The sequence below is a fragment of the Capra hircus genome, chromosome 21 (genome assembly GCF_001704415.2).
Source record: "Capra hircus breed San Clemente chromosome 21, ASM170441v1, whole genome shotgun sequence".
NCBI classification, from domain to species: Eukaryota; Metazoa; Chordata; class Mammalia; order Artiodactyla; family Bovidae; genus Capra; species Capra hircus.
Window position 1 is genome coordinate 26,755,623 of NC_030828.1, and position 72,089 is coordinate 26,827,711.

At 43.9% G+C, this 72,089-nt stretch overlaps 1 protein-coding gene across 1 annotated transcript; it reads right to left on the reverse strand.

Annotated features, from left to right (window-relative positions):
• On the reverse strand, positions 1,490-56,518 carry TMC3 (transmembrane channel like 3). The gene is made up of 22 exons (XM_005695077.2): positions 56,430-56,518; positions 54,395-54,541; positions 48,162-48,237; positions 44,448-44,529; positions 36,927-37,033; positions 35,718-35,816; positions 35,473-35,615; positions 30,966-31,113; positions 30,230-30,273; positions 28,670-28,817; positions 26,643-26,752; positions 24,951-25,029; positions 22,605-22,850; positions 20,811-20,939; positions 20,483-20,550; positions 17,487-17,615; positions 15,855-15,965; positions 14,401-14,526; positions 13,681-13,759; positions 11,876-11,918; positions 8,840-9,089; positions 1,490-2,324 (listed from the first exon to the last, which is right to left on the reverse strand). The coding sequence occupies exons 1-22, from the start codon at positions 56,516-56,518 to the stop codon at positions 1,490-1,492; spliced, it is 3,288 nt and encodes a 1,095-aa protein (XP_005695134.2).

The following is a 72,089-nucleotide window of genomic DNA, read 5'->3' on the forward strand; positions in this document are numbered from 1 at the left end:
CCATGGAAACTGGGATGATAAATGAGTGTTGTTTTAAGTTACTAAGTTTGTTATGTAGTGAGAAGGAGAAAACAAGTACAAAATCTGTTATCAGTTACCAGGGCTGCAGAAATGACTAAACACCATTCCTCTCCCAGAGGAACTCAACAGTCCGATGGAGGAGACAGAAAACTTAAGAGATAAATTTAAAGTGAAAGAGTTATCATGGAAATAGGGCAGGAGTGCAAGTGAGTATAGCTCTGCTCTTTCCTTGGGGCTAATTGGCTGGGTGCCATCAACCTGGAATTTTCTGTGTGGGTGCATTCCTCCTCCACCTACTACATGGAGAAAGCCTGTTGGCAGTAAGAGAAAACAAGGTCAACAAACAGTAGAGTCGAGAAGTGAAAAGACAAAATCCAGAAGATGTTTGATAGCCAGGTCCACCTGAGCCTGAAGCTAGCTTGATCCTCATCCCTCCCAGTTAAAGGAACCAATAAACCTTGGGGATTTTGTTACCTCCAACCCAAGTGTCCTGGCTAATTAATACAGATATATGTGTGTGCTTAGTCGTTCAGTTATGTCTGACTTTTTGCAATACCATGGACTGTAGCCCACCAGGCTCCTCTGTCCATGGGACTTTTCAGGCAAGAATACTAGAGGGTTGCCATTTCCTCCTCCAGGGGATCTTGCCGGACCCAGGGATCCAACCTGTGTCTCCTGTCTCCAGCATTGCAGGCCAATTCTTTACCCGCTGAGCCATGGGGGAAGCCCTAATACAGATACATAGCTGGGTAAACAGTTTGGTACATTCTTCAGTTCAGTTCAGTTCAGTTCAGTCGCTCAGTCGTGTCCGACTCTTTGCGACCGCATGGACTGTAGCACGCCAGGCTTCCCTGTTCATCACCAACTCCTGGAGTTGACTCAAACTCATGTCCATTGAGTCGGTGATGCCATCCAACCATCTCATCCTCTGCGTCCCCTTCTCCTCCCGCCTTCAATCTTTCCCAGCATCGGGGTCTTTTCAAATGAGTCAGCTCTTCACATCAGGTGGCCAAAGTATTGGAGTTTCAGCTTCAACATCTTACATTCTTAATAAATTTTACTCTGGTCACTATCAAACTGATTATTAATATGAAGTAATTAAGCACTGTGAAATCTTTAAGGGCAGCCAACTCATTTTGGGGTGCTTATCAGGAAGGACTGAGTTATGTGCACTGCAAGAGAACATTATAACACAAACAGGTCCCTCCTAAGATTCAGGACAAGAGTAGACATGTCAGGTGAGGGTTTTGCAATTAGACGAGCTGTCTGGCTTGCTTATGATTTGGAGTCACACTGAATGGGTCTCTGGGCCACAACCAGCAGATGACGTGCCTGGATATGCCCCACTGATCACATCTGCTGGGTGTGTTTTTCTGTCTTCCCAGAAGGGGAGGGACCATGCATTGTCAACCACACCACATTCCACCAGTAGGAGTGATTTCTAGGAACAGGATGCCAGAAGAAAGCCCTAGACGTTTGAACAAATCAGGTCATTCAGACCTGCAGTCAACTCCTGCCTCGATATGGCCTTCCTCCGGCCAAACTGGCCCGCAGACCTCGGGAACTTGGGCTGGCTGTGGGTGACCTGGAAGTACTGGTTGGTACTGGAAGTACTGGAAGTACTGTTCTGCTGGTCCCTGCTGGATGCTGCTGACATGAAGTCAGATTCTGTGACAGATGGCTCAAACTTGGCCTTAACCCTGGGCTTCAGAGGGTGCTGGGGGTATTGCAAATTCTGGGAGCGTGCTTTTTTGTGCATGTACATAGGCCTGTCAAGTTGACCCCCAAAGCCATCATTCCAAGATGTGTAATGTGTTGGTCTCTGGAGCTCAGGAGTCAGGGCCTGACTTTCTGAACTTTCGCCAACATAAAAATGATGCACCCGGTGGAGGTCAGTCAAGGAGCGCGGGTGGAAGGCCCGTCTGCTCACCTGTCTCCTTGGAACCTCCTCCTCTTCTTCACTGAGCTGTGGAGAGGCCAGGGGTGCACACCGTCTCATGTTCCTGGGGTACATATCCGCAGTGTCACCGGAGGTGTCTATCTTGAAATGTCTTTCTGGCCAGAAAGTTGAATGTTTCTTTTGCTGAGAGTCACGTTCATTAATGAGATAGTATCTGGGGGTGTGGGACCGAGGACTATGTGGCACCAAAGCTGAGACCCCTGACCCATGGTTGATTGGCTGAAGATCTTTTCGGAAAAGAGGTTCTGAGTGAACGTCTTCAATGTGCTTTGTAAACATCCCAGGTGTGCAGGATCTGCTCCTATGGAGGTCACTTGTGCTCATACATGGGCCACGTGGATACCTGAAAGACAAAGGCAGTTAGACACCTGTGGCTTTGGTGTTCTCAGAGCCCCAAGCCATCCAAGCGTTGCAGGACAGGTGGCTGCTGCCTCTACATTTTCACCAAAACCTGCTCTGAAGTATCAGTGAGTGTCCAGTGGGGACCTCCCTGGTGGTCCAGTGGTTAAGACTCTATGTTTCCACTGCAGGGGGTGCGGGTTCCATCACTGGTTGACGAGCGAAGATCCCACATGCCATGAGGCCGAAACACCAAAAGGTAAAACAGAAGCAATATTGTAACAAATCAAACCCGACATATCTGGGCCCCTCCCCACAGGGGAGAGGAGAGCGCCCAACTTCCTGCAAGACATTCAGGAAACTCATCTGCCCAGGGAGCTGACCACACCGCACACCGGCTGGTTCAGGGGACTTACTATCCTATCCTAAACTTCCCAGTCGTAACCTCAGGATAGCATTTGGAAATCGTAGTGTCTTTGTCCTCCAATATGAAGGTAAACCAGGGTCAGTTCCCTTTGAATGCAGCAGCTCAGTAACAGAAGCTACAAGATAGACTGATGTGAGGCAATAGCAATAAGAGCAGGCTAGGATCACTATTAATAGTTGCGCAAAAGTCTCAGAACCCCTATTCCAAATGCCACCTTGAATAACATTATAATAAAAAAAATCTAAGAAAAATTTTTAAGAAATGTGTAGGACCCTGTATTAGTAATAGCCTGTGTAATGTTAGTCACTCAGCAGTGTCTGACTCTTGCGATCCCATGGACTGTAGCCTGCCAAGCTCCTCTGTCCACAGAATTTTCCAGGCAAGAATACTGGAGCAGGTTGCCATGCCCTCTGCCAAGGGATCTTCCCAACCCAGGGATCGAACCTGTGTCTCTTGCGTCTCTTATGTCTCCTGCATCGGCAGGCAGGTTTTTATCAATTTTGCCACCTGGGGAGCCCCAATAGTCTGCAGGGCACCATAAAAGAAAAGCACACACTGGATGCCTTAAATGGCAGAAATTTATTTTTTCACAGCTCTAGCAGCTAGAAGTCCAAAATCAAGGTGTTCTTAGGGTTGGTTTTGGTCAGACTTCTTTTACTGGCTTGCTGACAGTCCTTTTCTAACATTGTAGTTCTTGTTTAGTTGCTAAGTCGTATCCTACTCTTTTGGAACCCCATGGACAAGACTGAGCCTGCCAGGCTCCTCTGTCTCCATCCTCACAGAAGGAGAGAGAGTTCTGGGTGTCTCTTCCACTTCTTATAAGGATGCTTCCTATTGGATTAAGCCACCTCTCTTAATCCATTTGGCCCCATTTAACCTCTAAGCTCCTTAAAGACCCTGTCTCCAAATACAGGTGGTTAGGACTTCAGTATATAAATTTTGAGGGGATACAGTTTGGTCCATAACATTCTGGCTTTTGGCCCCCCAAATTCATGTCCTTCTCATGTGAAGAATGCACTCACCCCATTCAACATCTCCAGAATTCTTTAGGCCTAGGGGCTTCCCCAGTGACTCAGAGGTAAAGAATCAACCTGCAATGCAGGAGGCACAGGAGGTGCAGGTTGGATCCTTGGGTTGGGAAGCTTCCCTGGAGGAGGAAATGGAAACCCACTAGAGTTTTCTTGCCTGGGAAATCCCAGGGACAGAGGAGCCTGGTACACTACAGTCCATGGGATCACAGAGTCAGACATGACTGAGTGACTAAACCACAAGGACCACATAGTGTGTCTAGGAATTGTGGGGTGCATTCTGTGAACGTTGCCCCTGATCATCTCTGCCATGTAGCTGTCCAGATTCTTGGACAGTTCCTCCCCGTGATGTATGGACAAAGATTGTCACCTTCAGTTATGCTACCACAAGTCAAGAAACTACCAGAAGCCAGGACAGGCTTGGAACAGATCCTTCTCTAGAGCCTTCAGTGGCAACAGGGCCCTGCAAACAACTTAGGCTCAGACTTCCAGTCTATATAACCAAGAGACAATACATTTCTGTTGTTGCACTAAAAAAAAAAAAAGAATGTCACCTGCCATTTCTTTAAACAAAGAATGTAAAGCCATCAGGCACAGCAGCTACCCAAAACAGTGCAGCCTGAGGGGATTTCAGAATGGAGAAAAACAAGATACTGGCCCTAGGTAGCTGAGATTCAAATCAAATGAATGATTTCAATGAGCCTAGACTCTTGCATCTTTCCATAGAAGAATAGGGAGCTCAGCTTGGTGCTCTGTGAGGACCTAGAAAAGTGGGATGAGGGTATGGAGGGAGGCTCAAGAGGGAGGGGATATATGAATACATATGGCTGACTCATGTTGTTGTGCAGCAGTAATAAACACAATATTGAAAAGCAATTATACTCCAATAAAATTTTTTAAAGCACCAAAATCATTAAGTTGAGGTGTCTGTATTTTGCACCTGGCAGTTATCCTCTGATGTTCCACTGCATGGTTTTTATCCAACAAAACTTCCTATGTATTCTGACTTCTCCCTTACCTCTTTGTAACAGTCCCTCAGAACTATCTGAGATGCCATGTCCTAGGCCATAGGCCTCACTCTGTGTGTGTGTGTGTGTGTGTGTGTGTGTGTGTGTTAGTCACTCAGTCATGTCTGACTCTGTGACCCCATGGACTGTAGCCCGCCAAGCTCCTCTACACATGGGATTCTCCAGGCAAGAATACTGGAGTGAGTTCCCATTCCCTTCTCCAGGGGATCTTCTTGACTCAGGGATTGAGCCTGGGTCTCCTGCATTGCAAGTGGATTCTTTACCATCTGAGCTACTAGGGAAGCCCAGTCCTCAGTAAGTCTGCTGAATAAAACATAATTCTCAAACTTTAGGTTGTGAGTTTTTTGGTTTTTTTCAACCGACACCTCTCGAGGACTACTGGAATCCCTCCTCCTTGCGAGAACCCAATATATACACAAAGACAATTCCTGTTAACTTACTGTCTTTAAAACAAGACAATCCCCCCTGCCAAATAACCCTCCTATATGTTATCTATATTGTTTTCACTGTATTACATTCTGATCAAATATAATTCTCCATATAAGTTAGGGCCAGTGCGTCCTTTTTGATATCCAGTCTCCATAAAAAGACTGCAGGGTTCTGCTTTCTTATGTGTAGGCACAATTGAAATAATTGACCCATATAATGCAGAAATGGTCTTGCCAATAACTTAGCCAGCCTAGAACTAAAATATAAAAGATCTTGCCAATATATGGTCAGTCTGGAGTGAAAACAAACAAACAAAAAAAGATTAAAAATTTAAACAACAAGGACCTACTGTATAGTAGAGGGAACAATAGTCAGTATCTTGTAATAACCTATCATGAAAAAGAATCTGCAAAAGCATGAGGTAAAAAGAAAGGGAAAATCACTTGTCTGACTCTTTGTGACCCCACGGACTGTAGCTCACCAGACTCCTCTGTCCATGGGATTTTCTAGGCAAGAATACTGGACTGGTTAACCATTCTCTTCTCCAGGGGATCTTCCTGACCCAAGTATTGAATCCGAGTCTCCCGAATTGCAGGCAGATTCTCTACCCTGAGTCACCAGGGAAGTTATATGTATATATCTATGTTTATATAACTGGATCACTTACTAATGTGACTTTGTAAATCAACTATATTTATTATAATAATAATAAAGAGACAATGTTCTAATTCCAAAGAGACTCAAAGGCCTTAGTAGTTCAGCATCGCACTTCTTTCCAGCCTCATCTCCTGCCTCCCTCCCAGGCGCTGTGTGTGTGTGTGTGTGTTCAGTTGCTTGGTCGTGTCTGACTCTTTGTGACCCCACAGACCCTTCTCTCAGGTGCATTCTGTCCACGGGATTCTCCAGGCAAGAATATGGAGTGGGCTGCCATTTCCGTCTCCAGGGGATCTTCCCTACCCAGGGATCAAACCCACTTCTCCTGCATTGCTGGTGGGTTCTTTACTCCTGAGCCATCAGGGAAGCCCTTCCAGGCTCCCTTTCCTATGGTCATTTTCCAAAGATGCTTCACTTCCTTATAATATCATACCTTTGTTCATGCTTATTCTCTGCTATGGTACATTCTTCAAATTTTTTTTGTTTTTTATTTTTAATTTTTTAAATAACATTCTCCCTATATCCCCAAACCAAAAATATAATAAATGGAGATTGGTTAAATAAATCATAGTGGGTCTGCCTAGTGGAATAGTAATGGGCCTTTTCAATTACTAGTATAGTAATATATACCTCATCTTTATCGAGGTATAATTGACATATAAAAGTTATATATGTTTCAAGTACACAACTTGATTTAATATATGTATATATTGTGAAATAATTACCACACTCAAGCTAATGAACACATTCATCACCTCACACAGTAACCACTTTTTTTACACAAATACCATTGTCTTCTTTTTTTTTAATCTACTGCAGTGTCTCCTCTTTTTTTTTAACTTTAGCTTTTACATATACATGTGTCCATTCTCCCCGAAACTCCTGTCTCATCCAGGTTGCCATATGACATTGAGCAGATTTCCCTGTGCTATACAGTAGTAGGTCCCTGTTGGTTATCCACTTTAAACATAGCGGTGTGTACATGTCCATCCCAGAGTTCCTAACCCTCCCTTCCCTCACTCTTTCCCCTCAACCCCCTGGCGACCATCAGCTTGTTCTCTAAGTCTGCGAGTCTCTTTCTGGTTTGGAAGTCCATCTGTGTCACTTCTTTTTAGATTCCACATGCAGAGTGTGTCATGCGGTATCTCTCCCTCTTTGTCTAACTTACTTTGCTCGGTATGTCAGTCTCTTGGTCCATCCACATTGCTGCAAATAGCAGTGTTTCGTTCTTTTCAATGCCATTGTCTCCTTTTAATGGAGGGGTTTAACTGACTAAGAACTGCAAACTTTTTTTTTTAAACTGGTGTAGGTCTTAGGCAATACTATAACCAAGAATGCTCAGGAACATAGTTTGTTTCTTAATAAATAAAAAGAATTATACATTGTCACCAGGTGTGGTTTATCCCAGAAATACAAAAATTGTTCTTTTTAAGTCAATTTAAAAAGTGGCTTTTCATCAATACTAGTTTATGGGATTTTCCTTGTGGTCCAGTGGTTAAGACTCTATGTTTCCCATGCAGGGGGCATGGGTTTGATCCCTGTTCAGGGAAATAGATCCCACATGCTGCAACTAAGACCTGGTGCAGCCAAATAAACGGAGAAGGCAATGGCACCCCACTCCAGTACTCTTGCCTGGAAAATCCCATGGACGGAAGAGCCTGGAAGGCTGCAGTCCATGGGGTCGCTGAGGGGTCAGACATGACTGAGCGACTTCACTTTCACTTTTCACTTTCATGAATTGGAGAAGGAAATGGCAACCCACTCCAGTGTTCTTGCCTGGAGAATCCCAGGGACTGGGGAGCCTGTTGGGCTGCCGTCTATGGGGTCGCACAGAGTCAGACACAACTTAAGCGACTTAGCAGCAGCAGCAGCAGCAGCAGCAGCAGCAGCAGCCAAATAAATAAATAAAAGTAAAAAAAAAAAAAACAGTTTATTACTCAATAATAGGGTACATTCTTGGCTTTTCTCCATTACTGAGCTCTTACTTAGTCTTTAAGGCCGAAGTCCAATATTATTTCTCCCATTAAATATTTATGCATTCTCCATGTAGACTTACCTAGTCCTCTGAAAGTATATGTTTATCACAGAAGTATAGCATTTATCACATTATATAAAAATTACCTACATCCCTCTCTCACTATACTGTCAACTCCTTGAGGCAGAGACTGTGTCTGATCATCTCTGCAGCTACAGTAACCACAGAGACTAGGATAGAATTGATTCTCAATAAAAGCTTGTTGAATTAGACACTAGAGAATTCTTTACAATAAATTTGTTTTGGGAATTCATGAGTAAGAGTGTTGCAGCCATTGATAAGCAAACAACTGACACACTAATTAAAATTAATCCCTCTGGGATTTCCCTGGTGGTCCAGTGGTTAAGATTTCACCTCCCAATACAGGGGGTGCAGGTTTGACCTCTGGTTGGGGAACTAAGATCCCACATGCCTCCTGGCCAAAGAACCAAAACATGAATCAGAAGCAATATTGTAACAAATTCAATAAGAGACTTTAAATATGGTCCATATTTTTAAAAATCTTAGAAAAATATTGATTTAAAGGATAAAATAAAATTAATCCCGCTCTTCATTAAAGTAAGTCCCCAATGGAAAAAAAAATTTTTTTAAGGCATTTTCTTCTCATAGGCTATAGAAATAAATACTCTAGGCTGGCAGGAAGGTTTGCTTATAGGTTACATGGCAGAAAGCTGAGAAGGAAGAATTCATCCTGCTTGATAAACTTTGTCCTTTGATTTCTTCTCAATAGCAGCTGTCACAGGAAGAAGTGGCCTGTGACATTCAGCAGAAATGTAATGTAATGGCTCTCACTTCCTTGGAAACTGTTAGGGCCTTTGAAGCCGTAATGGCTTTTTATGCTGCTCTTTATGGCCCCGGGCTATCACTGGAGGGTATCACCAAGGAGGCAGATTTTCTGCCGAGTTGCAGATGACTCACCTGGTAGAATAGTGCCTAGACTTGGAGAAGCCAGGAAGAGGGGAGCTGGGGCTGCTGGGCCCTGGCTGGGGGCTCGGGGTCGTGGGCTGAGCAACGGTCTCCACCCTACTACTCCTGCTGCTCGATGAGTCAAAATTGACCACGGTGCCGTTGTTCTGGGGTGTCACCGAGTAAGCCGAGGACAACTGGCTGCCGAGATCACTGTCCTTGGGAAACCTCTTGGTGGTTTCGTCCTGGGTTTGGATGCGGGCTGCAGGAAGAGGAAGGGCAAGGGAAAGACACACTCAGGTTGGTGTCACTGCCAGTATTCTGACTTCCCCGCAGGTGGATCTAGAGTTGTGTGCACTTGCAGATACTCCTAGCCAGATGGGTGACACTTTATCATTCAAATCATTTCTTCACTGAGAGTTGGAGTTGGAAGGAAGTGTTGTTGTTTAGTCGCTCAGTCATGTCTGACTCTTTGCGACCCCCATGGACTCTAGCCTGCCAGGCTCCTCTGTTCATAGGATTTCCCAGGCAAGAATACAGGAGTGTGTTGCCATTTCCTCCTCCAGGGGATCTTCCCGACCCAAGGACTGAACCATGTCACCTGCATTGGCAGGTGGATTCTTTACTACTGAGCCACCTAGGAAGCCAGAAAGGAGTGTAGGAGGAATCAAATGAACTCCAAGCCTTTTTAGCTGCACCATCTAATGGCCCCATTAGCTCTGGGGCTCTGGTTGTTTATCTATATAATGGATACAGTGGAGCTTGGATGATAATTAAAGCTGTTTTAGAAACAATTCAGACAACATTGTGAAAAACAAATGTGGCCTTGGGCTGGAAAATGAACGTTAGAGGACGATACTGCTATCCTGAGAAAATTTATAGAAATCTCAATTTTTGAAGGCAACTGGAACTGTTAGGTAGGTAGAACAGGGAAAAGGAGTCCAAAATGGCGGTGGCTACAAGACAAGGAAGGGAAAGGCCCGCGAAAATGAAACAAAAGAAGGTCCGAGGACCGGAGTGAGGACCTCAGGTAAAACAAACAACACTCCTGGCTGGCCCAATTTACATAGGACAGGCCCAGGGAGAGAGAAACATATAAATAGAGGAGCCGAAGCTAGCTCTCTCTCTCTCTCTCCCGCGCGCTGGGGCGCTCTTCTCCTCGCGTCTTTAGATCGATGTGCCCTCAAGCCTCAAAGATGGATTTTCGTGCTATCTTTTAAATAAAATAGAGCTGTAACACTGAGCTGTAACACTGATTTGTCTAAGAGCTATGACATGGTCCATTCGAGACCTGAGAGCTGTGACACGCCGAGGGGGCTTTAATGTCCGTCACTCCAAATCTTTGTTGTGACGAGACAAAGAATCGAGGAACATACAGTCGCGTGACAGGACTAAGCTGAATTATGCTCCATTGGCAAGTAATATTTGACAACGACGGTGGAATTTGGCCACTTGATGCGAAGAGCCAACTCGTTAGAAAAGACCCCGATGTTGGGAAAGATTAGGGCAACAGGAGAAGGAGGTGGCAGAGGATTAGATGGTTACATAGCATCACCAACTCAATGGATATGAATCTAAGCAAGCTCCGGACAATAGTCAAGGACAGGGGAGCCTAGTGGGCTGCAGTCCAGGGGGTTGCAGAGGGGGACACGGCTTAGTGACTGAACAACAATGAAAGAGTGGAATTTTGTAACATAAGCTACAGCCTCTTCCCACGGCAGTTTTTATGTGTAGGCATGCTCTCTGAGAAAGTGGTCGGAGCGAACACAACCCTGAGGCCTCAAGACTCTTACTCAGGCATTTTCCTGGAAGGAAACACATCCTTCCCAATTAGTTCTGGATTAAAGCAGACTAAACGGGACTTCCCTGGTGGTCCAGTGGCTAAGACTCTGAGTTCTCAGTGCAGGGGGCCCAGGTTCCATCCCTGGTCAGGGAACTAAGAGCTTGCATGCCACAACTAAAAATCTCATGTGCCGAAACTAAGACCTGGGGCAGCCCAATAAAGAAACAAATAACTATCAAAGAACTGTAGAGTTTAAAAAAAAAAAAAAAAGGAAAAGCAGACAAAAGAACCAGCAAACAGAGACTTTTGGGTCATTTTCTCGTTCATTTTCTGCAGGAGAACATGAGCCACGCAATTTTGCCATTGTCTGGTAATCCTTCTGGCTCATACCATGACTTGTCAGTGGCTCCAAGTGGCAGATGTGTTTCCTTTGAGCTGTACCTATCCACTTTCCCCTCCCTTCAGCCCACGATCCTCCTTATATTTTCATTCTTTCTACAGGGATGTTCTTTCCTTCTCCCTGGATAAGCCTAGATGGGAACAAGTGTGTCCAGGAACCGCTGGGCAAGACAGGAAGAGGTGAGCCCACTGGGCTTGGATTCCTTATTGGGAAATCTATTTTCATGGGTGGACCTGCCCACCTGACATTGTTCTGCAGGTGGGGGACACAGAGGCCCCCACAGGGTCATAGGGGAAATGACCCAAGGGGCAGAGGCAGGGGAGGAGGGCATCTTGCAAGGAAGAAATGAGCCACTGAGAGGAAGTACACAGATGTGAACAAGGCCAAGACATTCTTATGGGCGTCCTCCAGAATTTTGTACTGCTTTTTTCTTGCCTATTTCAATATTTCCTTCTGATTTCAGATATGTTTTGGGATTATTCACAGGCCTAGGCCTGTGATGTAAAAATTATAGATACAGACCAACGTTTATATCCTAAGATTATTTTTTAAAGAAGGCTTTAGGTTATAGTTTTTGTTTCATTTTTATTTTATTTATTTTTGACCACTCCTTGAGGTATGTGGGATTAGTTCCCCAACCAGGGATCGAACCTACACCGCCTGCATTGGGAGCACAGAATCTTAACCACCGGACCACCAGGTATTTGCTTATCCCTAGATTTTTATTGGGTCTAATTAATTGTGAAAACTGAACTAGAGTAGGAAGTTTTGTTGTTGTTGTTTTTGTTAGTGTTGAACCTTAAACTGCTGTTTTTTAAAAAAATGCCCACCAACTGAGACATCAGGAACTCTTGTTTGTGCTTACCTTCTACCATTTGGGCAACCTTTCTCCTATCTTCAGATCTTGCCTAAAACATAAATGATAATCATACATTTGTTCTGGAGTTAGCAGGAAGGAGTAACAAATACTATTCTTATGGGGACTGGGGAAGGTGCTCGTAGTATCATTGCTCGTAGCTGGGCCATGGCCAAGCTGCTACCATCACCTGAGGACAGCATCTGCTGACCCTAAGCCTGTGACTTGAATGAATACATGCTGACAACTGAAAGCTGAACTTTAATCCCGGGCAAGTGTCACTTTTAGGGACAGCTCTTTGATAGATTTTGTTGAGATTCTGCTAAGAATGGTTTGCCTGAGACACAAAAGAGAAATATGGATCCACCACATGGGAGATGTGTTTTCATAAAAATGCACTTTGCAACTCTGGCTGCATCTCTCTCTCTCTCTTTCCTTTCTTTCTCTCTCTCTCTCTCTTTTTTTTTAGTGGCCAAGCCATGCCTCCTTTAGGGTCTTAGTTCCTGCATCAGGGATTGAACCCGTGCCCCCTGCAGTGGAAACCCAGTCTTAACCACGTGACTGCCAGGGAAGTCCCCAGACACATTTTTTTATTTGACTTGTTATGAAATAAGTTAGTGTTTCTTCACATTAATTGATATTTATGAGAGTTTTTTTAAAAAGAAAGGTGGGGGTTTTTCACATGGGGTTCTGGGGCTGGGGTGAAGCAAGTGAGATCTCCAGGGGCCAAATTTAAGGAGGAGCTCACTCTTGGGGCTGTGAGAGCACAGGGTCGATGTGACTTTCAGAGTCTGTGCCTCTAAATTGGGCACCCTGGTGCCTTGCTTGCCTCCTCCTAGTCCCAGGCCTAGGGGAACACCTGGGATGCGTGCAGAGGAGGAGAAATTGTGAAAAGATTGGTGAGTATTGGTCATTCTCTGACTGTTCTGAGATCTGTGGTTTGAGCCCCAGACAGGAGAGAAGGTACCGTAAGTCCCCTACACACAAAACTTCAAGTTACATACTTTCAAAGATGTGAACACGCATCCCATCAACGTTTGGCCTGAGTAACACCTCAGCTTACCCTCCGTCTCCTATTGTTGACAACCCTTCAGTCCACCATCTCCCACCTCCACTCCCTCCTCCAGTCAATGATTCTTCTTGCCTGTTCACTGATGAGAGCCCCTGTGTGCCAGCTATTGTACTGTGCTACTGTACTTTTCAGGGTACTCTAGGACTAAAAATGTTTTCTTTATTTTGTATGTCTGTTTTTTATGTACTTTTTATGTGGAAAGCATGATAAACCTATGACAGAACAGTGATATATAGCCAATTATGCCAGCTGGGTACCTATGCTAACTTTTTTGGACTTACAAACAAATTGGACTTACAAATACACTCTGAACAGAACTTTTTCATTAGTTAGGGGACTTACTGCAATGACCACCAGAAATTAAAAGATAGGGAAAAGGTAGGTCTTTGAGTCTAACCAGTGTCTTTGGACTCAGATTCCAACTTGACATGGAACTGGGGAGGAATCCTTTCTCCCCTCCAAGTCAGCAGAGCCAGGAGTAGAGCCTAGTCCATTGTAAGCTCCGTGTGGCCGCAGGAGAGGATGCTGAAACGCTGAGGGCATCAGCAAAGCCTCTGGGATAGGAGGCTCATTCTGACAACAGAGGGCCTGGGTATTCTTGTAACAATATAGCCCTGGGAGGTCCTGACTGGGGGAGGGAGGGCCAAGAGTCCAAGCATGACCTCACTTGTATTTCCTGGCCAGGGACACCAGTCAGGTGGCTGACACACATTCACAACAGCAAAGGTTACACAATACTTGCATTTTGGATCTGCATTCTGAGCTGGTGGTTGCTGAGTTTTAAGGATCTTGCAATGCTCTGCAGGTAATAGATGAGCATGCTAGGGTGGAAGAGCACAGGGTGGTGAGTGTCCTTCATCTCCTTTCTCAGCTTTTCTGGCCATGTTCCCCACCAGATGTGGGCGACCAGCCAACCCCCACTCCCACCCCAGCCCGCCCTCTGAGGACAAAAGGTATCAGCGAGTTCTCAGGCTGGTGAGCACCAGAAAGGGGCGGCATTCCTTTTCTCTCTCCTGATTTTCAAAACCACCTCCATGGACCTGAAATTCTTCACAGGTGACAACAGTAAGGAAGGAGTGAAGATGGGTGAGGAATTTACAGTGCAGCATGCCAGGAATCTTGGATCACTATTTGATGTTCTTTTCCCTTTAAGTCAAAACAGACACTACCAAGCTGCACTACAAAATTCCATGTTGAGATTAAACCTCTGGAAAGTAACATAAGGATAATGACACTAAACCCCATGATAATGGCCACAGTGATGGCCCAAATCCTGGTGATGAATCCATCATGCTCTGCCTCCCTGGTCCCCATGGGATTCAGTGTTCCTGCTCAGATCATCACGCTCCATAAGTGACTTTTGAATGAACTCACTGAACTTGTGCTCTTACTGGGAAGCAGTGATTTTCTTGTTGGCCAAACACATAGAAGTCCCCCCCAAAACTGGCAGGTAAGTACTCACAAAAGTAGCAGTACGGCTGGCAGGATGACCACAGGGCTACTGATGTACCCAATCACAGAGCCAAACCACTTGGGAAAGTCCTTCTCAATGGTTTCTGACACGATGTCATAAATTTTCTCTTGTCCACTGTGAGAAAGAAAACCATAATTCCAGATTATATTGCTTTTGGCAGAAGGATCATGTGAGCCATTAAAAAAAAAAGGAGAGGGGAGCTATTTGGCTAGAGTCCAATCCTCAAGTCAGTTTCAAAGCTTAAGTAAGTATCTGATGAATGTGGATGATATGTAAGTTTCCTAAGATGATGCCATCTGAAGTATTCATTTGATTAACATGTAGGCTTGAAGATGAGGTCAATAATTACATGGGGGTATGTGTGTGTGTGTATAAGGTATACAAAGACAGACTCTAAATGTTTCATAAATGTATCAAAACTGGCTTAAATGGGATTTCCCCAGTGGTCCAGTGGTTGACTCCATGCTTCCAATGCAGGGGGGGTGAGTTCAATCTCTGGTGGGGGAGCTAAGATCCCATATGCTGCACAGCCAAAAAATAAAATTAAAAGAAAAAAAAAACCCTAATTGAAAGCAAATCCTAGGTGGAGATAACTCTAGGGACTTCTGTCTTGATGCAGCTAGGTAAGTGTAGAACCAAAAGTAACACTGGAGACTTCCCTGGCCGCCCAGTGGTTAAGACTCCATGCTTCCAGTGCAGACAGTGTGGGTTCAATCCCTGGTCAGGGAGTTAGGATCCCACATGCCTCATGGCCAAAAAACCAAAGTATAAAAAACAGAAGCAGTATTGTAACAAATTCAATAAAGACTTTAAAAATGGTCCACATCAAAAATGTCTCTTTTTTTTTAAGTGACATGGACAATCTTTTAGTAAAAGTTTTCTGAGTTCTGGAAGAGTAAGACTGACCAGGTAGAATTTCTTTCCCAGCACTGGAGCAATGCCTTTCCCCGTTTTTATTTATTTATTTATTTCGTTTTTATTTTAAGTGGGCTGTATCTTTTAAAGATGAGCACAAAGATGATCATATTTGAGGGCAGCTGGCTTAGCAAGTGAAGAACACTGGTCATGGATTTAAAAGACATGAATTTGCAGTTTTTCTCTGCTGTTGACCTGCTTTGTGAGCCAGGAGAATTCAGTTCAATACAGGAGTCCTTTCCCTTCTGCTGTCAGTAGCTCCAGGCAGAGCCGAATAAACTAAAATAAACTGGCCCGTGCGTGCATGCTCAGTCATGTCCAACTCTTCTGAGACCCCAGGGACTCTAGGCCTCCAGGCTCCTCTGTCCATGGGATGTTCCTCTATTAATGCAAGTATACACTAGTAGGGTGCCATGTCCTATGCCAGAGAATCTTCCCTACCCAGGGATCTAACCCGAGTCTCTTACTATCCTGCACTGGCAGGCAGGTTCTTTACCACTAGCGCCGTCTGGGAAGCCCTGACTTACCTGAATGGTCCACAATTTAAAGATGGTTTGTACCGGACTATAGCAAAAATGGTTGGCAGCATGCATAAGAAGAGCATAAACAGGAGCATTGCCAAGTAGAAATTGTTGGATCTGCAAAGAAAACAAGTGCCAGGTGTTGAGTTCATTCCCTGGCCAGCTGCCACTGACGCAAAGTATCACCCCACCTCTCCTGCACCCCAAAACAACAACACAGAAACTGTAGCCCTAACTCTCTGCAAACAGAAAAATATCCTCCTCCCATTACTGCTAAGGAAAGGGTCTGTCACAGGGTCACAGGCAACTTAGCAAACTAGAAATGGATACTCCAAGGAAACTAGTGATCACCCAGCCCAACCTGCTCATCTACTAATCACTTGCTGAGCACCTGTCCACCTCAAAACAAGAGAGGGGTGACCCCATGGCCATCACACAGTAAACTTAATTCATGGGAAAAAATCTTAGAAGTTTTGTCCCACCCACCTAAGTCCTTAAGTAGTGATTTCCTCTCCAGTCCCCAGCCTTGAGCTTGTCCCCTGTGTCTAAGGATGGTGTGACTCCTTCACTGTGGTTCTTAACTCTCTCACTTGCATGTGTCTCTCAGCCTTTCATCTGCTCTGCTCCTAGCTGCTCAGGGTGAAAAATAGCTCCTGCCTGATTAAGCCCTGGGCCCCGGGTCCTGGGTTAGTATCTGGAAGCTCGGCCACTCAGGCTTCCCCTGAGGACAGTGCAGGTCTGTTTGGTGTTTTTAGGACTGTAAACAGTCCTGAAAAGAGAATGAATGATCTGTCCACCCACAGATTCTCAGACAGCATGCTCTCTCTAATGAAATAGACTGATTAGAAGAGGAAAGGAAATATCAGGCCACTTAGAATGTAGTAAGTAGGTAAGTGTTAATATGTGAAGCCTTTCTCTATTTATGTATACACATTCTTTATGCATGCATACTAAGTCGCTTCAACTGTGTCAGACTCTGTGAAACCCTATGGACCATAGCCCACCAGGCTCCTCTGTCTATGGGATTTCCCAGGCAAGAATACTGGAGTGGGTTACAGTGCCCTGCTCCAGAGGATCTTCCCAACCCAGGGATCGAACCTGTGTCTCTTATGTCTTCTGCATTGGCTGGCAGGTTCTTTACCACTAGCGCCATGCAGGAAGCCCACACATTTTATATAAAATGTATATACACATATAAATATGTATATGCATATATAGGAGCTGAGAAAGTTCAGACAGTAAAGAATCTGTCTTCAGTGCAGAAGACCTGGGTTCAATCTGAGTTGGGAAGATGCCCTGGAGAAGGGAATGGCAACCCACTCCAGTATTCTTGCCTGGAGAACTCCATGGACAGAGGAGCCTGGCAGGCTACAGTCCATGGGGAGTCGGCCATGACTGAGTGACTGACACTAGATGATGGTTAAACCTCAGAAAAAAGTTATAAAGGAAGTGTCATGAGCTTAAAGAAGAGTCGTGATTCCTTCCAAGGGCGGGGAGGAGGGGAGCAGTGGGCACTGGCAATGGCTTCAGGGAGGAAATGAACATGGAGGGTGAACAAGTTTTTGACAGGCAGGGAGCTGGGGAGATCCCCCTGGATAAGCCAAGTGTGGTTGATGTGAGTTCTCACCACTCACTGACCTGGAGGCCCGGAAGACTTGCTGGTGTGGCGCATTGCAGGTCAGCACGGCCCAGCTGCGCAGGTACATGAGCCCAATGAGCTTGAGGACGTTGAAGGCAGGCAGACATGGGGAGAAGAAGGCTCCCATCCTGAAACCACAAGGGGAGGCCAGTGAGCTTCTGTTCTCCTCGGGTCTGCCTTGGCTCTGAGAATTCGAGATGTGTACTCTGTGCTTAAATGACTGAGGAAGCCCCTGGAGATCTGAGATCCAAAACCGCCACCTTCTGGAAGTAAGACTGGTCACTTCTGCGGATGAGCTGAGAGCCTATTTTAAAATAGCCTCTTAAGAAAAAACCAGAAAGGACTTCGCTGGTGGTCCAGTGGTTAAGACTGCAAGCTCCCAATGTAGAGGGCACAGGGTTCCATCCCTGGTTGGGGAACTAAGATCCCACATGCTGCACAGCATGGCCTAAAAGAAATTCTCTTGACACAGGAATGCTAAGTGTCTTTTCACAGTTAACAAAGGAAAGACCCTCTTCTGGTCAAGATACAAACAGTGGATGACTACGATTCTGAGTAGGCTCTAGATTTTGCCTATCTTTGGTGAGGGCTAGGGCTTCCCTGGTGTCTCCTGCCTGCAATGCAGGAGATGCAGGATATGTGGGTTCAATCCCTGGGTCAGAAAGATCCCTTGGAGGAGGGCATGGCAACCCACTCCAGTATTCTTGCCTGGAGAATCCCATGGACAGAGGAGCCTGGTTGGGCTACATGGAGTCTCAAAGAGTTGGACACAACTGAAGCAACTAAGCATCTAAGCATGCATGGGGAGGGCTACATTAATCAGTTATTGACTTTCAGTTTCCATCAACATATGTGCAGCACAGCTACTTTTGTTGCACCTTGGGCTGAGCATCTTCACACATTTTGGCCCATTTAACCTTCTGCAATCATAGAGGAGGAGTAGGGACCTCTCTGGCACTGTAGGGGACACAAGTTCAATCCCTGGTTGGGAAACTAAGATTCCACATGCTAAGTGACAACTAAGCCCTCAGGCTGCAATTAGAGAGAAGACCACACATAGCAATGAAGACCCAATACAGTCAAAAATAAAAGTTAATAAACATATTAATATGAAAATAAAATAAAAGGAGGGGTTAGTATCCAAAGTTGGGGCTGGGAAAATTAGGTACTTTTTTCAAAGACTAATAATAAAAGGGTGACCTATATCAACCAAATTGAGTGCTTTGGGGAATGACAGGCCTAGGATAAAATACCAGGGAAACAGAGATAAAATTACCCTGCAAATAAGGGCCAAATAGGGAATGAAACCCAGATCTTCTGATTTAAGGCTAATCTGCTTATACTAGATGCTCATTCAATACAACACTTGTCAAATTTGGATTTAGCAGCAAAAAGATAAATATAGATGCAAGGATAGGTTTGATAAGTAAAACTCTAAGAAAAAACTTTTGGTTTCTCACATCAGGCAAAAAGATCACTGTCTATGTGATGTGAGGCAAAACACTTAGCTTCTCTTTTCTTTAGTTTCTTCGTATTAAAATGGAGAAGAAAATACTAATTACCTCGTAGGGCCTCTATAAGGATTTAACCAATTATTATAGGTAAAAAAAAAAAAGCACCTGATATCTAGCAAATGTTAAATAAATGTGATGTATCATTTTAATACTATATTTATGAAAATATTTTTCAAAATAAGTGGACTATAAGAACACAGAATTAATCTTTTTTCTTGCAATGATATCTTTTTAAAAAAATATTTATTTGGCTGCACCGGGTCTTAGTTGTGACACTCAGGATCTAGTTCTCTGACCAGAGATTGAGTCCGGGCACCCTGCACTGGGAGCTTGGAGTCACAGCTGCCAGACAATCAGGGAAGTCCCAAGAACACAGAATTTGAATAAAGGAGTATTACTTGATTCTCCATTTCCCCTGCATTTTACTGTATGATGATGAAGAGATTGTGTCTTGTGAATGTATGGAACATTCAGGCACTTATTCCTTTTCTTTGTTTGCTTGTATTTTACCAGAGAGCACTTTAGGGGGTCCAGGAGGGAAAGCCAGAGGTGGAGGAATGATTAGGGAGCCCTCCGCCATGCCCCCAGGGACACACCCGTCCAAGCGGATCAGATGGTCCCTTCCAGCCTTTAGCACCTTTATGAACATGATTGCCATGGCTGGGAGTTGCCCTGGGTGAGCAGCCTTCCCCTAGGATGGGTCTGTCTATCCAGCGGATGGATGGTCGTGCACCTGGGCTTAGTGAAAAGATGAAACAAGAGGATTTCCCTGGTGGCACAGTGGGTAAAAATCCACCTGTCAATGCAGGGGACACAGGTTCAGTCCGGGAAGGTCCTGTGTCCCTGTTCGGTCCAGGAGGATCCCACATGCTTTGGAGCAACTAAGCCCATGCAGTGCAACTACTGGATCTGTGCTCTGCTCCACAGCAAGAGAAGCCACAACGAAAAGCCCAGGTGCCTCAATAAAGGGTAGCCCCACTCGCTGCAACTAGAGAAAGGCTGCACAAAGCAACCAAGACCCAGTAGAGCCAATAAATAAATAAATATTCTCAAAAAAATATGAAAGGAGAGTGGGGAGCTGAGGGCAGGCTCCCCACTGTGACACAGCTACTGAAGGAAGTCCTCCTGAGGGGTCAGCAGCCACTCCTCCTAGCCTGCCCCCGCCACCAGCCCTGCCTTCCCCAACAGTTTATTCTCCTGGGTCTTGGTTCTTGTGCAGTTTTGTTTGCTTATTTGTTTTGCAGGGGCTGATAGTGGTCTAAAAATGGACTATTTCCTTCATCATTCCTTTCCACAAAATGCTTCAAAAACCATGACTGAAACGACTATTCATATGAAATCCTTCAGTCATAAACTGTTTATGTCCTTTCCTAATTCTTATGACTGTGTTTACTATGGTCACGCCCCATTCAGTTGAAGTAAATTAAAATCTCAGCCCAGATTAGATGTGAGCACAGGCAAGAAGAAGCTTTGGTACATACCAAATCATTCCTTGGTTGTAGACTAAATGTAACACGTTCTCTGCGATTTTGAATTCCCCGTATTCAGGCTACAAGGGAAAAAGAACTTCTGCATTAAAAAACATTCCAAAGTTCTTTGCGTAAACCAGTTCATTATAATGACACGCATAGAATTCTTTGCTCCCATCGTCTGTGTGGCCATCCCAGAAAATAGTGAATGGGGAAAAAACAGAAATGGAAACTTAGCTTTGTACATCCTTTCTCTCGTCCCTCACGTGTTTTCTCTCAGCCATGTCAGTTTCCCAGCCTGGCCATCAGGAAAGGGTGGATTCAGCGGCATCTTACTTACAAACTTGCTCTCCAGGTCCCAGCACCAGTAGTCACTTAAGTACCGAACGAAAAGTCCTCGGAAGAAGTCTATGAGCAGAATGCTGGCCACGGTGAAGAGCATGTCGATGATGGACAGCTTCAGCATCTCCTGAAACACAAGGCATCCTTGCACGCCACCATGCCCAGCCCTCCCCATAGCCACTTTTTCATCAGGATCCTCCCACCTCTGTTCATTTCTGTGACTTGAGCTACTGGGTCCCCTCCAATGGTGACTTCATTTTTGGCACACAATGGGCACTCAATAAATATTTGTTCATCTGGGGACTTCCCTGGTGGTCCAGTGGTATAGACTTCACCTTCCAATGCAGGGAGGCCAGGTTTGATCCTTGGTTGGGGAGCTAAGATCCCACATGCCTCGGGGCCAGAAAACAAAAACATAGATCAGAACCAATATTGTAAAACATAAAACAAATTCAATAAAGACTAAAAAATTGTGCATGTGCATGTTCAGTCATGTCTGACTCTTTACAACCCCATGAACTGTAACCTGCCAGGTTCCTCTGTCCATGGAATTTTCCAGGCAGGAATACTGGAGTGGGTTGCCATCTCCTCCAGGAGATTTTCTCAACCCAGGGATGGAACCTGTGTTTCCCACCTTGACAAGCTGATTCTTTACCACTGGGCCACCTGGGAAGCCCAAAAGTGAGAAGACTAAAAAATGGTCCACATCAAAAAAATCTTTTAAAAAAATTTGTTCATTTGAATTTTTATATTTGAGGCCAGCATTACACCAAACCAGGAAAAAAAAAAATCTCTGATTCGGAGCCATTTAGTAGGAGACCACTTGAGGCATGATTATGGGATAGTATCTAGGGAGTGAGATTCTCTGTATAAGACAATAGAGAAAATATGAAAGGCAGATGGGTTCAGAGCACAGAGTTTGGAGCAGATGCCTGCATTTGGGGCATCACTCTGCTTTTATGTGTGTGCATGCTCAGTCATGTTCGACTCTTTGTGACCCCATGGACTGTAGCCCACCAGGTTCCTCTGTCCATGGGATTTTCCAGGCAAGAATACTGGAGTGAGTCGCCATTTCCTCCTATAGGGGAGCTTCCTGATCCAGGGATCAAACCCACATCTCCTGTGTCTCCTGCATTGCAGGAAGATTCTTTACCGCTAACCAGTCCATTCTGAAGGAGATCAACCCTGGGATTTCTTTGGAAGGAATGATGCTAAAGCTGAAACTCCTGTACTTTGGCCACCTCATGCAAAGAGTTGACTCATTGGGAAAGACTCTGATGCTGGGAGGGATTGGGGGCAGGAGGAGAAAGGGACGACGGAGGATGAGATAGCTGGATGGCATCACGGACTCGATGGACGTGAGTCTGAGTGAACTCCGGGAGATGGTGATGAACAGGGAGGCCTGGCATGCTGCAATTCATGGGGTCGCAAAGAGTCGGACACGACTGAGCGACTGAACTGAACTGAACTGAAGCCATCAAGGAAGCCCCTTAACTATCTGTCATGTGGATAAGTTACTCAACCTCTTGTGCTTCAGTTTCCTCACCTCTGGTTCTAAGGCTGATAACAATAAAATTCTAGACTAAGCACTTACAACAGGGCCAAGCACATGGTTAATACTGCAGGAGTCTTTACACTGATTATTATTATTTGTTTTGAGACCCGGGCAATCTTAAACCTCCAATAAACTTATTTTCCTTTTCTATAAAAGAGGCATAATGGCAGTCAGAGGGTTGCTAGAGTCAACTGATGAAGTCGACTCAGAAGGGTTTTATAAAGGACAGCAACCGACCTGTCCAACGTAGGTCTCCCAGCATTGGTCTTGTGGACTCCGGGTGGAGACCGTGGTCTTGTTGGCCCCTGAGAGAGGTGAGATGTAAGTTGGAATGCTGGCCTCTTCCGAGGCCCACGTGCTGTTTCTCCTGAGCCCTATTCCAGGCCCAAATGTGGACCATCTGTCTTCTCCGGGGGCTGCCCTGGTGGCAAAGAGGGTGGTAGAATCTATCCAGTGACTTGTGCTATTTTGGGGAGTGGCTTCCTGCAGACAGAGGGAAGGAAGAAAAGAGGTTGCTCAATTACAGTTAGTTCCCAACATGTGAACGAGTTCAGTTCTGAGATTGTGTTCATAAGTCCAACAAAGTCAGCCTAGGTACCCAACAAACACAATCTGCTCTACAGTACTGTACGGTCATAGGTTTATAATACTTTTCACACAAATAATACATAAAAAGCAGACCCCCCCAAAATAAAGAAAACATTTTTATTCTTACAGTACAGGACCTTGAAAAGTACAGTAGTACAGTTACAATTTAGATAGCACACAGTAGCATGTTCACAACTTTGAAAGTATGCAACTTGAAGGTTCATATGTAGGAGATTTACTGTATTTATAAGTAACAATCTATCATGAACACCAAGGGTATCATTGCAATGCTTGGGAATAATCTCTTTCTGTATCTCTGTTTCTGTCTCCATCTCTCTGTCTCTCTCACTCTCCCACTCTCTCTAGCTTGGTTGATAATCACTTGACTAGAAAGGGTCCAGGAATGAACACTGTAATGAATAGTGTTTATTGGTGACTAGTAAGTGTCAGAAGTGGAGAAGGAAATGGCAACCCACTCCAGTACTCTTGCCTAGAAAATTCCATGGATGGAGGAGCCTGGTGGCCTACAGTCCATGGGGTCATAAAGAGTCGGACATGACTGAAGGACTTCACGAGTGTCAGAGGCTGTCCTAGGTGATAGCCTGTTCTGTTTCTCATTTTCACGAGAGTGTCAGGTAAGAATGATTATTCCACGTGATAGATAAGATAGATGCGATAGATGAGGTGAGTGCTCCTTACTAGGAGTGGATGTGATGAGAGGCAGCTCAGCTGGATGAAGTAAGATGCTAGTAGGTGGCAAGTGGGGACCCAGTCCTTGCAAGCCCTGATGCAGAACCATTACTCCCCATGGCCTCTGCTGTCTTACAAGCCGCCGGATTTGATGTTAGTCAGGTATGGCTTGTATAAACAACCCCGAGAAACCTCTTCTTCCCTGTCTCACTTCTCCCTGCCCTTTGGGATATTCTCACAGGTGGATCAGGTTTAACATGAACTCCAAACCTACCCTAGGCTAAGAGTGTAGCCCCTGGTGTATCCCCTGGTTGGTATTGGGAGGGGGGCTGCTCTGAACTGTTCTCCATAAGATGTTTATATTCTCCTGATTTTCTGAGTGGGTCACATGGCCTGCAGTTCTCCCAGGATCATTTACCAGAGCTGTTGATGGCCTTCCCTGGTGGAATTTCTGGAAAGAGAGTCAGGAAACCCAGATTCTCATTCTAGCACTTATCAGTGACTAGCCATCAATTCTGGCCTCAGTTTCTCTATCTTGGAAGTGGGACTACTTTTCCCATCCTTATGTTGAGAAGACCACAACTGAATTGAATTTCCAGCACGAAGAATGGAGTGCAAGTATAAGCAGTAATGCTGACAATACTGATGATGGCCCTGTACGTGTGTGTATGTGTGTATATGTGTGATTGTGTGCATGTGTGTGTATATATATATACATATGTTTATTTGTATATGTGTGCCTGTGTATATGTATGTCTCTCTGTGTACTTGTGTATATATGTGTACATGTGTTTGTGTGTATGTATGCATATGTATGTATATTTGTATACATGCTGCATGCTAAGTCACTTCAGTAATGTACAACTTTTTGCAACCCTATGGACTGTAGCCCACCAGGATCCTCTGTCCATGGAATTCTCCAGGCAAGAATACTGGAGTGGGTTGCCATTTCCTCCTCCAGGGTATCTTCACAACTCAGGGATTCACCTGCACCTCTTCCGTCTCTTGCATTGGCAGGCAGCTTCTTTACCACTAGCGCCACCTAGGAAGCCCAACGTGTGTGTGTATGCGTATATATGCATGTGTGCACGTGCGTGCATATGTGTGCACACATGTGTGTATATATATGTGCACATGTGTATGTGTGTGCACACACATGTGTGTATATGTATGCATGTGTGTGTCCATGTGCATATGTGTGTGTAAATGTTTTTGTGTGTGTATGTGTATACGTGGGCATGTACCTGTGTGTGGTATGGAGGAGGCAGTGGGCAGCTGGGCAAGTTCCCAGGGCATAGCACTCACCTCAATGCTCATGCTGTTAACTTTGTCCAGGAGGGCAATGATCAGACTGTAGAGGTTTCCCAGATAGAGTACAAGGACCCTGAAAGCCACAAACCCACCTTGAATGAGCAGACCACCACACACAATCCATGCTTCTGTCTGATCCATGCTTCTGCCATGATTCTGGAGTGACTACCATGCTTAGGCTAAGACAGTGGTTGGTTTTCACCCTTGGTTTCCTTCAGAATCAGATTGTGTAAAAAAAAAAAAAAAATAGCCTGAACTCATGAGGGGCAAGTCTATTGATGCCTCTGTTTCTCTAGTTTTGAACAAGAACAAGGCCAATCTGCGTACTAGGAATGCAATTATAGTATTGCTTCTCCCTGGTGTGTACCTGTGAGGGAGCTGCTGCAGATTGCTCTCCTCTCTCTCGGGTTCACAGAGGAGGTGCTGAGCACAGCACAGAGGCAAGGGCTCGAGCCTGGGGGCTGGGACCACCCCTCCCCACAGAGCCACCCTGGATGAGGGGTTTCCACATGCCATCCCCTGATCTTTCAAGTGTTGTTTTTCTATCTTTGAAATGACAATTGGACTTCCGTTGGACTTCAAGGCTGGCAAACCACAGCCTTTTAGCCAAATCCTACCCTCTTCTATTTCTAGAAATAAAGCCGCAAGAAACACGGCCACACCCCACAGATGCTGTACGGTCCATGGTCACTTCCCTACTATGACCTCAGAATGGAGCCTTTGTAGCCCTTTGTAGTCTCTCTTCAGAGACTTCGTAGACCAGCACGATCAAAAAGACGGACTTGGTCCTTTACAGAAAATATTTGCCGACTCCTGAAAGAGAGTCATTCTTCCCAAAGTGATCTGGGGGAAATTTGTTCTGTAGAACATGATCCAGTGTTACAAGAGGAAATATAGTCAAAGCACCGGAGGGCCCAGAGGGATGGGAGACAAGTAAGCCAGGTTCTAACATCCCTGCCCTCTGCGACCATCACCCTAACAGAACCTCCCCTAAAGCTGCACGTCTACTGACAGAGAGGCTGCTCCAGGGAGAAGATGGACATTTTTCAGTAAGACAGTGATGAAGCCAGTGCTAGCAATGAAATAGGTTTCATGAGGCTGTCCCCTCTGATCTCCCCTGTCCCCAGTCTGCTGCGGCTCACAGCTATCACCTGCTGAACACCCACTGACCATCCTGACACAGTCTCTATGGGTCTGTGCTTTGGGGAATTATGAGTAAAGCATCATGTTCTTCTCACATCTGGAAAAACAGCAAGAGTCTCTCACCTCTTGTGGTCAATCCACCAAGGGACTCAAAATGTGGGCAAAACAGGGCAGCCTTTCTTTCATCTTCTGGTCCTCTTTCTCTCGCATCTGCTTTTTCTGCCTGTTTTCCCCTCTTCCCATCCTCTCCACCCCTCCCTCCCTCCTCCTCTTTTCATCTTGTTCTCATCACCACCCTTTCATCCATCTCTTCCATCCAGTCCTCCTGGTCCTTCCTCTCCAGCCCCTTCCTCTCTCCCTACCTCCTCTTCCCCCTCCTTCCCATCATTCAACCCCTGTGCCTAAGATGCTCCATAGGGCTAGTCTTGTGCTAAGGTTGGCGGGGTGGGGCAAAGGAAGCCCTGGCTCCTGAGAGACTGAGTTCCCATGGTGGGTGGCCAGACAGTGGACCCATAAGGAAACCTCCCAGCACGGTGGCCTTACCTTGCCAGCTGGAAGCGCAGTGTGGTTCGTGGGTGGTACATCTCCAAGGCGGCAATAAGGTCGAAGGCCGATGGTGCCAGCATGGTGACGAGGGAGACCACCACACTCACCTACCAAGAGAAAGCATGCCCCACCGAGCTCCTCCGAGGGCCCCCCACCCCCGAATCTCAGCCTTCATCACCTGACAGTTGATCTCATAGCCTAATGTTTGGTAGGGGAGAGGGGTATTCAGAGGATCGTGCAGTTCTTACATGGAAAACCTTCCCCAAATCTTAGTTAATTAGCTGTTTGACAAGGCCACTTTGCCATGGGTTTATTCTTTCCAGTGGTGGTGGTGGTAGTTTAGTCGCTAAGTCCTGTTCGACTCTTTGCAACCCCAGGGACTCTAGCCCACCAGGCTCCTCTGTCCATGGGATTCTTCAGGCAAGAATACTGGAGTGGGTTGTCATTTCCTTCTCCAGGGGATCTTCCCAAGCCAGGGATCCAATCCACGTCTCCTGCATTGCAGGCAGATTCTTTATCCACTGAGCCTCCAGGGAAGCCCTATTCTTTCTAGGAACTTTCCTTAAACTGAAGACACTCACACATGCCGTTTGGGATTCACTGGTGTTTTGGTCACCTTCTTCAATTACCATCTTATTCTATTTATACTTTCCTTATCTTGGATGGAAGAACAAAATAAGTGTAGCTGTTAAGAACAGACAAGGAAAGTCTGAGAGATAATAAATATTCTTTCTGCAAAGGCAAGATTTAGAGCATTACTTTTGAATGACTCTTGTTTCTCTGTATTTATGGCAAGTGAAAGCAGAGGCTTAGCTGATGTGAACTAAAGAAGAAATAATTTCTGAATTTATCTTTCAAAAATTTATCTACCTATCCACACACAAGCACATACTTTTATAACCCACTTAATTGACATAAAATACAGAGGTATGAGAACAGACTCTGTAATGCAGTCTCAGATTCTGAAAAATCATTGTCCATTGAGGATGAATGTATTGCCTGCACACTTTGTTTTCAATCATTTTCATAGAAGTGGCCTGAGAGGTGGCATTTGTGCTACTTCTGCCATTCAAATATTTACAGGTAAATCAAACTTTCAGGACCAGAGTCTTACAATAATTAGTAAGAATTATAAAACTGTTTATAACTTTCCTCTTGGTAATCTTCTATTTGTGGGAATAGTCACATAGATGGAGGGGAAAGGACTTTTACTAAAATGAGCCATTGGCATGAGGCTATTTTGGGAAGCATTACTGTGACTTAGAAATACAGAGGGACTTCCCTGGTGGTCCAATAGTTAAGAATACACCTTCCAATGCAGGGGATGCAGGTTCGATCCCTGGTCGGGGAACTAAGATCCCACATGCCTCAGGGCAATTAAACCCACATGCTGCAACAAAAGAAGCCTGCACACTGCAGCGAAGACCCAACACAGGCACAATATAGAAATATGGAAACCACCTAAATGTTCAACAATCCGCACGTGGTCAACTTTGACACAGGCAATGGAAGACAATGCAATTGCTGATGCAAATCCTGGTGAAGTCAGTTTCTGGAAGCATGCATATGAAGAAACACAAAGCCAAGAAAGCAAAGCACAGTCAGCAGTGCAACTCCAAGGGGAAGAATGTACAGATCTTGAGAGTCGTTTTGAATCAAAACCTTCCTCATTAAGACCAGGGATATCATTCAGCCAAGCCTGAGTGTTGTCACTCTGGTTCCCAGCCCTTGTGATCCATGCTCTAGAATACGAGGACTACAGTTTTTCCATGGAGATACTTCCAGTGAATCCCCTTAAGAAAGACCACAGAAGGGACTTCCTGGTGGTCCCGTGGCTAAGACTCTGCACTCCCAGTACAGAGGGCATGGGCTTCATCCCTGATTGGGGAACTAGATCCCACATGCTGCAACTAAACATCCTGCATACTGCAACTAAGACCTGGTGCAAATTAATTAATTCATTAAAAATAAAAAATAAGAAACACCCAGGAAACAGAGGAGGGTCTGCCACTGTGTGTGGGTACCTCGTTCTTCTCCCAGAGTGTCAGCTCCTTCTTGGACTGCGCCAGCTTCTGGGACCGGTCCACCACGAAGTAGATGAGATAGATGCTCCCAGCAAGTGAGACAAGCACCAGGATATTGGCAACGACCCGCAGACAGATGGTCACTGCCCTGCAGGGAGAGGCAGGTATGGGGACAGTACTCTGGGCTCTGCACAGTGCGCCCAAATGCATGTCTTCCTCACATTTTGACAGAATCAGGAGGATTCAGGATTTGTGTGTGGGAGAGAAATGAGAACTGGGCTTTCTGCTGATTTGTTTGCTTGTAATAATGAATCACCGAATGAGACATTTTTGAATGAGAATGTGTACAGGATGGCTACAGCTTTCACATTTGAGGGAACATCAAAATCACATGTGAGGTCTGCTCTGTGAGACATGCTAAGAATGTGGAGTCTTGGGTCTCACTCTCAGAGATGGTTAATTCTGTCAATCAAGGTGGGCATTGGAGGGATCTGCATTTGCAACACCTTGCAAGTAATCCTCATGTGGATGGTGCTGTCTGCCCCCTGAGAACACAGATGGAGTCCCATCCTTTCATTTCATAGCTGAAGAAGCAGTGGCCCCAAAGAGTCAAGGGCATTTTGGGGTCATAGAAATGAATGACAAAGAGAGGGCCATTTTCTGACACCCTATGGAGAGTCCATCCCCCCATAACAACTGCTTCCTCTCAGGGGCTGGTGTTTCCTCAACTCCCCAGGTCTCCAGCATCCCCTGGACAGGCTTTCTGCATTGCAGGAACTAACCATGAGCTTAAACCACCAGTGAGGATGGACCTAGAGACTGCCATTCAAAGTGAGGTAAGTCAGACAGAGAAAAACAAACAGCACAATTATCACTCATATGAGGAATTTAGGAAAATGGTAGAGATGACTTATTTGCAAAGCAGAAAGAGAGACTGATGTAGAGAACAAATGCATAGACCCCAAGGCGGTGGGATGAATTGGGAGGTTGGGATCAACATATAAATACTGCTCTGTATACCAGTCAATCCTAAAGGAAATCAACCCTGAATATTCATTGGAAGGACTGCTGCTGAAGCTAAAGCTCCAATGCTTTCAACACCTGATTCAAAGAGCCAAATCACTGCAGAGACCCTGATGCTGGGAAAGATAGAGGGCAGAAGGAGAAGGGGATGACAGAGGATAAGATGGTTAGATAGGATCACCAACTCAATGGACACGAATCTGAGCCAACTCCAGAAGATAGTAAAGGACCGGGGAGCCTGACGTGCTACAGACCATTGGTCACAAAGAGTCAGACATGACTGAGCAACTAAACACTCAACAGGGAACTACATCCCGCATGCCGAGACTAAGACCTGTCACAGCCAAATAAATAAATAGTAAATATTCTTAGAGAGAAAAATTATAAGGTTCCCACATACCACACTACGAGATGGATAGATTTTAAGAAAAAAGAACTGCCTGACATTGTATGAAAATGAGATAGACTCTGGTGATTTTGGCACTAAATTAAAACAGCTTATCAATGACTCTAGTATGGGGAGTTTATCATACATACAGGTTTTTGCTTTTCTTCTTTTCCTGTTCTTCCAGTATAGCCTCCTTTAAAGAAAGACACATACAGTATTGAAAGCTTAGTATTATCATTAATCATAAATTTTTACAAATAGTTTATGAGAGAAATGACTTATCCAGTATTTTGAATCATAAATTCAATGCCTAGACTTCATTCTATAAGTCTCTGTTGATATCAGCACTTTGTATAATAATAGATTTAAAAAGGCAACTGGAGAGTGGAAAAAAGAAATGGAGAAGTAAATTATTGAGATCTTCAAAATGATCTAAATCATTTTTTCTCAGAAGCAGGCACCATTTAGCTGTAATGTTGTTGTTCAGGAGCTCTGTCTCTGAATGCTTTTTACTGTGTTATCTTCTAAGTCAACACTAAGAGCTTGTATCTCCCACATAGATGTATTTATTCATTTACAAGTTATATGCATGCAACATGATAGTAATCCATTATGCAAATTAACACAGATACACACATGGAAATTTTAGAAGGATGAAATTTTTTAAAAAGTTCCAGTGTTTTCCTCCTGTACACCATCAGATTGTTTGGGGCATGTGAGGGACACATCATGTCTCATGATGTTGGAGACTAAGGCTGCCTTGGTCTGAGCACCGTGGGAACGGGACCATGCTGACCCCCAGCAGAGGACCAGCGGCTCTTGCTATAAAGGCTGTGGTCTGCAGAGCCCTGACTCCTGGCAGCCTGGACAGGCTCCCTAACTCACCCTGATGCTGTTCACGATGGCTGCAGTTTTGCTCTCGGCCGCCTCTGGGTTTCCAATGAGGTAATCCCAAGCACAGAACACCCGCCAGCAGAATGTGTAGTTTTCATTGGAAGCACTGGCGAGGCTCGTGCGAGAGTTCTTAGCCATCCTGCACAAGAGGACCAGAGAAAACCATAATTCATAAAAGACACATGCACCCAAATGTTCATTGCAGCACCATTGACAATAGCCAGCACCTGGAAGCAACCTAAACATCCACCAACAGAGGAATAGATGAATATGTGGTGTGTATTAACAATGGAGTACTACTCAACCATAAAAAGAATAATAATGCCATTTGCAGTAACATGGATGCAACTGGAGATCCTCATACTAAGTGAAGTAGGTCAGATAAAGACAAACATCATATGATATCACTTATAATTCTCCAAGCCAGGCTTCAGCAATACGTGAACCGTGAAATTCCAGATGTTCAAGCTGGTTTTAGAAAAGGCAGAGGAACCAGAGATCAAATTGGCAACATCTGCTGGATCATTGAAAAAGCAAGACAGTTCCAGAAAAACATCTATTTCTGCTTTATTGACTATGCCAAAGCCTTTGACTGTGTGGATCACAATCAACTGTGGAAAATTCTGAAAGAGATGGGAATACCAGACCACCTGACCTGCCTCTTGAGAAACCTATATGCAGGTCAGAAAGCAGCAGTTAGAAATGGACATGGAACAACAGACTGGTTCCAAATAGGAATAGGAGTACGTCAAGGCTGTATACTGTCACCCTGCTTATTTAACTTATATGCAGAGTACATCATGAGAAACCCTGGGCTGGAAGAAGCACAAGCTGGAATCAAGATTGCTGGGAGAAATATCAATAACCTCAGATATGCAAATGGCACCACCCTTATGGCAGAAAGTGAAGAGGAACTAAAAAGCCTCTTGATGAAAGTGAAAGAGGAGAGTGAAAAAGTTGGCTTAAAGCTCAACATTCAGAAAACGAAGATCATGGCATCTGGTCCCATCACTTCATGGGAAATAGATGGGGAAACAGTGGAAACGGTGTCAGACTTTATTTTAGGGGGCTCCAAAATGACTGCAGATGGTGACTGCAGCGATGAAATTAAAAGACGCTTACTCCTTGGAAGGAAAGTTATGACCAACCTAGAGAGCGTATTCATAAGAAGAGACATTACTTTGTCAACAAAGGTCCATCTAGCCAAGGCTACGGTTATTCCAGTGGTCATGTATGGATGTAAGAGTTAGACTGTGGAGAAAGCTGAGTGCCAAAGAATTGATGCTTTTGAACTGTGGTGTTGGAGAAGACTCTTGAGAGTCCCTTGGACTGCAAGGAGATCTAACCAGTCCATTCTAAAGGAGATCAGTCCTGTGTGTTCTTTGGAAGGAATGATGCTAAAGCTGAAACTCCAGTATTTTGGCCACCTCATGTGAAGAACTGACTCATTAGAAAAGACCCTGATGCTGGGAGGGATTGGAGGCAGGAGGAGAAGGGGACGACAGAGGATAAGATGGCTGGATGGCATCACCGACTCAATGGATGTGAGTTTGAACCCCGGGAGTTGGTGATGGACAGGGAGGCCTGGCGTGCTGCGATTCATGGGGTCACAAAGAGTCAGACACGACTGAGCGACTGAACTGAACTGAACTGAACTGAATTGAATACGTGGAATCTTAAAAAACAAAAAGTCTACAAATGAACTTAACTACAAAACCAAAGCAGAGTTAAGATGTATAACATAAACTAATGGTTACTGGGGGTGGGATAAGGGTGGGGGAGGGATAAACTGGAACATTGGGATTGACACATACATATTGCTATATATAAAACAGATAATTAACAAGGATCTGCTGTATACCACAGGGAATGCTACTCAATTCTCTCTAATGGCCTATGTTCTAAGAGTGAACATATGTATATGTAAGCTTCCCCCAGGTGGCGCTAGTGGTAAAGAATCCACTTGCCAACGCAGGAGATGCAAGAGATGTGGGTTCAATCTCTGGGTAAGAAAGATCCCCTGGAGTAGGAAGTGGCAACCCACTCCAGTATTCTCTCTGGAGAATTCCATGGACAGAGGAGCCTGGTGGGTCAGAGAGTCGAACAGGACTGAGCGACTGAGCACATGAGCACACATACATAGATATAACTGATTCACTTTGCCGTACACCTTAAACTTACACAATATTGAAAAGTCAACTAAATACTAATTAAAATTTTAATTAATTAAAAAGTTAACAAAAAGACCAGAGAGGGTCATGCAAGAACAGTGTCGGGAGCAGGCTCAGCCACTGGGGGCTGCTGCGAGTCTATGCGGAGCAAGGAGCCCCATCTATGTCTGGACAGGCAGAGCCCTGGCTGGGTTCAGCCCCGCTTGCGGCTTGTGTCCTCAACCACCTGCTTTGAACAGTGTGAAAATAGCACATTCTTGGGTGAGTCCATTGCATAAGCTTTCCCATCACTGGTGATCAGGAGGTCCCTGCAGGTGTGCGCACTCACTGCACGTGTGCAGCTGTGATTGTGAAACAAAATTCTTTACTTTGAACTAAATCAGTTCTCCTTGGAGCCCCTGCCCAATGAAGCAACTACCCCACCAAGTGGAAGCCTGTCAGATACCTCTTATACAGGACTTTGCATTAGATGTAAGGCAGGAGTCACAATCCTGTCCTCAGGAAAAAGTCCTCCTGTTCTTCAGGCTAGCAGTCCCCAACTCCTGGGCCACGCGCCAGTACTGATCCGTGGCCTGTTAGGAACCGGGCGGCGCAGGGCAGCAAACGAAGCTTCATCTGTACTTCAGCCGCTCCCCATCCTGCTCTCATTACCCCTAGACGGGACCATCTAGTTTCAGGAAAACAAGCTCAGGGCTCCCACAGTGTGCATTATGGCGAGGTATACAATTATTTCATATCACAATGTAATAATAATAGAAATAAAATGCACAATAAATGTAATGTGCTTGAATTATCCCCAAACCATCCCCTACCCTGTCCGTGGAAAAATGGTTTTCCGTGAAACTGGTCCCCAGTGCCAGAAAAGCCCGCTGCTCTAGAGCTTCTCTCCTCTTAGAAGCTTTTCCCTTTCTGTCAGATACCTGCTCCAGAGTTGACAGCAATTTGTCTCTTAAACTCTAACATCCAGCAAAGGGTTCGTGTTGTAGGTGGGGTCTTGAGGCCCCCCAGAGGCTAAGCTGGAAAGCTTCCTGTGAACTTTCGGTCCTCAAGTCACTCGGCATCTCCCTGTATGTGAGTATGTATGCCCAGTCACCCAGTTGTGTCTGACTCTCTGCAGCCCCATGGACTATAGCCCACTAGGTTCCTCTGTCCATGGAATTTATCCAAGCAAGAATACTGGAGTGGGCTTCCATTTCCTTCTCCAGTGGATCTTCCCAACCCAGAGAGGGAACACACATCTCTTGCTTCTTTTGCTGGCAGGCAGATTCTTTACCACTAGCACCACCTGCTGTTTTTTCTGTTTTATAATAATTTAATTATAACCATAATTATAAACATAACCTTACATATCAATAAACATATTTCAACAATACTCTTATTGGCTGATTTTTATCATGTTCCTGTTTTTCTTTAACTTTTTATTTCTTATTGGGGTTTTGGACTGCAAGGAGATCAAATCAGTCAATCCTAAAGGAAATCAGTCCTGAATATTCACTGGAAGGACTGATGCTAAAGCTGAAACTCCAATACTTTGGCCACCTGATGCAAAGAACTGACTCATTGGAAAAGACCCTGATGCTTGGAAAGATTGAGGGCAGGAGGAGAAGGGGATGACAGAGGATGAGATGGTTGGATGGTATCACTGACTTGATGGATATGAGTTTGAGCAAGCTCCGGGAGTTGGTGATGGACGGGGAAGCCTGGTGTGGTGCAGTCCATGGGGCTGAAAAGAGTTGGACATTAACTGAACTGATAGCAGATTAACAATGTTGTGATAGTTTCAGGTGCAGAGTGAAGGGACTCAATCATACATACACATGTACCCATTTTTGTGTGGACTCTTAAGGTCCTCAAGTCACTGTGCATCTCCCTAGGTTTTGTCTGCTTGATGACAATGCTGATGATGACTGTTTCATCTTTTTTTATCCTAATCCTCTCTACCTGAACTTTGCTATGATGACGCAATGGGCAGAGTGATGAAGACAAGCTGGTGTGTACACAGGATCAGAGCTTCCCTGGTAGCACTAGTGATAAAGAATCCGCATGCCAATGCAGGAGGCACAGGTTTAATCCTTGGATTGAAAGATGCCCTGGAGGAGGGAATGGCAACCCCCTCCATTCATGCCTGGAAAATTACATGGGCAGAGTAACCTGGTGGGCTACAGGTCATACAGTTGTTGCAGAGTCAGATAGAACTGAGCAAGGACGCCACGCCTAATCTGTAACATGGGCAGATGTATGCCCTGACTTTGCAGGGTTAGTGACAAGATGAAATGAGATCATCCACAGCATTTTGGCATGGATTTTGAGGAACTGAACAGACATACTTTTTTAAGAGGATGATGAAGCTGTAAGCAAACACCGCCATTCCCACCAGGAAATAGGCCAAGGGCAGCCGGTAGCCAGCTCTCCCAATCTGTCTCTCCCTGCCGTAGTAGCCATAGAAAAGGACTGAGTACTGGAGGTAACCCTGCAGAAAGAGCACTCGGTGTCATTTCTGACTCCCAGGTTCTAGAGCATTCACAACCCCCTCCCACCTCGAGACAAGAGCGTGGCTGGGCCTGAAACTCACCCCCAGGGACCAAACGGTGTCCAGATCTTGGGCAGATGCAATATGCTCCTTGGGGATGGTCTTGCTGGCTGTGCTTCCAAACGGTTGGCCTGCAATGAGCTGGTAACAGAGGAAAGGCGATCACACAGTCCTCTGGGTGGGAAGGGACTGGAAGAAAAGGGACCACTGATCTCCATGCACCTGTGAAAATGCTGCACCTACAAGACTCTTAGGAAGTGGATTCTGCTTGATACTTGTCTATGAGGAATTCATCATGAGTGGCCAAACTTTCATTTGCCTGACTGGGGCCAGTCTGAGTGTACTCTCTAGGCTGGACATGGCTTCTAAGGGAGGATGTTTGAACACTGGGTTTCTATAATGGCATAGGAAATGGTCCCATTTGCTTTGCAAAGATAAAGTTTAGTTGAGAAATGGATTTTACTTTAACACAATGTCTGCACACTGGCCATAAGCCAAATTCAGCCTAACACTTCCTTTTGTGTGGCCCAAGAGCTAAGGAAGGTTTGAGTGGTGGTGGTTTAGTGGCTAAGTCATATCCAATTCTTTGTGACCCCATGGACTATAGACCCCCAGGCTCCTCTGCCTGTGGGATTTCCCAGGCAAGAATGCTGGAGTAGGTTGCCATTTTCTTCTCTGGAGGATCCTCCCAACCCAGGGATCAACCCCATATCTACTGCTTGACAGTTGGATTCTTTACCACTGAACTACTTGGGGAACTACTTTAAATGGTTGGAAAAAAATCCAAAATTGCTTCCCAGGTGGCTCGGATGGTAAAGAATCTGTCTGCTATACAGGAGACCTGGGTTCAATCCCTGGGTCGGGAAGATCCCCTGGAGAAGGGAATGGCTACCCACTCCAGTATTCTTGCCTGGAGAATCCCATGGACAGAGGAGTCTGGGGGCTACAGTCCATGGGGTTACAAAGAGTCAGACACGACTGAGTGACTCAGCACTCATAAATAAAATTTTATCAGAATGCAGCCACACTTACTAGTGATCTAGGGCTTATGATGTAGCAGATTTAAGAAACCCACAAAGACTGAAATATTTACTATCTGGCCCTTTACTGAAAAAAGTTCGCTAAGCCCTGTTTGTACACAGAGATTATCCTTCCCATGAGGATAATGAGGGTGCCTGTCTTATGGTACAGCTCTAAACATCTCTTCTTTATAACAAACGGCACTTTAAATTCTCCTGATATAGTTCTTACCTCTGGAAGAACAATAAAAGCACCTGTCATAATCGTGAGCACAATATTGATCCCAAATAACCATCTCAAGAATATGAAATAAGAGGCAACACCAGATCCAAAATGACCTAAAGAAAGACAAGGTAAGGAGCACAGTTTAAAGAAAATCCTCCCAGTGCAAGAAGGTCTCTGTAAATCAACACTGATTTTTTTTTTTTTCTTATATCAGCAGGACATAGACTAAGAATTCCATAATGTCCCTGTCAGGGTGTTGACCCATGATGATCATTCAGAAGGATTAACACAGTCCTTAATATCTACCGATTACACACATACATCCTTAATCCCTAATGTCATACTTTCCCTCATGTCATATGGATCTAAAATGCTTTTTATCAGATTTACATTTCACCTACGTTCAAAAATATCAGCCTCTTTTGAGGATTTAAAAGATTTCTTTTTCATTTTGCATAGTTTGGAAAATTCCAAGGATATTGTAAGGATTCTTTTGTCTTAATTTCAAAAGAAATAACAGTGTGTTAGATGTTAACATTAAGGGAAAGTGGTCAAAGGGGTTATAAGAATTCTCCTTGCCACTTTTCCATACATCTAAACTTATTCTGAAATAAAAGGGTGTTTAAAAACAAATTTCTGGGACTTCACTGATGGTCTAGTGGTTAAGACTCCCTGCTTCCACTGCAGGTGGCCCAGTGGAAGGTGGGAGGTGGCAGGTGGACCACCCCCTGGTCCTGGAACTGAGGTTCCCACATGCCCCACAGCGTGGCCAAAAAATGACTAAAAGTAAATTTCTATTGAGAAAACAAGGGGGCTTAGAGGAAGTTGGATGGGGATGTAGGTGACACTTCTGATGACTTTCTGGAGCAGGTGTACTGGTATCATACTTTGGAAAAGTAGTATCTTGAAATTTTATTTCAAATCTAGCTTATGTTTCAAAATAAGTAGTAAAATACGAAACATCACAAAGAAAGCCAAAAAAAGTCACCTACTCCAAGGCTACAAAATTAAAATCACTACTAGAATTACTCTCTAGTAAATTTTTAGTGGAACCATCCATTGTCATCCTATATGTGTATTTTTTCATATAAAACTGTCATGTCTCTACACATCTAGGGTTAACAATCTATGATGAGCATTTTCTCATACGAAACATTTCCCTATAAAATGAATTTTATTGTTCCATCCAATGAATGTTACATAATTTATTTACCTTAAACCCCACTCCCTGACTCTTTGGAAGTGTCTAACTTTTCACTAGGCAGAGTATTTGCTATCATAAATGATTCTGCAGAAATCAGTTTCTAAGGTCAGATTTCCTAGAAGCAAAGCCTGAGAAAAGGGTTGAGCTAACATGATATATATCCCAAAGAAAGGCAATGCCAAAGAATGTTCAAACTACCACACAATTTCACTCATCTCACATGCTAGCAAAGTAATGCTCAAAATTCTCCAAGCCAGGCTTCAAAAGTACATGAACCACGAACTTCCAGATGTTCAAACTGGATTTAGAAAAGGCGGAGGAACCAGAGATCAAATTGCCAACATCTGTTGGATAATTGAAAAAGCAAGAGAGTTCCAGAAAAACATCTACTTCTGCTTTATTGATTATGCCAAAGCCTTTGACTGTGTGGATCACAACAAACTGTGGAAAATTCTTAAAGAGACGGAAATACCAGACCACCTGACCTGACTCCTGAGAAACCGTATGCAGGTCAGGAAGCAACAGTTAGAACTGGACATGAAACAACAGATTGGCTCCAAATCAGGAAAGGAGTATGTCAAGGCTGTATATTTTCACCCTGCTTATTTAACTTATATGCAGAGTTTAATATGTGAAGTGCTGGGCTGAATGAAGCACAAACTGGAGTCAAGATAACCGGGAAAAATATCAATAACCTCAGATATGCAGATGACACCACCTTTAGGGCAGAAAGAGAAGAAATAAGAGCCTCTTGACAAAAGCGAAAGAAAGGGTGAAAAGTTGCCTTAAAACTCAACATTCACAAAACTAAGATAATGGCATCTGGTTCCATCATTTCATGGCAAACAGATGGCGAAACAGTAAGAGATTTTTTTTTACTCCAAAATCACTGCAGATGGTGACTGCTGCCATGAAATTAAAAGACCCTTGCTCCTTGGAAGAAAAGCTATGACCAACCTAGACAGCTTATTAAAAAGCAGAGATATTACTTTACCAACAAAGGTCCATCTAGTCAAGGCTATGGTTTTTCCAGTGGTCATGTAGGGATGTGAGAGTTGAACTATAAAGAAAGCTCAGTGCTGAAGAGTTGATGTTTTGAACTGTAGTGTTGGAGAATACTCTTGAGAGTCCCGGACTGCAAAGAGATCCAACAGTCTATCCTAAAGGATATCAGTCCTGAATGTTCATTGGAAAGACTGATGCTAAAGCTGAAACTCCAATACTTTGGCCACCTGACGGGAAGACTGGCTCAATGGAAAAGACCCTGATGCTGGGAAAGATTGAAGGCAGAAGAAAGGGATGACAGAAGATGAGATGGTGGGATGGCATCACCAACTTGATGGACATGAGTTTGAGCAAGCTGTAGGAGTTGGTGATGGATAGGGAAGCCTGGCATGCTGCAGTCCATGGGGTGGCAAAGAGCTGGACATGACTAATCGACTGAACTGAACTGAACATGATATATTGAGGAAGCAATCTCAGGAGAAAGTGGGTCAGAGGGTCAGGGGAGGTCAGGGGATAGAGCTGAGCAAAGATGTGGTCTCACCTTGAGCCTGGCTTAGCCTAATCCCATGGGGAGCTCTGGAGGGCAAGTTGCATCATAGAGTTGGTTCCACTTTGAACAAGAAACTAGACTTGAATACCCCTTAGTCATCGCCTGTAGGCTCTCCAGTGGGGCTGGGGGAGCAGGTGATATCTGCCCAACATCTGGAACAATGTGGGCCAAGACTAATCCTCGAGGGAAGGGAGTGGCCAGAAGACATAGCAGCCAGCACTAAGAACAGCTGAAAAAGGGTGGACCAGACAAGTAAAGGGATCTGGGCAGGGAATCAAGTGTGTCTGATTTTGTTGTGGCTGCTGTTTTCTCTGGTTGTTAGGGAATGGAAGGGTTCTATCAAACAGTATTAACATTCTGAAGATGTTTGGTTCAAATTACCACTTTCCCCTAGAAATAGCATCCCAATTGACATTTCTACCACTGGTATGAAAGGGATTCAGTTCAGTTCAGTTCAGTTCAGTCACTCAGTCATGACTGACTCTTTGCGACCCCATGAATCATAGCACGCCAGGCCTCCTTGTCCACCACCATCTCCCGGAGTTCACCCAAACTCACGTCTATTGAGTCGGTGATGCCATCCAGCCATCTCATCCTCTGTCATCCCCTTTTCCTCATGCCCCTAATCCCTCCCAGCATCAGTCTTTTCCAATGAGTCAACTTTTCGCATGAAGTGGCCAAAGTACTGGAGTTTCAGCTTTAGCATCATTCCTTCCAAAGAACACCCAGGCCTGATCTCCCTTAGAATGGACTTGTTGGATCTCCTTGCAGTCCAAGGGACTCTCAAGAGTCTTCTCCAACACCACAGTTCAAAAGCATCAATTCTTCGGCGCTCAGCTTTCTTCACAGTCCAACTCTTGCATCCATGCATGACCACTGGAAAAACCATCAGTTCAGTTCAGTCACTCAGTCATGTCCGACTCTTTGCGACCCCATGAATCACAGCACGCCAGGCCTCCCTGTCCATCACCAACTCCTGGAGTTCACTCAGACTCACGTCCATCAAGTCAGTGATGCCATCCAGCCATCTCATCCTCGGTCATCCCCTTCTCCTGCTGCCCCCAATCCGTCCCAGCATCAGAGTCTTTTCCAATGAGTCAACTCTTCGCATAAGGTGGCCAAAGTACTGGAGTTTCAGCTTCAACATCATTCCTTCCAAAGAAACCCCAGGGCTGATCTCCTTCAGAATGGACTGGTTGGATCTCCTTGTAGTCCAACGGACTCTCAAGAGTCTTCTCCAACACCACAGTTCAAAAGCATCAATTATTTGGCACTCAGCCTTCTTCACAGTCCAACTCTCACATCCATACATGACCACAGGAAAAACCATAGCCTTGACTAGACAGACCTTTGTTGGCAAAGTAATGTCTCTGCTTTTGAATATGCTATCTAGGTTGGTCATAACTTTTCTTCCAAGGAGTAAGCATCTTTTAATTTCATGGCTGCAGTCACCATCTGCAGTGATTTCCATAGCCTTGACTAAATGGACCTTTGTTGGCAAAATAATGTCTCTGAAAGGGATTAATTTCACTTAAATGTTAAAAATGCTTTTCCCCTCCTCAATTTGTCATCTAACTTTTACCTCTATTTTTTATGTACATAAAATTTCTTTTATGTGTAGTTAAATATAACCGTACTTTCCTGGGTGATTCCTTCTTTGCTTTCAGAATTTGACAGGCTCACATCACATTACTTGTATTTCTTTTTATCCCTTCATGGTTTCCTATTCAAATAAAATCCCTTACGTTATACAGTGGAAGTGACAAATAGATCCAAGGGATTAGATCTGATAGACAGAGTGCCTGAAGAACTATAAATGGAGGTTTGTGGCATTGTGCAGGAGACAGTGATCAAGACCATACCCAAGAAAAATAAACACAAAAAGGCAAAATGGTTGTCTGAAGAGGCCTTACAAATAGCTGTAAAAAGAAGAGAAGTGAAAGGCAAAGGTGAAAAGGAAAAATATACCCATTTGAATGCAGAGTTCCAAAGAACAGCAAGGAGAGATAAGAAAGTCTTCCTCAGTGATCAATGCAAAGGAATAGAGGAAAACAATAGAATGGGAAAAACTGGAGATCTCTTCAAGAAAATTAGAGATACCAAGGGAACATTTCATACAAAGACGGGTACAATAAAGGACAGAAATGGTATGGACCTAACAGAAGCAGAAGATATTAAGAAGAGGTGGCAAGAATACACAGAACAACTGTATTAAAAAATATCTTCATGACCCAGATAAGCATGATGGTGTGATCACTCACCTAGAGCCAGACATCCTGGAATGCAAAGTCAAGTGGGCCTTAGGAAACATTACTACAAACAAAGCTAGTGGATGTGATGGAATGCCAGTTGAGCTATTTCAAATCCTAAAAGATGATGCTGTGAAAGTGCTGCACGCAATATGCCAGCAAATTTGGAAAACTCAGCAGTGGCCACAGGACTGGAAAAGGTCAGTTTTCATTCCAATCCCAAGGAAAGGTGATGCCAAAGAATGTTCAGACTACCGCAGAACTGCAGTCATCTCACACACTAGCAAAGTACTGCTCAAAATTCTCCAACCCAGGCTTCAACAGTACATGAACCATGAACTTCCAGATGTTCAAGCTGGATTTAGAAAAGGCAGAGGAACCAGAAATCAAATTGCCAACATCCGTTGGATCATCAGAAAAAGTAAGACAGTTCTAGAAAAACATCTACTTCTGCTTTGCTGATTATGCCAAAGCCTTTGACTGTGTGGATCACAAGAAACTGGAAAATTCTTCAAGAGATGGGAATACCAGATCACCTGACCTGACTCCTGAGAAATCTGTATGCAGGTCAAGGAGAAAGTTAGAACTGGACATGGAAAAACAGACTGGTTCCAAATAGGGAAAGGAATAAGTCAAGGCTGCATATTGTCACCCTGCTTATTTAACTTATATGCAGAGTACATCATGAGAAATGCTGGATTGGATGAAGCACAAGCTGGAATCAAGATTACCAGGAGAAATATCAATAACCTTAGATATGCAGATGACACCACCCTTATGAAAGAAAGAGAAGAAGAACTAAAGAGCCTCTTGATGAAAGTGAAAGAGGAGAGTGAAAAAGTTGGCTTCAAACTCAACATTCAGAAAACTAAGATCACGGCATCTGGTCCCATCACTTCATGGCAAATAGAGGGGGAAACAATGAAAACAGTGAGAGACTTTATTTTCCTGGGCTCCAAAATCACTGCAGATGGTGACCGCAGCCATGAAATTAAAAGATGCTTGCTCCTTGGAAGAAAAGCTATGACCAACCTAGACAGCATATTAAAAAGCAAAGACATTACTTTACCAACAAAGGTCCATCGAGTCAAAATTATGGTTTTTCCAGTGGTCATGTATGGATGTGAGAGTTGGACTATAAAGAAAGCTCGGTGCCAAAAAATTGATGCTTTTGAACTGTGGTGTTGGGAAAGACTCTTGAGAGTCACTTGGACTACAAGGAGATCCAACCAGTCCATCCTTAAGGAGATTAGTCCTGAGTGTTCATTGGAAGGACTGATGTTGAAGCTGAAACTCTGATATTTTGGCCACCTGATGTGAAGAACTGACTCACTGGAAAAGACCCTGATGCTGGGAAAGATTGAAGGCAGGAGGAGAAGGGGACAACAGAAGATGAGATGGTTGGATGGCATCACTGACTTGATGGACATGAGTTTGAGTAAGCTCCAGGAGTTGGTGATGGACAGGGAAGCCTGGCGTGCTGCAATCCATGGGGTGGCAAAGAGTCGAACACTACTGAGCATCTGAATTGACCTAACTGAGCTTTAAAATGAAAGATCTAGGTTATTCTTTAAAACAGTTGACTCAATTGTTCCAGCATCCATTAAGGCTCTATGCTACATGTTTCAATTCCTGTAGTTTTTATAATGTATTTTATTTAACGTTTTGGTTATACAAGTTCAGTTAAGTTTTTCCTTTTAAAAAAGTTTTCAATTAATTGTTTTTTCCATATGAGCAATATACAAAACACACTGTACTGCAATTTTATTGAAACTGCATTAAAACCTACAAATTGATACTGAGAAAATCAACACCTCCCAAATATTAAATCATTCTATGTCTCTTCACAAAACACTTTAACTATCACATGATCAAAGTTTAGTTTTCTTTATTTCAGACTTCTGGTTATATTTATTCCTCTGTGTTGCATTTTTGTGTTTGTACTGTGTGTGTTTTTATTCTTTTAAACATTTTTTTATCTGTGCTATGCAGCATTTGGGATCTTAGTTCCCCGAGCAAGGATCAAACCCATGACCCCTGTGCTGGGAGTGTTAAATTCTTAACCACTGAACCACCAGGGAAGTCCTACAATGTGTGCGTTTTCAAATGTTACTGTGATTGATTTAATTGCGGGGGGGGGGGTATTTTTCTAAATGAGTACAGTCAAAATGCTCTCTCAAAATGCTAATCTTTGCATTTTGTTTTGTAATCACGCATGTTATCCTTTTATTCATCTAACAGTTTTCCCTCTCTATCGTTTCTGGGCTTACATTGTGTCTAAGGCATGAACTGACAGAGCCCCAGTGGAATGTGGGGCAGTATTTTTCCTGGGAGGTGGTAGAGACAGACAAACACTGTGTCTCCCACCGCCATAGACGCCTGGGCAGCCTCGGTCAGCACTGTGTGTACAAGGGCCCCGACTGCCCAGTGTAGGAACCAGTTCGCCCCAGACCCATCTCAGACCTCACTGCGGGCTGGCCACCACCTCCCACCCCACTCCTCCCAGTGCCAGCACTTACTTTCGATTTTCTTTATCCTCATTTCCCAGGGGATGAAGATGACCACGAAGTTACAGGCCAGACGAGCAAACTTCCGCCACAGCTAGGGAGGAGGGAGCAGGATTAGAGAACTTGACATGCATGAGGGTGGCAGTGATTGCGTGGAGCCCAGGTCCCACGTCTGGGTGAAGCTCCCAGCGGGCATGCTCAGTCGCTCAGTCATGTCCAACTTTTCAAGCCCGTGATATGTAGCCGCCAGGATCCTCTGTCCTTCTCCAGGCAAGAATACTGCAGTGGGTTGCCATTCCCTTTTCCAAGGGATCATCCCAGCCCAGGAATCAAACCCAGGTCTCCACCATTGCAGGCAGACTCTGTACTGTCTGAGCCACCAGGGAAGCCATTTAAGAGCAAAGTGAACACAAAATTAAGCAAAACCAAGGAAGAAATGGGTCCTAATTTCAGGCCTGGGTTACTGAGATTTGGTAAGGCTTCTCAGATCATTGGGAGCAGATGTGTACTAACAACATGTATTATAGCTTATGAACAATCTGTACATCCAGAGTGTGTACTGACCACCTACATTGTGTTTCCAGTACCTTGGATACAAATCATGAGCAAGATATGTGAGGTGTGGGGTTTACATCCAGATAGAAGGGAGGAAACACTGAAGAATTCAACTCATTAGAACTGGGGGATAGCTTTTTGAAATAAAGGGTCAAGGAAGGTCTATCTGGGGAGGTCATACACGAGCTGAGATGTGAATGAAAATTAATCAACAGTTCCAAAAATAATTAGTCCTTAGTGGAGCTACCTAGAAAGGGAGAATAGCCAGGAGAAGCCTGTGGGTTAGCATGAGCTGGGCATTTTACAGGAAAGAATGAGAAGAAAGGAATGAGATGAGGTCAAAAAGGAGGAAATGGCTGATCTGATGGGTCAGAGGAAGGAGTCTGGATTTAATTATAAATGCAATGTATATACAATGTACATTAATGTATGTAAGATGGAATATCACTCAGCCATAAAAAGGAACAAAATTGGGTCATTTGGAGAGAGGTGGATGGACTAAAGTCTGTCATATAGAGTGAAGTAAGTCAGAAAGAAAGTACGTCAAAGCTGTATTTTGTCACCCTGCTTAATTAACTTCTATGCAGAGTACATCAAGAGAAACGCTGGGCTGGAAGAAGCACTAGCTGCAATCAAGATTACCGGGAGAAATATCAATAACCTCTACGCAGATGACACCACCCTTATGGCAGAAAGCAAAGAACTAAAGAGCCTCTTGATGAGAGTGAAAAAGTTGGCTTCAAACTCAACATTCAGAAAACGAAGATCATGGCATCTGGTCCCATCACTTCATGGCAAATAGATGGGGAAACAGTGGAAACAGTGAGAGACCTTATTTTCCTGGGTTCCAAAATCACTGCAGATGGTGACTGAAGCCATGAAATTAAAAGATGCTTGCTCCTTGGAAGAAAAGCTATGACCAACCTAGACAGCATATTAAAAAGCAGAGACAATACTTTGCCAACAAATGTCTGCCTGCTCAAAGCTATGGTTTTTCCAGTGGTCATGTATGGATTTGAGAGTTGTATAAAGAAAACTGGGCACCGAAGAACTGATGCTTTTGAACTGTGGTGTTGGAGAAGACTCTTGAGAGTCCCTTGGACTGCAAGGAGATCCAACCAGTCAATCCTAAAGGAAATCGGTTCTGAATAGTCATTGGAAGGACGATGTTGAAGCTGAAACTCCAATACTTTGGCCACCTGATGTGAAGAACTGACTCATTGGAAAAGACCCTGATGCTGGGAAAGATTGAAGGCAGGAGGAGAAGGGGAGGACAGAGGATGGGATGGTTGGATGGCATCACCGACTTAATGGACATGAGTTTGAGAAAGCTCTGGGAGTTGGTGATGGACAGGGAGGCCTGGTGTGCTGCAGTCCATGGGGTCGCAAAGAGTCGGACACAACTAAGCAACTGAACTGAAGTCAGAAAGAGAAAAGCAAATATCATATACTAATGCATATGTATGGAATCTAGAAAAATGGTAGAGATGAACCTATTTCCCAGGCAGAAATATAGACACACTTGTAGAGAAGGGACATGTGGACGTGGCGGGGGGAGATGGGTGGGACAAACTGGGAGACTGGGGTTGATATATATAAATATTACTATGCATAAAATAGACAGTTAGTGAGAAGACGCTGCATAGCACAGGGGGCTCAACCTGGTGCTCTGTGATGACCCGAGAGGAGGGATGAGGGTGGGTGGGAGGGGATATATGTATATGTATAGTTGATTCACTTTGTTGTACAGCAGAAACTAACACAACATTGTAAAGCAATTATATTCCAATAAAAAAGACACGATCATTGATCACTATCATATGAGATATAAGAATGAATTAAGTCAACCCCAAAAAAAAAGGGTAGAGAAATGATGTTATGAATGAGGAGGGGAAGAACCAAAGTGTCAGAATGGAAAAATCTGCTGTCTTCATAGTGGATGGTAAATGCTTTTGGAAAACAATTGATTGATATTTATCAAAAACCAGAAAACATGGATCATCTTTTTTTCTACAGAGGTCATAGTTTTGACATGTATCCTAGAAAAAGACTTTTAAAAGACTGGAAAAGCCATCTGTACAAAGACAATCTTTGCAGGTCTGTTAACACTAATGAAAAATTAGAAGCTATTTAAATATCACCAGCAGGCAAGTAACTAATTAAATTAGCATACATCTTCCTGATGGAATATTACAGAGTCATAGAAAACAATAAGTATAAAAACATGGTGAAAAATAAAATAGCAACATGGAGAAAAATCCTTGTTATGGTGTTAAGTGAAAAAAAAGAAAGCAAGACAGAAATACTTGTGTACTATAATTACTCTGGGGCTTCCCTGGTGGCTCAGATGGTAAGGAATTCACCTGCCAATGCAGAAACCGTGGGTTCAATCCCTCGGTTGGGAAGATCCCCTGGAGAAGGAAATGGCAACCCACTCCAATATGCTTGCCTGGGAAATTCCATGGACAGAGGAGCCTGGTGGCTACAGTCCATGGGGTTGCAAAGAGTTGGACACGAATTAGTGACTAAACAATAACAACATAATTAGTCTGATGTGACTGAAATGACTGAATGTGAATTTTAAAGAAAGATACTAGCAAAACAGTAAAAGTTACTCTTATCTTCTTCATCCCCTGCCAAAAGATACTATGGAAAGTAGAGAATTATAGTGGAAAAAATAATTTTTTTCATTGTTTTTGAAGTATTTATGAAAATTATTGGAATGTCTTTATTAACAGATACTTTCATGTATACTAAAGTTCAACTGTAAGTAACTGGATGGGAAAAGTAACAAGCAATAATCTAGCACTGTATTATTAAATGAGCGTTGGAATATGCCTGCAACTTTCTCATTAGATGAAATACAGTGAAGAAAACCCACACACATAAGTGGGCTTCACTTGGGAAAGAGGCCAGATCATTCTCCCAAGGGAAGATCTCTTTTTTCTGATGAGTTGGGCTTCCTCAGGGAGCACAATTTGTTAAGTGACATCATCGGGACTTCAAATGCAAGTTTTGGTAAACTCAGATGTTCGAGCTCACCATACTGTTCAACAACTATTAATGAGGGACGTTTATAATCCATGTAGTACAGCAAGTGCAAGGTTAATTCAACTGCCTGGGCTAGGGGACCAGAGGAAGGGTGGGCACCTGCGTGTGTATGCTCTTTACCTCTGCACCAGCCGCTTGGTAGCCTCGAGTCCTGGTCAACCGCCCTTCAAACTTCAGCACAATATCTTTTGCTCGCCTGAGAAAGGAAAAAAAACATGGTGGTGAGCACAGGTTTATCACCCTGGTAATCTCGGCAACACATGTGAATGTGCAGTAGGAATAGATAGCCAAACAGTGGAGAAGAGATGCGCTTATGCAAATCTTGCATTTTCTAACTTTAGATAACCAATTGTTGTTCAGTCTCCAAGTCGTGTCTGACTCTTCGAGACCCCAAGGACTGCAGCATGCCAGGCTCCCCTGTAGTCCACAATCTCCCGGAGTTCGCTCAGACTCAGGTCTGTTGAGTCGGTGATGCCATCCAACCATCTCATCCTCTGCCACCCCCTTTCCCTCCTGCCCTCAATCTTTCCAGTCAATCCTAGATCAAACCAGTCAATCCTAAAAGAAATAAACCTGAATATTCATTGGAAGGACTGAAGCTGAAGCTGAAGCTCCAATACTTTGGCCACCTGGTGAGAAGAGCTGACTCACTGGAAAAGACCCTGTTGCTGGGGAAGACTGAAGGCAAAAGGAGAAGAGGGCAGCAGGGGATAAGATGGTTAGATGGCATCACCAATTCAACAGACATAAATTTGAGCACACTCTGGGAGACAGTGGAGGACAGAAGAGCCTGGTGTGCTGCAGTCCATGAGTCACGTCAAACATAACTTAGCAACTGAACAACAACAACAACAGAGACAGGGGCCTATATCAGTGAAATAATAATTCATTTCATTTCATTCATTCATTATAAAATCTTAGGTCAATTTCTTCTTTTCTGATTGGGATATAGGTGCTTTATGATGTTGTGTTAGTTTCTGCTGTTCAATGATATGAATCAGCTGTATGTATACATATATCCCTTCCCTCGGATACCTCCCTCCCCACCCCCATCCAACCCCTCTAGGTCATCACAGAGCACCCAGCTGAGCTCTGTGTTACAGCAGTGGAGCTTCCCACGAGATATCTTTTTAAGCATGGTAGTGTATATATGTCAATGCTATTCTCCCAATTCATTCATCACATTTTCCATGCAAGTGACTTTCTGCACACCTGTTTGGGTCAAGTACAGTGGAACACAGAGGTGCATAAAATACAGTTGTTCCCCTGGAATAGCACACTAGCTAATAGGATGACAGAGAACTGAAGCAACCATGGGAGAGGGTGGTGTGTAAGGACTGAGTAGGGGGCCGAGGCAGCAGTGAGCCAGGCTGGGACCTGGGATCCTTTCCTGTAGTGTGTACACCTGGACACACCTCCCAGACAACAAAATACAAAGAAACTAAAAAGGACTTAAAATAACTGCCTGCATGCACAGTTGGGGCAAATTATGGACAATAAGATACAAAGAGACCAAAACCCGAACTGTCACTTCTGAAGAGTCAGGAACAAAAGCAGGGTACTGTGCATGCCCCCTGCACACAGCACCACCTCAGGGTGGGCAGACCACCTAAGCCACCCCTCAGGCCTGACCCCTGAACACACCCACACCTTACCCTGCATGTAAGGAACAAACTTGTACCCTCCCCCGCTTCAATGAACTGGCAAACAAGGGAACCTGTTATCTGTTCTTGTTCTCCCCTGCTGCACCAGGGACCCCCAATAAAGCCGCGTCTGAATTTCTTGTCTGGCCTCTGGTTAATTTCTGTTGATTAAGGAGGCCAACAGCCAGTTGTGGATGTGACTGGTGATGGAAGCAAGGTCTGATGCTGTAAAGAGCAATATTACATAGGAACCTGGAATGTTAGGTCCATGAATGAAGCAAATTGGAAGTGATCAAACAGGAGATGGCAAGAGTGAATGTCAACATTTTAGGAATCAGTGAACTAAAATGGACTGGAATGGGTGAATTTAACTCAGATGACCATTATATCTACTATTGTGGGCAAGAATCCCTTAGAAGAAATGCAGTAGCCATCATAGTCAACAAAAGAGTCCAAAACGCAGTCCTTAGATGCAGTCTCAAAACTGACAGAATGATCTCTGTTTGTTTCCAAGGCAAACCATTCAATATTACATTAATCCAAGTGTATGCCCTGACCAGTAATGCTAAAGAAGCTGAAGCTGAACAATTCTATGAAGACCTACAAGACCTTTTAGAACTAACACCCCCAAAAAACATCCTTTTCGTTATAGGGGACTGGAATGCAAAAGTAGGAAGTCAAGAAACACCTGGAGCAACAGGCAAATTTGGCCTTGGAGTACAGAATGAAGCAGGGCAAAGGTTAATAGAGTTTTGCCAAGAGAACACACTGGTCATAGCAAACACCCTCTTCCAACAATACAAGAGAAGACTCTACACATGGACATCACCAGATGGCCAACATCAAAATCAGATTGATTATATTTTTTGCAGCCACAGATGGACAAGCTCTATACAGTCAGCAAAAACAAGATGGGGAGCTGACTGTGGCTCAGATCATGAACTCTTTATTACCAAATTCAGGCTTAAATTGAAGACAGTAGGGAAAACCACTACACCAATCACGTATGACATAAATCAAATCCTTTACAATTAGGCAGTGGAAGTAAGAAATAGATTTAAGGGATTAGTTCTGATAGAGTGCCTGATGAACTATGGATGAACATTCATGACATTGTACAGGAGATAGGATCAAGACCATCCCCAAGAAAAAGAAAGGCAGAAAATCAAAATAGCCATCTGAGAAGGCCTTACAAATAGCTGTGAAAAGAAGGGAAAACCATAAAAAATTGCAAATAGAACTACCTTATGACCCAGCAATCCCACTGCTGGGCATACACACCGAGGAAACCAGAATTGAAAGAGACACATGTACCCCAATGTTCATCGCAGCACTGTTTACAATAGCCAGGACATGGAAACAACCTAGATGTCCATCAGCAGACGAATGGATAAGAAAGCTGTGGTACATATACACAATGGAGTATTACTCAGCCGTTAAAAAGAATTCATTTGAATCAGTTCTGATGAGATGGATGAAACTGGAGCCGATTATACAGAGTGAAGTAAGCCAGAAAGAAGAACACCAATACAGTATACTAACACATATATATGGAATTTAGAAAGATGGCAATGACGACCCTGTATGCAAGACAGGAAAAAAGACACAGCTGTGTATAACGGACTTTTGGACTCAGAGGGAGAGGGAGAGGGTGGGATGATTTGGGAAAATGGCATTCTAACATGTATACTATCATGTAAGAATCGAATCGCCAGTCAATGTCTGATGCAGGATACAGCATGCTTGGGGCTGGTGCATGGGGATGACTCAGAGAGATGTTATGGGGAGGGAGGTGGGAGGGGGGTTCATGTCTGGGAACGCATGTAAGAATTGAAGATTTTAAAATTTAAAAAATAAATTAATTAATTAATTAATTTAAAAAAAAGAGAGAGGCAAAAAGCAAAGGAGAAAAGGAAAGATATACCCATCTGAATGCAGAGTTCCAAAGAATAGCAAGGAGAGATAAGAAAGCCTTCCTCAGTGATCAGTGCAAAGAAATAGAGGAAAACAATAGAATGGGAAAGACTAGAGATCTCTTCAAGAAAATTAGAGATACCAAGGGAACATTTCATGCAAAGATGGGCTCGATAAAGGACAGAAATGGTATGGACCTAACAGAAGCAGAAGATATTAAGTAGAGGTGGCAAGAACACACAGAATAACTGTACAAAACAGATCTTCACGACCCAGATAATCACGATGATGTGATCACTCACCTAGAGCCAGACATCCTGGAATGTGAAGTCAAGTGGGCCTTAGGAAGCATCACTATGAACAAAGCTAGTGGAGGTGATGGAATTCCAGTTGAGCTATTTCAAATCCTAAAAGATGATGCTGTGAAAGTGCTGCACGCAATATGCCAGCAAATTTGGAAAACTCAGCAGTGGCCACAGGACTGGAAAAGGTCAGTTTTCATTCCAACCCTAAAGAAAAGCAGTGCCAAAGAATATTCAAACTACCACACAATTGCACTGATCTCACACGTTAGAAAAGTAATGCTCAAAATTCTCCAAGCCAGGCTTCAGCAATACATGAACCATGAACTTCCAGATGTTCAAGCTGGTTTTAGAAAAGGCAGAGGAACCAGAGATCAAATTGCTAACATCCACTGGATCATCCAAAAAGCAAGAGAGTTTCAGAAAAACATCTATTTCTGCTTTATTGACTATGCCAAAGACTTTGACTGTGTGGATCACAAGAAACTGTGGAAAATTCTGAAAGAGATGGGAATACCAGAGCCCCTGACCTGCCTCTTGAGAAATCTGTATGCAGGTCAGGAAGCAACAGTTAGAACTGGACATGGAACCACAGACTGGTTCCAAATAGGGAAAGGAGTACATCAAGGATGTATATTGTCACCCTGCTTATTTAACTTATATGCAAAGTACATCATGAGAAACACTGGGCTGGAAGAAGCACAAGTTGGAATCAAGATTGCCAGGAGAAATATCAATAACCTCAGATATACAGATGACACTACCCTTGTGGCAGAAAGTGAAGAAGAGCTAAAGAGCCTCTTGATGAAAGTGAAAGAAGAGAGTGAAACGTTGGCTTCAAACTCAACATTCAGAAAAGATCAGGGCTAAGATCATGGCATCCAGTCCCATCACTTCATGGCAAACAGATGGGGAAAGAGTGGAAACAGTGGCAGATTTTATTTTGGGGGACTCGAAAATCACTGCAGATGGCGAAATTAAAAGACCCTTGCTCCTTGGAAGGAAAGTTATGACCAACCTAGACAGCATATTAAAAAGCAGAGACATTACTTTGCCAACAAAGGTCCATCTAGTCAAGGCTATGGTATTTTCAGTAGTCATATATGGAAGTGAGAGTTGGACTATAAAGAAATCTGGGTGCCAAAGAATTGATGCTTTTGAACTGTGGTGTTGGAGAAGACTCTTGAGAGTCCCTTGGATTGCAAGGAGATCCAACCAGTCCATCCTAAATGAGATCAGTCCTGAATGTTCATTGGAAGAACTGATGTTGAAACTGAAACTCCAATATTTTGGCCACCTGATATGAAGAGCTGACTCATTTGAAAAGACCCTGATGCTGGGATATATTGAAGGCAGGAGGAGAAGGGGATGACAGAGGATGAGATGGTTGGATGGCATCACCAACTCAATGGACATGAGTTTGGGTAAACTCTGGGAGTTGGTGATGGACAGGGAGGCCTGGTGTGCTATGGTCCATGGGGTTACAAAGAGTTGGACACGGCTGAGTGACTGAACTGAACTGAAGGATGCCAAGAATCCTGGTCAGTAACAGAAGTGGGGACAGTTCCTAACCCAGGCCCCTTCACAGACAAGCCTCTCTACAGGTAACAAATACATGCTCTGTCCTCCCAGACAGGTGGTTCGAGGTCCAGACCCAAGGCTGGAGTTCCCTGCTTTCTCTGCCTCAGCAACACTCCCTGAGCCCGGAGCGCTCAGGGTCCACTGCTCTTTCTGCCTTCCACAGACCTGGTGAGTCTCCAAAGGTCCAATTACCGGAGCATTGCTCCAGTAGTTTCTCAAGGTGACTGGGAGGAGACAGGTGACAGGGGATGACAAATGCAGGTCTTGAAGGGCGAGCTGTTCTCCGAGAGATTGATGGCTGGCCTGCGCCTCCCTGGTATCGGTGTCTCAGAGCCCTGGCTACACTTACGGAGGAAGGCCTGGTTCATTCCTTGAATCCTGACTGAAAAGGTATCATTTGCTTTCCTCTCCCTGCAGGTTAAAAAAGACTCACCCTTTTACAGTTCAGATAATCATTAACCATCAGAGTTTCTGTATGCTTTTCAAAATTCTGATAGAATACATGACTTAGATTTTTTATGTGGACCATTTTTAAAGACTTTATCAATATGTTACAATATTGCTTCTGTTTCATGTTTTGGGTGTTTTTTTGTTTTTTTTTTTTTGGCCCCGAGGCAGTGGGATCTTCCCTCCTTGACCAGGGAAGGGACCCACAGCCTCTGCATTGGAAGGCAAAGTCTCAACCACTGGACCACCAGTGAAGTCCCTACATGACTCTGTGTGTTTTATTGAAATAGAGTTGATTTCTGGAGAAGGCCTTGGCAATCCTCTCCAGTATTCTTGCCCGGAGAATCCCATGGACAGAGGAGCCTAGCAGGCTACAGTCCTTGAGGTCACAAAGAGTCAAACAGGGCTGAAGCAGATTAGCACACATGCACTTGCAATAACCAACTGGTGCTGTCGGGGCCCTTACCTCAGCGCCCTCAGCTTCTGCCCCATGGTCCAGGGTCGACAGCGAATGTTTGCCATGAGATCTTTCTGGAACTGTATGTTCTGAAAGATTTGTTCTGGATCATGGCTGTCCCCCGTTTCATCTGCAGTAAAGCTGTCCTCCAAGTTGCTGAATGGATCAGGGCATTAAGGAGGAAATCAGATTAGTAGAATTACTTCCAGCCAAGATCTTGCCCTGGGTAAGTTCAGCCTCTTGCTCTCTGGGGGTCATCTGTATGAAGCTGGTGTGTGTGGAAGAAGAGGAGAGGGATCTGGGGTGTTGGAGAGAGAATCCAGTAGTGTTAGCAGCCATTGGAACATATTCACTGGGTTCTATAACTTTGATGGGTCAGTGAAAGACAAAAGCTTCGAAGGATAAAAGATGTTACCAGAAGCTGTCGTAAAAGGAACCGAGAAAATACTTATGTAGGATTCCTGAAGAGCAGCATCTTTGGTGGTAAAACAATTTCTTTTACAGGCTAACTGAAATAATCAGCTTAATTTTAAAGAAAGGACTCCTCCTGCCCCCTAACTCTGGAAGTAAAATAAATAAAAGTCAAAGTATCTCATCTAGAGAGCCCCCCGACTCTGCAATCCTGCTTGGATTCATTTGAAATCTGAGATAAGGATGGGAGACAGACAGCCGTTTCTATGAACAAATTAGCTAAACAAATTTACACAAGCAAATATTTCAGGATATTAGTTACTCTCTAAGGAGAACAACTTTCCAATGTGTAGCAATGTTTATTCCCAGTGAAAGTGAATACACTAATTCCAACGCAAATTTTTTTCTGTAATGTTACATATTATTTTTTATTTATTGTAATATAATTGCTTTACAATGTTGTGTTAGTTTTGTAACTGTAATTAAAGGTTAATTTTGAATTTATGTTGGAACTGCTTCTGTGACTTTAACCCTTTTTTGTTATTAAACATACATGATGGCCTTCTTGAGCCGCCCATCTGTGAAGGACTGCAAGGGAGTGAAACTAACACATCCCCCTGCCTGAGGCTTGCCATTCTAGAGGATACTTGTAAGCATTGAAGTCTTCTTACTTTTGTTTCCTCACTTCCCCCCATCTCTGATCAAGGAAAGGACCAGGCAACCAAGCCGTAACAAGATGGTTATTTTGAGGCACTGGCCTGCCATCTTTTCTGACAACCGGCTCCCCAGTTAAAATCTATTCCTTGCCTCAACCCCTCCTCTCTCAGATTCGTTGGCCTGTCATTTGGCAAGCAGAGTCAGCTTGGACTCCGTAACAGTTTCTGCTGTACAATGAAGTGAATCAGCCTAAAGTATGACATATATCCCCTCCCCCTTGGACCGTGCCCCGCCACCCCCCAGCCCGCCCATCCTTGTAGAGCAACACAGAGCACCTGAGCTGAGCTTCCTGTGCTCAATTCAAAAGGACACATGTACCCTAAAGCAACTTTTCAGGAGGGGATAAAGAGTATTGTGCTATGGCTATTTTTCCAAGGAAGCACTTAAAGGTAAGGGGAAATAATGCCTTTGTTTTTTTCTAATTCAGATTGTTTTTCCTTACTCCAAGGAGAATTTTCTCCAGCTTCTCTGGATTTATGGAGGTTTTAATATACCTTTGTAAATGTTTAACAAATTCAAGTAACACTCCCCCTCTTCTAACTAGTCTATATTCTAACAGAAACCTCATTTATTATGACTGATGTATCATCTGCTCTCTCTTGATATTGCTGATGGAGTAAAAGAGAAGAGAAAATGGATAAAGCACGGCTGTGGGTTTGGCCAGCAATAAAGGCAGGTTGGGGTGTAAGCTTTTCGATGCGGATCGGAAGCAGGTAGACACTACCCTCTGTGCACATGGCTAAGGTTGTCTTCCTTGACAGATAAGCCTGGATAAAGGAGTTTCTGAGCTTACTCTGAAGGAGAACCCAGGAAGATGGACACTTGGTCCTCTGGAGAGATGCAAGCAAGGGGGACCCAGGCTTTTCCTCCTCACACACCTGCTTTCACTGCTCAGTGGATGGGCGGGACGGCTCACCTGAGCAGCAGGGACTCCTGATAGAAGTAGTGCTGGTTGGCGTTTCTCCGGATGCTTCTAAAACGCGGGGATGCCTTCGGTGGTTTCATGGGAGCCAGCTGGCTGCCAGGGATCAGGAGGGGTGAGCAGGGCGCTGAGAAGCAGGCAGGCAGGAGTCTGCTGTGCGAGTTGCTCTGCCCTCCAGTTCTCAGGAGCAGGTCTGTGCGTCTGCAGTGATGCTCTGAGCAGTGGAGAAGCCAGGAAGCCACTCATGCATATGCATGTTAAGGTGGCTGTGACAGCAGAGATTGGCTGGAGTTGAGACAGCCGAAGGCAAGAGGCTTGGCCAGGTGATCTAGGACCACTTGGTGCTGCCCAAATAACCACATGGGTGACCCCTTGTGCCAGGAAGGGCTCTGCTGTTTGCAAAGCACTTTTTATCTGTTACCATAACTGGTGTTCAGAAAATATTTAGGGAGGATGCAAGGCATAGCTTGTTTGTTTAGTTTTTTAATTACCAAAAAGGAAGTTTAGAGACAGTAAGAATCTTGTCATGCCCATGTAATAGGGAAGAATAAATCTGACTCCAGATTAGATCATTTCTTTTATTTTAACCTTTGTATTCTATTGTGTTAAGAATGTCACCTATAGCTTGAAATACACAGGATAGCCCATTCTCAAGGCTCTGACTTTTAAGGGTGTAACGCTTTTCCATTCCTATAGAGACAAAAAGTTGCAGAACAGAGAACAGTTTCTCCTCTTGGAGATCTATAGGAATACTTGATCTATCTGGACACCTATGGGAACAAAGGACTCCTACACCAAGACTCTGCAATGATCAACCACGCCTCCTCCCTTGCGTGCAGTCGCTTCAGTCACCTGCAATTCTTTGTGACCCCACGGATGGTAGCCCGCCAGGTTTCTCTGTCTATGGGATTCTCCAGGAAAGAATACTGGAGTGGGTTGCTACGCCCTCCTCCAGGGGATCTTGCCCCCAGAGATTGAACCCCAGAGAACACTTCTCATCAGAGAGGTGTCTCTTATGTCTCCTGCATTGACAGGCAGGTTCTTAACCACTAGCTCTACTTTACCACTAGTTACCACTCTTCACCACTACCGCTATTATCAGCTTAATTTTTCTGTTTTGAAAAAAGCCAAACCTACAGAAATGTTGATAGAACAGTACAAAACATACAAGTACTGTATTCATAACCTAGACCCACCAATTGCTAACATTTTGTCACATTTGCTTGATTTTTATCTATACATTTCCCCCCTACACTATTTAAAAGTAACTAAAGGGGACTTCCCTGGTGGTCCAGTGGTTAAGACTCCATGCTTCCAATGCAGGGGATGCAGGTTTGATCCCAGGTTGGGGAACTAGATCCCACATGCCATGCGGTGCAGTCAAAAAAAAACTATCAAAAAAGTGGGCTTCCCAGGTGGTGCTGGTGGTAGAGAACCTGTCTACCCCTGCAGGAGACATGAGAGATGCAGGTTTGATCCTTGGGTCGGGAAGATCCCCTGGAGAAGGAAATAGCAACCCACTCCAGTATTCTTGCCTGGAGAATCCCATGGACAGAGGGCCTGGTGGGCTACAGTTCGTATTGTCACACAGAGTCGGACATGACTGAAGTGACTTAGCACAAATGCACGTCAAGAAAGTAGCTTAGAGAGGGTAAGAAACTTGTCCCTGTTCATGTAATAGGGAAGAATAAATCTAACTCCATATTAGATTTGTTTCTTTCAAACAAGATGAATTCTTTAAAGATGGATTCTTTAACTTTTGAATTCATCTTTAAGTCCAGGACTTTCCAAAAGTTTCACCACATAAACCTCCATTTAAAAAAAAAAAGATTGACACAAGAAATTATTTGCTTGCAGTTAGGTTGGTTGAGCTGAACTAGAAAAGGCCCTTTCTGTTGAAGACTCTGCATTGTCAGTACACTAGAGACACCACAAAGAGGTGAGTCATGGAATGGGCCAAGCACTAGGCAACCGGGCAGAAAGGAAATCCGTTAGCAACTCCAGGCTTAGGGCTTAGGAGGGAGACTGCATTCATGCATTCTTTTATTCATTTATTAGTAAGTCATTAGATTCCTCTTTCTGTCTGTCATGCGTCGGTACGACAAGCAAAGCCAGAACCCTAGCCTGGGATCTTGGGGTTCTGGGGCTGCCAGACAGGTGTTTAGATCCCTGGGCTCAGGGTCCGGGAATGAAACAGAGGCCTGGGCACCACAGCTGGCCCTCACTCAAGATGGACTTGGGGCCTTGTGACATCTGGTCACCTGTCTGTTAATCTGCCTGAGGTCATTAGACCTGATAGTCCATCTAGCAATACTAGATAAAATTTGTGTATATCAAATGGACAAAATGGCATATATAATAGAATTGCTTCTATTGGTTGGTTTGTGTGTGTGTTATTTTTTTAGGAAATGGTAATCCATTCGACTTTTCTTGCCTGGGAAATCCCATGGACAGAGGAACCTCGTCAGCTACAGTCCATGGGGTCACAAAGAGTCAAACACGACTGAGCGATTATATATATATATATATATTTGTGTTTTTAGAGGGGTGAAATTGAAAGTGTTAGTCACTCAATCGTGTCCAACTCTGCTACCCCATGGATTGTAGCCCGCCAGATTCCTCTGTCATTTAGAGAGATAGGAAAAGGTAACAATAGCAAATTTTAAAGGATTCTATAGGGATTTATTAAAACAAATTATGATGTGTTTTTTGAAGATTGGTAGAATGAGCTTTAATGTGCTCTGATGTGTGTGTGGTCTTTTTATGGTTTCCTTCTCCTGATTTTTAAAATTCTTTTTGAGTCCACCGAGCAGTCATTGTGGCGATGAGCGCAAGGTGAGGGGGTCGTTGCCGCTCCTTAGCCCCAGCACAAGGGACTCAGATTCACACACACCCGGCTCCCTTCCTGCCTAGTTCCTCTCTGGGCCTCAGCTCCTCTGGGCTCCCCAGGGCTGGTTGGAAAGAGGAAGTGCAGGCCGGAGATGTTAATTTCTGAGTGCTGGGAATAAATGACTGGGCTTGCATCTGACTTCCTCTGACAATCTGATTAGCGGCTTTAGACGTGCTGGATGGCTTTAAGTTAAGCCAGCATGTGCATGTAGATAAATGACTAAAACTCCCTCCAATGCTAATAGTGGAAACACTTTAAAAAATCAGAAAGGATCCAGTGTCAAGGTGCACTAAAACCATTATTTTCCAGATCGACTGCTTACAAGTTCTGGGGGGTGTGAGAAGGAGGAAGATAAACAATATTGAAAAGGAGAGAAAAGTCACGTGGAAGTCTATTTGTATAACATACAAATCCCTTTCAGTTGGAAAAAAATAAAAATTTGTTATGAATCCCAGGAGGTTTTAACAGAAATCATGAGGCGGCTTAGCTTACAGGCAAAATAACACATTCATTCCCTTCATCATCTACAAAAGGCACTCCCCACCCCACCAACTCCCCACTTGCTGCTAAGTGAATACTAATACCCCTAAGGTACCATCTGAGTCCCATCAGCAATGCCAAGCTCCCTTTTCTAAGTTATCAAGTGTTTAGCTCTGCATTTTACAAGAGAGACGCTTCCATTTCTGAGATATATTTACGTGCCTGTTATATTGTCTGAGTGACACTAAAAGCTTTTGCTTTTAGTTTAGAATTACAATTTGGGTCCAGAAAATGTTATTTAGGGGAGACGTTCAAGAATTGTTTCCAGTTTTCTAAATAACAAGGGAATTTGTTGAAACATGAGAGCAAATTACTGTTGTTGAATTCCTCCTGAAATCATCTCCTGCAGATTGAAGTTGAAACTGAGCAGACAGTGAGATTTCCATGAGGGAGACTGCGATACTTTGTTACTCATTTAGTTATGAGAGGTTGACCACAGGGCAGGAGGGTGGGGTTGTCCTCTGCTACACTTGCCCCTGCAGTAAGTGAAGGCAGATTGTCACCACCCCAACAGAATCCTGTGGAAGAAGGCAATGACTGTTAGAGGGGTTGCAACTGGGATACGAAAATAGAGATCTCCTGTCCGGCTCTGCAGTTGTGCTTCCTCAAAAAAACAAGAAATTCTTTTTCATAGATGATTATATCTAGACACATAAACTGTCCTAAGGGGACTTCCCTGGTGGTCCAGTGGTAAAGAGTCTGCTTCCCAATGCAGGGATGCAGGTCCAATCCTTGGTCGGCAAACTAGGATCTCAAGTGCCATGGGGCAAATAAGTTGGCATGTCACAGCTAGAGAAGTTCGTGCATCACAACTGGAGAAGCCTGAAACAGAGACCCAGCACAGCCTAAATAAATAAATATTTTTAAAAAGCAATAAAATTAAATTAAAGAAATAAAAGCCAAGTGAAAATTGTAACTAGATTATTGATGACCCACTATGGGTTAGTAGTTTATCTATGATGTATCCTTAAAAAGCTTGTTGAAATATGGGTTATGTGACTGACACTCGCTTCTACCATGTTTAAAGCTTTCTCCTATTTTGACAATCCTTGACCTTAACCTTTCACTCAAGGCTACTGAAGGGCTTGGATTACCCTCATCCTATTGCTTGACATTCTGCAAATCTGGTTTTCATTTTTGCCATGTCAATTTCCACTCACATTTTTTTTTAACCCTTACGGCCTTCCTTTATAACTCAGTATCTTTTCTTATTACCTCAATTTTGCATCTATCGTTTCGGAAAGAACACTTTGATTTTATTTCGTTGAGAAAAGTCAGTATGGGCTAAGAATTAGATTTTGTTTTCTGTAGCAAATCTCAAGAAGTATGCTTTTTCTCTACCTCTTGCGTGCTTCATGTTCATTTCCTTTTTTAATGTTATAGGATTTTTAGTTAATTCTTTCTCTGTCCTTGCTCCTTGAATACCCAATGTTCTTGTTGTTTGGTATTTGTTCCCCAATAATGTTCTTTAATTTTCTGCACTGCTTCAAGGATGCTGTTAGATAGAATCTCTCAGCTTGTCACTGGGGGAGACTGCTGGGTGATGACTTTGTGGGGTGAGGCAAGTTCAGTTCGGTTCAGTTCGGTTCATTTCAGTCATTCTGTCGTGTCCAACTCTTTGTAACCTCATGAACTGCAGCACACCAGGCCTCCCTGTCCATCACCAACTCCCGGAGTTTACCCAAACTCATGGCCATTGAGTCAGTGATGCCATCTAACCATCTCATCCTCTGTCGTCCCCTTCTCCTCCCATCTTCAGTCTTTCCCAGCATCAGGGTCTTTTCAAATGATTCAGTTCTTCGCATCAGGTGGCAAAATGGAGTTTCAGCTTCAACATCAGTCCTTCAATGGATATTCAGGACTGAATTCCTTTAGGATGGGCTGGTTGGATCTCCCTGCAGTCCAAGGGACTCTCAAGAGTCTTCTCCAACACCACAGTTCAAAAGCATCAATTCTTTAGCACTCAGCTTTTCTTATAGTCCAACTCTCACATCCATACATGACCACTGGAAAAACCATAGCCTTGACTAGATGGACCTTAGTCAGCAAAGTAATGTCTCTGCTTTTTAATATGCTGTCTAGGTTGGTCATAACTTTTCTTTCAAGGAGTAAGTGTCTTTTAATTTCATGGCTGCTGTCACCATCTGCAGTGATTTTGGAGTTTTTAAGAAAAAAGTCTCTCACTGTTTCCCCATCTATTTGCCATGAAATGATGGGACCAGATGCCATGGTCTTAGTTTTCTGAATGTTGAGTTTGAAGCCAACTTTTCATTCTCCTCTTTCACTTTCATCAAGAGGCTCTTTAGTTCTTCTTCACTTTCTGCCATAAAGGTGTGTCATCTGTATATCTGAGGTTATTGATATTTCTCCCAGCAATCTTGATTCCAGCTTCTTCTCCTTCCAGCCCAGCGTTTCTCATGATGTACTTTGCATAGAAGTTAAATAAGCAGGGTGACAATATACATCCTTGATGTACCCCTTTCCCTATTTGGAGCCAGTCTCTTGTTCCATGTCCAGTTTTAACTGTTGCTTCCTGACCTGCATACAGGTTTCTCAAGAGGCAGGTCAGGTGGTCTGGTATTCCCATCTCTTTCAGAATTTTCTACAGTGTGTTGTGTCCACACAGTCAAAGGTTTTAGCATAGTCAATACAGCAAAAGTAGATGTTTTTCTGGAACTCTCTCACTTATTCTATAATCCAACAGATGTTGGCAATTTGATATCTGATTCCTCTGCCTTTTCTAAAACCAGCTTGAACATCTGAAGTTCATGGTTCACAGATTGCTGAAGCCTGGCTTGGAGAATTTTGAGCATTACTTTACTAGCGTGTGAGATGAGTACAATTGTGCGGTAGTTTGAGCATTCTTTGACATCACCTTTCTTTGGGATTGGAATGAAAACTGACCTTTTCCAGTCCTGTGGCCACTGCTGAGTTTTCCAAATTTGCTGGCATATTGAGTGCAGCACTTTCACAGCATCATCTTTTAGGATTTGAAATAGCTCAACTGGAATTCCATCACCTCCACTAGCTTTGTTCATAGTGATGCTTTCTAAGGCCCACTTGACTTCACATTCCAGGATGTCTGGCTCTAGGTGAGTGATCACACCATCGTGATTAACTGGGTCGTGAAGATCTTTTTTGTGTCGTTCTTCTGTGTACTCTTGCCATCTCTTCTTATCTTCTGCTTCTGTTAGGTCCATACCATTTCTGTCCTTTATTGAGCCCATCTTTGCATGAAATGTTCCCTTGGTATCTCTAATTTTCTTGAAGAGATCTCTAATCTTTCCCGTTCTATTGTTTTCCACTATTTCTTTGCACTGATCAGTAAGGAAGGCTTTTTTATCTCTCCTTGCTATTCTTTGGAACTCTGCATTCAAGTGGGCATATCTTTCCTTTTCTCCTTTGCTTTTCACTTCTCTTCTTTTCACAGCTATTTATAAGAGGCAGTGGAGGGGGAGGGAAACTAGGAGCATTATCAACCACAAATTGGCACTTGCCATGGGCACTTGCCGTCTACTTCCACAAGGATTAAATCAGGTTCTGCTGCAGCTGCTGACCTTCAACACCTCCTGAAAGGAGTTCAGGGTGGTGAGCAGAAATGAAGCACTCTGTGCTCTGGAAAAACTGGTTGAACCGGTCTTCAGATAGTTAGATATTCTCAGGAGCTGATTTTATGAGTCCAATTCTTATATCTCCTCATATCTAGAAAAGCACTAAAATCTTTCATGGTGATGATTTTTTCTCGTGATTAGCAGAAGCTTCACAAGACGAGCAGAAACTTTCTACCAAAAAAAACATATATGCTTGCTTGCACGTATTCCCCCTTCACCGAAATCACATCTCTACTGTCCTTTCCCCCACTGCCTCTTTGGAGCAGTTTCTCAGAGCTATCTGAGGTGCTCTCTCCCAGGCTGCAGTCCTCATTTTGCCCCAAAATAAAACTTAACTTGCAGCTCTCACACTGTGCATTTTTTTAGTCGACAGTATCTTGGAAAGAAGAACTGGGGGTTTGTTCTGTTAACTCCTCCCTTCTTGCATCCGTGGGTAGTTCTCTCCTTCCGTTCTTTGTTCACATGGCCTCTTCCTTGGATACCTATGTGGCTTTGTCTGTCTCCTTTCCTTCTCTGTTAGGAAATTTTCCACAGCAGGAAGATCTCATCACCGTGGAGAGAGTTCTAATCTGTGGAAAATACCGACACTGGAGACTTCCTATTCGGAATGGCCACTCTTGTTTGGATCACCTCTGTCTCTATAATGTAATTATGAATATTCATAGTATTTGTCACTGTAACCAGTTCCAGCATGCAGCTCAGTGGTATTAAGCACATTCACACTGCTGTGCAACCATCATTCCCATCCATTTCCAGAATCCTCTTCAGGGTGCAAAGCAAAAACTCTGTACCCATTAAGCAATCACTCCCCCCACCCGCTCTTCTCCTCAGCCCCAGGCAGCCAGCACTCTGCTTTCTGCCTCAGTGCATTTGACCACCATGCTAGGTACCTCGTGGGCTCCCTTGGTACAGAGCTCAGACGGTAAAGAGTCGGCCTGCGATGTAGGAGACCCAGGTTCAATCCCGCTGTCGGGAAGATCCCCAGGAGAAGGGGATGGCTACCCACTCCAGTATTCTTGCCTGGGAATCCCATGGATGAAGGAGACTGATGTCCATGGGGTCACAGAGTCAGACATGAATGAGCCACTAACACTTTCACTTTCACATATGTATAGGTATGAGTGATTGATTTTGCTGTACAGCAGAAACTAGCACAACATTGTAAAGCAACTATGCTCCAATAAAATTTAATTTTTAAAAGTGTGAAGAAAACAAAAATACAAACAAACAAACAAACAAACAGAGAGCACCTATTGAGCCCACTGGGGCCCTGAGAGCATTGCCACCTGTGACCTCACAGGTCAGTGGTTTTAGCACAGCTGAGAAAGAGAGCCTTCTGTTCCTCCGTGTTGGTTTAACCGTATGATACATGATCCTGTAAACAAATTAATTTCCCTGGGGACTTTTGAAAGCATCCTAAATGTATTATCATTTTTCTGCATAAAGGAAGCTTAGCAAGAAAACAATTATGGAATGGACTTGAAATGATCTCCAAATGGCCATCAAATAGAGAAGGCAGTCCACAGACATGCAGGAGGAGGAAAAAAAAAAAAAGGTTTTTCTTGTTAAATCCAGATTTGTTTATTCTGAAAACTCAGTTGATCCTTTTCTATTCTTTTTCCCTTTGGGCAGAAATTTTGGGCATCATCATTTAAAAAAAAATTTTTTTTTGTTCCTCTACAACTGTCCACAGCTTTTCTATTCTGTCCCCTCCACTCCAACCTAATGTGAAGGCCAAGGTAGAATTCTCAAATTTGGCCTGTTCTGGGACGAGCTGACCTGGCTGGGGCAGGGAGGACGAGCAGATGAGCCGGGATGTCCGCTGTAAACCAGCCCCTTGGATCCTGTGTTTGCTCATCAGGCGTTTGCTGAATGTCTGCTTTGTGCCTGCTTTGTGCTTCGTCCACACTTCCTTAGGGACGAAACGGGAAACAAGACACCAGCCTCTCCTTAAAGCAACTTGATGCTTCATGGAATGAGCCAGTGGAATTTGCTGCATGATGCAGGGAGCTCAAACCCAGTGCTCTGTGACAACCTAGAGGGGTGGGATGGGGCGGGAGGTGGGAGGGAGGTTGAAGAGAGAGGAAGACATGTGTATACCTGTGGCTGGCTCATGTTGATGGATGGCAGAAATGAAACCAGTATTGTAAAGCAATCGTCCTCTGCAGTGGAAGCACAGTTTCCTAACCACTAGACCGCCAGGGAAGTTCTTAAGCAGACTTTTCAAATGTCATTTCTTCCTTTTATTTTTATGATATTTCTTATGTGCAAACCATGTGTTCACTGACATGGAATAATAAATAATGATAAGGTTAACTTTCTCTAAGTGCCTCCTGTGTACTATTTACACACACACCTATTAACTATGATAGCATCTCTCATATAACTCTGACAATAAGGACAGTTATGAGGCAGTGAGTAAGGGTCAACCAGGACTCACCCATATCTGTTTTTCTGTCCTTCAGGGACACGCAGAAAGACTATATTTCCCAGAACTTTTGTGATTAGTCCAGGTCATGTGGGCTTCCCAAGTGGCTCAGAGATAAAGAATCCTCCTGCCAATGCAGAAGACATGGGTTTGATCCCTGAGTCAGGAAGATCCCCTGGAGAAGGAAATGGCAACCTGCTCCTGTATTCTTGCCAGGAAAATGCCTTGGACAGAAGAGCCTGGTGGGCAACAGTCCATGTGGTCACAAAGAGTTGGACACAACCGAGCAGCTGGACAGCAACAACAGAGCTGGGTCTTAGTTGCGGCATGCAGGATCTTTGATCTTTGTTGTGACATGTGGGATCTAGTTTCCTGACTAGGGATTGAACCCAGGCCCCCTGCATTGGGAGCTTGGAATATTAGCCACTGGACCACAAGGGAATTGCCCCAGATACTAGTTTTGATTGTGTCGAACACTGCCTCCTTAATGATGACTCTCACAGAGCCTAGACTTAAGGTATAATGTCTACTATGTAATCACAATGTAGTCTTTATTGATATGATGGATGATCTGTTTTGTAATAAAAATCTCTTGAAGAATATTGGCTCAAGGAAGGACAATCACTGAGAGAACAATAGCCTTGCTTCATATCTTTGTGTAAGTCCTTGAAGCAGACCCTTCTGGTTCTTTCTAATTCCAACAGCCAGCCTAAACCTTTCAGTGTCATCCTCGCATATTCTGACCTCTGTTCTTTCCTGTTGCTTGATGATCTTCCTATAAATTGTATAGGAAATGAAGCAAATGCAATTACAGTGTCCGCCAGCCCTGATGCAGATAAATAGGAGGAAGTCTAGCCAAGTGTCTTCCCAAGGCAGCCTTCAGGGTCTGCTACTCAGAACAGAAAGAAGTTGGCCATCAATCTCAGAACTGCCTTGTTCCAAAGATATCACTAGCTCCTGGAGACCAGGGATCATGGGAAAGCCATTTCAAATGAACATAAGAGATCAACACAAACAAAGCTCCTTTGGGAACAGACCTATAAATTTGCATTAAAATTCTGACTTCCTGGTGAATGAATAATCTGTTGCCTCTTCAGGCCACAGCCAACCTTCTAGTATAACCTCCCTCATCTCCGTGTCCTCCTGCTAAAGCAGGAGACACGGGTTTGATCCCTGGGTTGAGAAGATTCCCTGGAGGAGGGAATGGCAAACGACTCCAGTATTCTTGCCTGGGAAATTCCATGGACAGAGGAGCCTGGTGGGCTACAGTCCATGGGGTCACAAAGAGTCAGACACAACTGAACAACTGAGCACGCACACATGCACACATGCTAAAGAGACAACTTAGGAAGGGGGCTGGTCCTGGAAGAAAGACCAACTGTGATTAAGTGGATTAAGGGTTTGAGCCAGGTGATATCAGCGAGAAAATCTCTCCTTCCTGTCTGCTGAAAACTGACTCGTGACTTCTCCATGACCTCTCCATGTTATAGACGGGACCAGAGACTGGACTAGAAATTAATTAAGGTATTTCATCCTGAAATAGTAAGTACAGAAATTCCAGGCACTGGGATGCATTCCAGGACTAGGATAGAGTCTCCATCTTGTGGCTAAATTCAGCTCTGCGATCACCCTCAGTACTGAACATCTTGCAAACTTAGATGAGCAGCTAGGTGGTCAATGCCTGCCATGAGAAACATAAACAAGGTGTGTCAGCTTCGATCCAACAGGAAAAGCTTCATTCAGCCATTTGGGACAGAATTCCAACTTGTACAGTGAACTGTGCAAAGACAACTGTTCATTCTTTTACTCACGAGAGGGCCTACTATGTGCGGGGAAGTGAAGATACACTGGTGAACACGGCACAGCCCCTGCCCCCAACGATATCACAGTCTAGTGGGGCAGGCACACAGACAGGAAAGTCTAGGGGATTCGACGCTATGGAGGTAGGCTGTGCTGGGGAGATTCTGGGGTACCTGGGGACACCAGTGGGTATTCAGAACAGGAGAAACCTGAGCTGACCCCTCAGGGAGGTGTAGGAGCTAACCAGGAAAATGCATCAGGATGCAGGAGAGAGTGGTCGGTCATTACACATGAGGTAAGAGCCGGTAGGATTTAATTCAATTTGTTTATTTCATTTATTTTATTTCACATATTTTATTTTTTATTTATTTTATTTCATTTATTTTATTCTATTTTCTTATTTCATTTATTTTATTCTATTTTCTTATTTCATTTCATTTATTTTATTCTATTTTATTTATTTCTCTATTTCATTTATTTTTTATTTCTTTATTTCATTTATTTTTTATTTCTTTATTTCATTTATTCTATTATATTTCATTTCATTTATTTTATTTCTTTTTATTTTATTTTATGCCACACCTTACTGCATGCAAGATCTTAGTTCCCTAACTGGGGATGAAACCCTGAGGCAGAAGCGCAGAATTTTAACCACTGGACTATCAGGGAAATCCCTGGGTAGAATTTTAAAAAGGAACAAAGTCTTCTACCACAACGTAAATGACTACCCGGAGCTTAGGTTCTTTCCTGAGGGTCGACATTTAAATTGCATGCATTTAGAAAGAACACCTGGTGTCTTAGGAAATGGACCAGCAGAGCAAGGGAAGCTCGAGAGCTAACAGTGGTCCAACTAAGAGAGCAGCAGGAAGGATGGAGAGAAGGATACAGAAGTGGGTTAGATCTAGGCCCTGACCAGGTCCTCGGTGCTCTTACAATAGTGATAGCCAAGGCGGGAATACCACTTTAAAAGTGATGGGAATTGAAATGGTTTGAGAAACTCAAAGGTCAGGATGAAGACTGGGTGGTTCTTGTGCAGGGTGGCAACATCTGAGCTGCTAAACTGTGTGTCAAAGTTGCATTAGTTTTCTGTTCTATGTAATAAACTACTACAAATCTACTGGATTAAAACACCTTTTTTTTTTTTTTTTAATCTCATAATTTCCATAGGTCAGAAGTCTGGGCATTCTGAGTTCAACTGTTTCTTGTTCAGGGTGTCACAAGACTGGAATCAAGTGTCAGTTGGTGCTGTGGTCTCATTGGCACTTGGGGTCCTTTTCAAAGCTCATGTGGTTGTTGGTAGAATTTAGTTCCCTGCCGTTGTAGGAAAGAAGCCCTGCACTCCTCTGGTCCCCAGGTTTGTGGCCCTGTCTGTAAGCTGTTCACATCAGAGCTGCTTATTTCTTCTGGGCCAATGTTGCGGGGGGACCCCTCCTTTCTGTCTAATAAGATGGAGTTTCATGTAATATGATGTGGTCATCTTCTTTGCTGTAGGACCTAGCATAATCAAGACATCTCCAATGGCTCAGCAGTAAAGAATCTGTCTACAACGCAGGAGATATGGGTTCAATCCCTGAGTCAGGGAGATCCCTGAAAGAGGAAGTGGCAACCCACTCCAATATTCTTGCCTGGGAAATCCCATGACAGAGGAGCCTGGTGGGCTACAGTCCATGGGGTCGCAAAGAGTCAGACATGACTGAGCAACTGACACTATGTGCGAAGGCCCAAGCTCACTCAGCTGTGTGACTGCACCACTATCACTACTCTGCCTCTGGGAGATGCGAACTCAGCTCAGTGGCTGAAAGCCTTTGTTCTTTTATTTTTTTATTTTTTGGCTGAGCCGTGCAGAATGTGGGATCCTAGCTCCCTGACCAGGGATCAAACCCTCGCCCCCTGCAGTGGAAGCTCAGTTTCTTAACCACTGGACCACCAGGGAAGCCCTGTAACTCTTTAAAGACTCCAAAATATCACGATGGTATCAGAATTTCAGGAAACATTTCACAACTACTGAGCCTGTGCGTCCCAAAGAGAGAAACCACTGCAACCAGAAACCAGTAAACCACAAGTAGAGAGTAGTCCCAATTCCCAAAATTGGAGAAAGCCTCTGCGTGGCAGTGAAGATCCAATGCAACCAAAAATAAATAAACAAGAAAATAAGTACATTATAAAATTAGCGAAAAAAAATGGGCAAAGGTGTACAAGGCAAATTTAAGCAAAACCAAACAGGAGTTGCAGTCCCAAGACCAGAAGACATTCCATGAGAGGGAGAAGGGCATGTTACAACTCTGAAATGTGCATGGTTAACGCAGGAAACCAATCTTCACGCCTCTCCAGTGGGGTCGCCAGAGTCCCAACATCTGTTTCAGGAACAGTGCTATTTACTTTCAGCCGTGAGGAGCATAGATCTCATGAAGGGATAAATCACTATTCTCTGTGATATACAGTTTTAGAAAGAAAGCACATCATTGAAGCTGGTGATAGAAGACAAGAAAAAGAATCTCAAGAAAGTGTTAACATGTAAGGGCCTGGGAATAGGGCTGAACCAGTTGGTTTTTACCTTTCTTAGCAGATAAAAGTTTTAAATTTTATTAAATTATGGCTAGATGATTGCCTGGAAGATGGAAGTAGGAGAACTAAGGTATTAAGACTAATAGAAAACAGACTTGGGCAAGGACAGTGAGGTAAAGGATGCTTTTCTGGAATTTGGCAAAAAGGAGTTAAATAATATAAAGTATGGATAGAGCATAAGTTATTTCACCCATATATTACTCCTACCATTTAATGTTGGTTTTTTTTTTTCTCTTATAAACATTCTACTGAGTACATTCTTCTGGCTAAAGTTAAATGTTACACATGTTCATGATTATTTCCTAAAGATAAATTCCTAAAGGTGGGGTAGCTAATTCAATAGAATACTTTTTTTTTAAGCTTTTATTTAAATATATATTTTTTCAGAACACATATTTTAAAGAGATTTGGTATTGAACTACAAAATGTTCTCTAGAAAGTCTGCACCAATTTACTTCTCAGTAAGCATGTTACAAGAGTGAACACTTATTTCCCAAATATCAGGCAACTATTTTAACCATTTGTAATACAATTGTGGTGTGGTTTAAGTTTGTATTTGTTTATTAATAGGTAAATGAAACATATAATCTCTTAAATATTCATTAGCCAATTACGTTTCTTCATTTTGTATCTCATTTTATTATTGGGGCAATTTTTAATATATTTTTATTTTTTTAATATTTATATTTATTTATTTGACTACACCGGGTCTTAACTGTGGCATGTGAGATCTAGTTCCCTGACCAGGGATCAAACCCAGGCCCCCCTGCATTAGGAGCTCAGAGTCTTAGCTACCAGACCACCAGTGAATTATTTTTCAAATTGATTCTTACTTGGTTGATGTCTTTGGCAAAATATACCTGTTAATGCTTAGCTGTCCAGGCTCTACCATCCTTCACTGTCTCCTCTAGTTTGCTCAGATTCATGTCCATTGAGTTGGTGATGCCATCCAACCATCTCATCCTCTGCCACCCTCTTCTCCTCTTGCCTTCAATCTCTCTCAGCAATCTTTCCCTGCCTTCAGTTTTTCCCAGCATCAAACCCTGGTCTCCTGTGTGGCAGGCAGATTCTTTACCATCTAATGGGGAAGACCATTATAATACTAACAATCACTAATATGGGCTTCTTCAGTTCAGTTCAGTTCAGTTCAGTCGCTCAGTCGTGTCTGATTCTTTGCGACCCCATGAATCGCAGCATGCCAGGCCTCCCTGTCCATCACCATCTCCCAGAGTTCACTCAGACTCACGTCCATCGAGTCAGTGATGCCATCCAGCCATCTCATCCTCTGTCGTCCCCTTCTCCTCCTGCCCCCAATCCCTCCCAGCATCACAGTCTTTTCCAATGAGTCAACTCTTCGCATGAGGTGGCCAAAGTACTGGAATTTCAGCTTCAGCATCATTCCTTCCAAAGAAATCCCAGGGCTGATCTCCTTCAGAATGGACTGGTTGGATCTCCTTGCAGTCCAAGGGACTCTCAAGAGTCTTCTCCAACACCACAGTTCAAAAGCATCAATTTTTGGCGCTCAGCCTTCTTCACAGTCCAACTCTCACATCCATACATGACCACAGGAAAAACCATAGCCTTGACTAGACGGACCTTAGTGGGCAAAGTAATGTCTCTGCTTTTAAATATGCTATCTAGGTTGGTCATAACTTTTCTTCCAAGGAGTAAGCGTCTTTTAATTGGATGGCTGCAATCACCATCTGCAGTGATTTTGGAGCCCAAAAAAATAAAGTCTGACATTGTTTCCCCATCTATTTTCCGTGAAGTGATGGGACCAGATGCCATGATCTTCGTTTTCTGAATGTTGAGCTTCAGCC

Coding starts and splice junctions, on each gene's coding strand:
- TMC3 (XM_005695077.2), bottom strand. CDS start 56,518: ATGAAACCACCGAAGGCATCCCCGCGTTTTAGAAGCATCCGGAGAAAC. Junction 31,114..35,472: donor TTCATCATCCTCTTAAAAAA/GTATGTCTGTTC, acceptor CCTCTTGTGCAG/GATGGCTAAGAACTCTCGCA. Junction 13,760..14,400: donor CCAGCCGTACTGCTACTTTT/GTGAGTACTTAC, acceptor CTTCCACCCTAG/CATGCTCATCTATTACCTGC.